This window comes from Zootoca vivipara, chromosome 4 (assembly GCF_965207765.1).
Source record: "Zootoca vivipara chromosome 4, rZooViv2.hap1.1, whole genome shotgun sequence".
Taxonomy (NCBI): Eukaryota; Metazoa; Chordata; class Lepidosauria; order Squamata; family Lacertidae; genus Zootoca; species Zootoca vivipara.
In genome coordinates this window covers 75,230,477-75,291,424 of record NC_142587.1, presented here as the reverse complement: position 1 = coordinate 75,291,424, position 60,948 = coordinate 75,230,477, and the positions used below count along the sequence as shown (strand labels likewise).

Below are 60,948 nucleotides of genomic sequence, written 5' to 3'. Positions count from 1 at the left end.
CACCGAGAAGGTCTTCTGCCTGGTTCCCTGTAACCTCTCTTCTCACAGTGAGGGAACTGGCAGAAGGCCCTTGGCGCTGGATCTCAGTATCCGGGCTGAATGATGCAGGTGGAGACGCTCCTTCAGGTATACACTTTCCCCTCACTCTGAGCTTTCACATGATGTAAAAGCCACTTATGGAACTATAGAGGACTATAGCACAAGTTTAGAGCTCATCTCCATGTTATTTGATTCCATTAAAAAATTGGCTTGTAAATAATATGGAAATGAGCGCTATACTCCACTGTAGTTCCATTATATCCCACTATAGTTCCAGAAGTGGTTTTTGCAGCTTTAATCTGCAAACAATATGTAATTAATGACTTTTAAAATATTGTTTTAGCATTTTCTTTACATTGAAATGAATGATGTGGAGCTGGTTATGCCACTAATTTATTTAAATTATGTAAAATAGCATGGACAACGAGGTGAATGACATAGTATTTGGTGGTATGTGAACCGCAATGGTTCACCCTAATTGTGATGAATACAGGCTGGAATGGAAATTGCTGCCTTCTTGTATCCCAATTCTCCTCCTCCACCACTCTCCCAAAGTCAAATAATCCCCCCCTCAAATACACTACTAGTAATTAGTGGGAGGAGGTGGTGACTTTAACATATTAAAAATGCATTATGGATGGACTGAACAATACAGAGCTATAACACTTCTGATATTATAAGGCCAACACTACAAACGGAATCTTTATTCTACTGCATTTTAAATAGCTTAGCTTTAAATAAGCAAGCTGTAGGGAAAATAGAATATAGTAGATATTGGTTGACGTAATCTACACAATATTAAAAGATAAAGTGGATCATATATCCCAATTTTTTATGAGACCCCAATTAACAGGCAGTTACATGTTCTAGCTGGTCCTGTTTTATTTTTCTCCAGATTTTTTTATTTAATCAAGAAAAGGGATTATATTGTTAATTTCCCAATAGCTGTTTAATAGACAAAATCCCACAGTATATCCTGTCATTCCATATAATTGGTTTATGAGTCTTGCTTAGCCTGGGTGTCATTTAGAAGGCTCTAGATACAAAACAATGTGTATTTTGTTGCCACATTTCTTTATCTACACGTGTGTGTGGTTCACAAATATTTAACCAAGAGTTATGGTGCACCACCTTTAAAAACTGGGTTTTCTGTAATGAAGACATGAACAACAGAATCCTGACAAAATGGAGCTTATATGGATGGGCAGTTCGCTGGTCCAGTAATTGGGCTGCACAGCTGCTCAGGATGGGCTTGGACTCCCTCTGAAGGAAATAGGTTCATTTTCTGGGGAGACTCCTAGATTCATCATTGTTACCAGGGCATAGGAGCCAACTCCTAGGGGCCGAGGTCCCTTTAAAGGTAAAGGTAAAGGTAAAGGTAAAGGTAAAGGGACCCCTGACCATTAGGTCCAGTCGTGACCGACTCTGGGGTTGCGCGCTCATCTCGCATTATTGGCCGAGGGAGCCGGCGTATAGCTTCCAGGTCATGTGGCCAGCATGACAAAGCCACTTCTGGCAAACCAGAGCAGCACATGGAAACGCCGTTTACCTTCCCGCTGTAGCGGTTCCTATTTATCTACTTGTATTTTGACGTGCTTTCGAACTGCTAGGTTGGCAGGAGCTGGGACCAAGCAACGGGAGCTCACCCCATCACAGGGATTCGAACCGCCGACCTTCTGATCAGCAAGCCCTAGGCTCAGTGGTTTGACCACAGCGCCACCTGGGTCCCCTGAGGTCCCTTTAGCTCCCCCAATAATATATTTAAGAGGGCTGCCCCCCTCAAGCTGGGCATGTCATGGAATTCTACTCAATATTGATCCAGAGCAGAACTCTCATGTGTAGTTAGCAGAGTAACAACATAAGCACATTGCAAGATTCCCCCAAAAATAGACCAGAGGCAATTGTATTTCATCCAGAGGAGCTTTACTGCTATTGAAGGCAAATGAGCATAATGGTCACAAATAAATATACAGTGATACCTCGACTTACGAAGACGATCCGTTCTGCAGCAGTCTTCATAAGTCGAAGTCTTTGGTTCTCGAAGTGCCCGTTCCGCGCATGCGTCGACCGCGCACGCCGCTTCTGCGCATGCACAGAAGGGGGGGCGGCGAAGGCGAAATGACTTCCGGGGTTGTCGACTTCGGAAGTCGAATCCTTCAGAAGTCGAGTTGTTCGGTTGCCGAGGTACCACTGTATTCAGGATTGGCACTGTCCATAAGAAATCCAGTTGTAGCAAACTTAATTTAATATCCAACAACTTATAGTAAGTCTAAACCTTAACACTATGTACAGAACACCACACCAGAAGAAAAAGAGATAGAAAAATAAAGTGAAAATGCCCTGCTTAATAGGACATTGCCATTCAAATGGTGTGTGAGTGCCACACCCTGTGATTGATTATGCAGGGTGGGGCTTACCTGCCCCTCCCATATTATATTCAAGTTGGCACCCCTGTACTGTGGGCTAATGTGACTTCAGTGTCTCTGAATGCCCATTAGGAACTTTCCTTCGTGCGCCAACTATGACCATTCCTGGATGGGGAAAGTCCTGCCCTGGTGGTCCATGCATTGGTAAACTCATGGTGTGCAATAGGAGGTGGTACCATTGCAGCTGATTCAGAAGTTGCAGGTGGTGCAAAATGCAGCTGCTGGAGTGCGTTAGTGTGGCAATGAACTTTACTTAGCTACAAAGCCAAGTTCAAGGTTTTGTTGTTGACATATCTAGTGGCTGACCCTGTGTGCCCTTTCTGCTTCAGAGTCCTTGCCCTCATCCCCTGAAGACATGGAATCCAATTCCAGGTTCATGACACAAATCACGTAGGTATGACTTCATTGCATTATGAACCAATTAGATCGTGGGATAGGTGGGTATTCTGGAGCTTTCAGAATAGGGGGCGGGAACCCTCAAATGGTCTATGTTAATGGAGGCCAGCCAGTGTACACTTGCCTTCTTGCCCTGTGTGATCAAGCATTTGCTTAGTATACCCAAAGGTGGATTTAGGGGAGCACTGGCTCAGTTACACTGGGCATGGAGCCTCGGGGGTGCTACAGGGAGCTCCTCAATGATTATGTAGAATTGAAGGTGTGCAGCAGCAGGGCACCAAATTTTGGCATTGCACACAGCACCGCTGAAAATTAAGACCCCCAAGAACCACCACCAGTATATCTCTTTCAGGCAAAATGAACATTTTGGAGCCAAAATATTGGATGAAATACTAAAAATGGCGGTGGGTTTTAGGCTTGTTGGATACATCCGATTTCTATATCTGTGTCATGCTAAGAAGTGCTGGGGGATTCTGTCTTGGGAAAATAATATGACCTGCATTTTATAAGTCACAGTAGAAGGAGAGAAACATTCCTCTCGTCATTTATTATAGTGTGTGTGTGTGTGTGTGTGTGTGTGTGTGTGTGTGTGTGTTTAAAACAAACAAACAAACAAACAAACAAAGCAGGGATGTTTTTTTATTAAACAGCTATTAAGCAGGCATAATTACAATATATTATAGCTTAAAATTTAGCAAATAAACCTTGTGTCTCTCAATGGTCAGAACATTTCCCCATAAAAGTGCTAGATTCTTCCCACTCCACATCAACCCCCCCAAAGACAACCTTTATATATTTATTTTCCACAAGTATCTTGGAATTTTCCTAGTTGAGCTTCCAATAATATAAGCAACACTCATTTTTTTATGATGTTCATCTTATCCCATAAAGGCAAGGCTAAGAGAGCTATCTATTCAGATCTGCCTTCACAGCTGAGTAATTGAAAGATCCACATTCTTTTATCTGTGTTTTTTTAACTTGTTTAGGAAATAAATACTTAGATAATGAAAGGCAGTCATATGCTGCTTGAAATAGCTATCAGACACATTCATTTTTTGAACAGCTGAGAAGGAAAGGATGTTTTATATTTAGCCTAATTTATCTTCTATCCCGAAATAGTTACTAAAGGTGTTTACTAAAACGAACACATTGGTATAAAATGAAATGCTCATGAAACAAATATAAGAATGCCATTCACAAGCTAATGGATCAAGGGTAAGGTTTAGTAATGATGGGGAAAATAGAAAACACACTTTTGCTCTTTTATGTAAATTAAATTATGGTAAAAATCATAATTCAAAACTAACTGGTTCACTTCCAATTTTCTGCAGTTTCAGAAATGGCTTGAGGCAGAGGCTGTATATTAAATGTAGGGGGTTTGTGTGCTAGGAAATGTTCTCCTGGGTTGGTTCATTGGACTCACATTGTTTTCATGCACAGAACTTTCGCACATGGAGTGCCTGGTTCTCTGGCAGGGTGATGATATGAGTGCACAGGATTCTCTCTGCAAGCACAGTATTGTACAAGACAATTCCAGATGATCTCTGGACAAAAGCCAGCTCACAAAGCAGTTCAGATGTAGGTTTCATACTGAAGGAAGTAGGATCACACACACACACACACACACACACACACACACACACACACCTACCTTTCCACATGATGCACAAGGTGAAAACCATAGGTGCACATCCATACATTAGTTACATCTCAACTGGACTCCTGCACTGCACCCTATGTGGGTCTGCCCTTGGGGGGGAAAATATCTGAAAAAATGATTGAAATTCTGCCCCTAAAAGATTGATCAAGACAAAGTGTTGGAATGATGTGCTCCTTCCCCTCTTCATTGGATCAGCTGCAGTGCAATTCAAGGGGCTGGGTATTACCTACAAAGTGCTAAACAACTTGGGATACTGAACTTGAAGAACTATCTCTTATGCTTATTCTGCTTGCCCTTTAAGATCAGAAGCTGCTCCTGCCTTGCATCCTGTGTGCCAAAGCCTTATGGTGCAAGATAGGTGGCGACTTTCTCTATGGGGGTACCCCGTATTTGGTTAGGCTTCCCCCCTCTTTATTTGTGATCCACCAGCAATTGAAAGCGTTCCATTTTAAGCAAGATTTGATCATGCTGCTACTTAATACATTAATTGCGAGTGTTGCTCTTTGTGTCCTCATTTTGTTTTGTTTTTGCTCACTGCTGCAATCTTTAGTTCCATCATTTATGTTTCAGTGATGGGAACACTGCTCTTTTTATATTTCTAAGATGCTTTGAGCAACTTCTTTGTGGAGGGAAAATATTTAAAAATACACAAATCACATGTTTTAGTGTGAGTGAGGCTTCCGTGCATATGCATTTTGCATTGCCGATCTTATATAAATAGTGTTTTATTTCCTTGTATAAGATGTTCAGTGCTGAGCTGAAATGCCTGCTTTATTAAAATTCTTGCACTGAAACTTTCAAATGATGCTGGACGGTTTTACTGAATCAGGAGGCTAGTTATGTGAAAAATCAATTTTTAAGGCTGTTTCATGCAAACAGTTTCCCAGCTTCAAAGTCCTTCAAAGCATGCACCTGGGGAAGCTACTGCATTTGTGGACAAGGAGACCCTGAGCCAGTTGTTAAGGGAGACAACTAACTCTGGTCCCTTTGCTCAGAATCCACAAGATTCCTCTTGCAAAAGCTGCCAAACTCCCCCTAGTTTAGGAATTGCATTAGTTTCCTCCTCTTCATGGGCTGCCTGTTTCCATTAAGTCCTTCATGTTAGGGATAACTTGGAGGGATCAAAAATATGACTGCTAATAAAGGTATATAAAAAAGGTAAAGGACCCCTGGACAGTTAAGTCCAGTCAAAAGTAATTCTGGGTTTGTGGCGCTCATCTCACTTTCAGGCCAACGGAGCAAGCATTTGTCCACAGACAACTTTCTGGGTCTTAGCATGACTAAGCCGCTTCTGACGCAACAGGACACCATGATGGAAGTCAGAGCACATGGAAACACTGTTTACCTTCCCACCACTGTGGTACCTATTTATCTGCTTTCAAACTGCTAGGTTGGCAGGAGCTGGGACAGAGCAATGGGAGCTCACCCCGTTGCGGGGATTTGAACCGCCGACCCCTTCCGACCGGCAAGCCCAAGAGGCTCAGTGGTTTAGACCACAGCGCCACCCACTGATACAGTATGACAATGCTTATATATACTGTACATATGTCTGTAGTGCCACCCCATTTGGAATACTGCATAATGTGCAGTTCTGGTTGCCACATTTCAAAAAGGATATTGTAGACCTGGAAAAGGTGCAGAGAAGAGCCAAAGTAACCAGTAAGATAATATCATACTGAAACCATGCGCTTCTGTACTCCAAGTGATCACAAACCCATGTATTATTTCTGTTTTAATACATTGCTATATCATACACACAGAGACACGGGTGGCGCTGTGGTCTAAAACACTGAGCCTCTTGGGCTTGCCAATCAGAAGGTCAGTGGTTTGAATCCCCGCGATGGTCTGAGCTCCCGTTGCTCGGTCCCAGCTCCTGCCAACCTAGCAGTTCAAAAGCACGTCAAAGTGCAAGTATCATAGAATCATAGAATCATAGAGTTGGAAGAGACCACAAGGGCCATCCAGTCCAATCCCCTGCCAAGCAGGAAACACCATCAAAGCATTCTTGACATATGCCTGTCAAGCCTCTGCTTAAAGACCTCCAAAGAAGGAGACTCCACCACACTCCTTGGCAGCAAATTCCACTGCCGAACAGCTCTTACTGTCAGGAAGTTCTTCCTAATGTTTAGGTGGAATCTTCTTTCTTGTAGTTTGAATCCATTGCTCCGTGTCCACTTCTCTGGAGCAGCAGAAAACAATCTTTCTCCCTCCTCTATATGACATCCTTTCATATATTTGAACATGGCTATCATATCACCCCTTAACCTTCTCTTCTCCAGGTTAAACATACCCAGCTCCCTAAGCCGTTCCTCATAAGGCATCGTTTCCAGGCCTTTGACCATTTTGGTTGCCCTCCTCTGGACACGTTCCAGTTTGTCAGTATCCTTCTTGAACTGTGGTGCCCAGAACTGGACACAGTACTCCAGGTGAGGTCTGACCAGAGCAGAATACAGTGGTACTATTACTTCCCTAGATCTAGATGCTATACTCCTATTGATGCAGCCCAGAATTGCATTGGCTTTTTTAGCTGCTGCATCACACTGCTGACTCATGTCAAGTCTGTGGTCTACCAAGACTCCTAGGTCCTTTTCACATGTACTGCTCTCAAGCCAGGTGTCACCCATCCTGTATTTGTGCCTTTCATTTTTTTTTGCCCAAGTGTAGTACTTTACATTTCTCCTTGTTAAAATTCATCTTGTTTGCTTTGGCCCAATTGTCTAATCTGTTAAGGTCATTTTGAAGTGTGATCCTGTCCTTTGGGGTATTAGCCACCCCTCCCAATTTGGTGTCGTCTGCAAACTTGCTCAGGATGCCCTCAAGCCCATCATCCAAGTCATTGATAAAGATGTTGAATAAGACTGGGCCCAAGACAGAACCCTGTGGCACCCCACTAGTCACTACTCTCCAGGATGAGGAGGAGCCATTGATGAGCACCCTTTGGGTTCGGTCAGTAAGCCAGTTACCAGTAAATAGGTACCACTCTGGCGGGAAGGTAAATGGCGTTCCTGTGTGCTGCTCTAGTTTCGCCAGAAGCAGCTTAGTCATCCTGGCCACATGACCCAGAAGCTGTCTGCGAATGTTGGCTCCCTCGGCCAGTAAAGCGAGATGAGCGCCGCAACTCCAGAGTTGTTTGCGACTGGACTTAACTGTCAGGGGTCCTTTACTTATATCATACACAGAGGCCTCTTGATGGGCTACATAAGTGTTGGGAGATATTCAGGGGCATAGTATCTGTGGTGGAAGCAGGAATAAAGGGACTTTAGAGATACATCAGAAAACCAGCTCAGAGCAGGACACATTACAAGGAGTGAGAAAGGGGCACAGGAGAGCCGGGGTGGATTGTGGGTAGTGCCAGGAACCACATAGATAACAAACAGGGTGATAGCACAGCAGGCATACTTATGTTTGCAAAATATTTATTAAGTTATATGATAAAAAATTTGAATATGCATTTCTTTCATTTGTATATTACCCATTATCCAAAGTGATCACATATATACTTTCCACCTAGCATGGTCTGGAAACAGAGACCTGCCCATTCCAGAAACTGTTACTTGTGACAAACAAACTGCAATTTCTTCTCGTGTAAATAGAAGGCAAATATTGGGCAAGATGGACAGTTAGGTTTCAGAACAAGGTTCCGTCCCCAGAAAGACAACCTTTATGAGTATTTACTAGTTCTTGTTTGTACAGTAGATATTTCTACAGTTATCAGCACAAAACCAAGCAAATGAAAAATAATGTACAGTTCCTATGTTCCTTGCAATGAATCATTTAGAGAAAATATCCTTCGCCCCATGCTTCCCCTACCTCAGAGAATTCCAGCAGGTGATCAATAGTTAACAAATGCTATATCTCTAATGAAATAGCATTAGTTTTTCCCGTTTGGGTCCAAAAAGTTGTTTTGTTCGTTTGTAGCAATAAAAAGAAACCCACCATCACGTTGTTTCTTCATTCTTTTCTCGCATCGTCTTCATGTGAAATATTGCTTTCAAAGGAACTCTTTTAAGTAGCTACAGTGCAGAACTCCAACGTCCAAATGCCAAGAAGATTGATATCTAATGCAATAAAGCGAACCCCTCCCCTCCCCCCCCCACCGTCACCAAGGCCTTATTTCCCACAGCAAACTCTAATATCATCTGAGGGGACCCTTCTCAATAAGCCACTTGTGCAAACCTTTCTGAAAGATGACGGATGGCTACTAGGTTTGCATTGTGGCTTTCCCAGTCATGGAATTACCTTCCTGAAAAGAGCTGCAAAAACTTGAACAGGTGAGTTTAGCTAAATATTTTTCAATAGTCCTTTTAATGGTCATTTGTTTAACAAGTGAGAGCCATTCCATTCTGTTCTCCCTTGGGGAATATTAAAATTTTTCATAATATTTGTGATTCTCTGTTGTTCTTGCTCTCTTTTTTCTTCTATAATAGTAGTAGTAGTAGTAGTAATATTTAGGCTGGGGTTTAAAATATTCATTTGAAACAAAAATGTTTTTATTAAATTGTCTTAATCGTACACTACTTCAATATCACAAAGTTGAAAAGCAGTGTATACATTCCACAAATAAAGAATGAGTAATCAACCAGTGTTTTCCCATCCATCTGGTGACTCTGAGCACTTCGCCGCTGGAGCTGTGTTTTTCTGAAAGTGTTTATTTGAGCTCTGCTCAACATAGCGGCTGCTACACAGCTACTGAAACCATGAAGGCCACAGAGCCAGTCACACATTTGATCCCTGTAGATGACAAACTTCCACAGGAATTTCACCATACAATAATAAAAACTGTGAATTGGCTTTTACAATATCCTGAGAGGAAAGCAAAGCAGCGTTTTCCTTTAAATAGGGCTGAACGGCCTGGATGGCACAATTTATCAGCCAGTTGCATCAACTTCAGGTGCCAATCAGGACCATCTCCACATTTTGTGGTCCCTTTCAAACTCCCACACAATGCCAGAGCAATGCTTTGTCAAGAACAATGTGAGAAATCAACTGGGAATTAGAACCAACTGGGAATTAGAACCAGGTGGCACTGTGGGTTAAACCACTGAGCCTAGGGCTTGCTGATCAGAAGGTTGGTGGTTCGAATCCCTGTGACGGGGTGAGCTCCCGTTGCTCGGTCCCAGCTCCTGCCAACCTAGCAGTTCGAAAGCATGTCAAAATCCAAGTAGATAAATAGGAACCGCTACAGCGGGAAGGTAAACGGCGTTTCCATGTGCTGCTCTGGTTTTCCAGAAGCAGCTTTGTCATGCTGGCCACATGACCTGGAAGCTGTACGCCAGCTCCCTCGGCCAATAACGCGAGATGAGTGCCGCAACCCCAGAGTCATCATGACTGGACCTAACGGTCAGGGGTCAATTTACCTTTAAGCCTACAACGGGCCTGGGGCCTTGGTTCTGACACCAACCTTGATGCTAGTTGCTCAATAGAGTTCATCATCAGCCAACTTCATGTTGCTTGACAGTAAGAGCTGTTCATTGGTGGAATGGACTCCTTCAAAAGGTGGTGGACTCCCCTTTACTGGAAGTCCTTAAGCAGAGGTTGGATGGCCATCTGTCATGGAAGCTTTAGTTGAGATCCCTGCATTACTGGGGGTTGGCCTCCCAACTCCTCAGTTCTATGTTCACTATTAGTATATAGGGCTAATGAAACAAATACATTATGCCAAGAAACCATAGGTCAAAGTCTATTAGTATATTAGAAACACACTAATGGGGATGGGATTCTGCAAAACCTCTTGAACGAAGCAGTCTTGTCAGCCTCAATGTTTTACCTGTACCTTTGAAGATGAAATGCTGCTGTCTGTGTTCCAGCTTTGGCCCAAATCAATAGGTTTTTAAAAGCCCACTAGGGGCTCTGCAAGAGTTAAAATGGATTGGGGTGTGTGTCTTTGAGCTGCCAGGAGAATGAATGTTCTCCTTTTTGTAATATTTTGGATCAAGATGAGATACTACTGTTGCCATGTTCTGTCAGGTGTATTCCTTCTTGTTGCCTTGAAAGTGAACTCCTATATCAGATATTTGCATGGAGAGAATGAAAGTTCTATGAAAGTGCATTAAATACTAGCTGGGATATTTTAATTACTTTTACTCTAACCTGGAAAAACAACAACCCAACTCTCACTCTACTCATTAAAAGCTCCTTTTTGATTTTGTAGAGTGTTCTGGTGTCATATATTTCTGTTAGCCCACTTGAAGTCATCCTCTACAAAGTTATTACAAGACACTGTGCTGTGGGTTAAACCACAGAGCCTAGGGTTTGCTGATCAGAAGGTTGGTGGTTCGAATCCCCACAATGGGGTGAGCTCCCGTTGCTCGGTCCCAGCTCCTGCCAATCTAGCCGTTCGAAAGCACGTCAAAGTGCAAGTAGATAAATAGGTACCGCTACAGCGGGAAGGTAAATGGCGTTTCCGTGTGCTGCTCTGGTTCGCCAGAAACGGCTTAGTCATGCTGGCCACATGACCCGGAAGCTGTACGCCGGCTCCCTCGGCCAATAACGTGAGATGAGCGCCACGACCCCAGAGTCAGCCACGACTGGACCTAACGGTCAGGGGTCAATTTACCTTTAAGCCTACAACGGATGCTCATTTAACTTGGGCACATTCAACTTTATACGCTTGGCAAAATAAATAAATGAAAGGGGATGGGCATCCAGGATAACATATTGGCACCCCCCCTCTCCCTTGATCCCAGTGTGTTTTGACTATATGTGATTTTGGCTTTAGGTGTGTTCCCTGGAATGTAACCCCCACGTGAGTTGCACGCTTACTGTAATCCCTGTACCTTGGACCATTAAGCATGGGGCACCTTTGCCAGGCAGTGCTGTAGCCCATAGATTGCAGCAAAATACTGGGCAAGGCCTTGCCCAGCATCTTCTCTGTGTGATAGGCTCATGGGAAAAAGCTGTCCCATCAGCCCTTGAAGAGGGGAGGGGAAATCCTATATAAGGCTGCTTCCCCTGGAACTCACTGCCATTTTGCTTTGAGAGCTTCCTACCCACCCACCCTCAGGTTAGAGCCTTCACTGAGTCACTGGTTGACAGAGCCAGGAAGGACAAAGGTGACAAAGTAAAATAATTTCAAGTAAAATAAAATGATAAATAAATAATAGGTTGCATCCAATGAGGTCCCTGAGCAAGAACGCTCCTGCAAATGGAAGTTCCGGCCTGCCTTCCCTCTCCAGTTCCCTGAAATCCATGGTCCTAGGAAATGCTTGGAACTTGGAGCTGCTGCAAGGCTGATCAAGCAGGTCTCCTATCTTAGTTAACATCCTAAATGTAGGTTCCTCAAAACCCTCTGATTTTAAAAACCAGCTTGCAACTAAGGGGTACAGGGCTTCACTCTCATCTCACTGTTGCACCCCATTGCCCATCTCGTACCAGAGAGATTGGCTCAGCATCTCTCTCATTATTTTTTTTTTCCAAAGAGTGGATCAAATAAGAATATCCCATTTCACATCACCCTCATGCCCAGTACTGATGGAATCCTGTTGGGAGCACAAGGACTGAATCTATTCCTGTCAAAACAGTTTAAGTCGTTTTTAACATAATATATCTATCTGCAAAGTTGCAAGCCTCAGATATTAGCTTGCCTTTTAATCTTCTTTGCTAGATGCATGAAAATGGCTTGTTTGTTGTGTTCAGTAGCAATTTAAAGTTGTGGTTATAGGGGAATAATTACAGATGGTTTTATGTAGCAGAAGGATAATTTGATCTAAAAATCTGATCTAATGCTCTTGTGTAGGGACATCCTCCACAGAGGGAAGAGGGAATATATTAAAACAAAAAGAGACAAATGGCATGAACGCGAGCCGACAAAGAGCTATTATTATTCTCTCTTTATCGAGAGACAGATTGAGCTGTGCTCCTGCACAGTTGTAAAATAGGGGAAGGCAACTCTTCTGAATGCAAGGGAAGACACCATCAACCATGGAGCGACTCTCCAAACCAGGGGTGGGCGGCACTGCTTTGTGGTGGTTCCAGGCCTACTTGGAGGGTCGTTCCCAGAGAATGTTACTTGGGGAGTGCTTTTCAGCCCCATGGACTCTTCAGTGTGGGGTTCCGCAGGGCTCAATCCTATCCCCCACGTTGTTAAACACCTACGTGAAACCGCTGGGTGGGGTTATCCGGAGGTTTGGAGTAAGTTGTCAGAAATATGCTGATGAAACTCAGCTCTGTTTCTTTTTTACATCTGCAGCTGAGGCAGTGGAAGTGCTGGACCAGTGTCTTACCTCAGTAATGGACTGGATGAGAGCCAACAAACCGAAACTCAATCCAGATAAGACTAAGGCACTGTTAGTGGATGGTTCCCTAGACCGGATGGGTGGGAAGTCGCCTGCTCTTGATGGGGTTACACTTCCTCTGAAGGAGCAGCTTTGTAGTTTGGGGGCACTCCTGGTTCCTTTGATGTCACTCAAGACTCAGGTGGCCTCAGTGGCCTGGAGTGCCTTCCATCAGCTTCAGCTGGTGGCCCAGCTATGCCCCTATCTGGACAGGGATAGCCTAACTGCTGTTGTCTATGCTCTGGTAACCTCAAGGTTAGATTACTGCAATGCATTATGTGTATGGCTGCCTCTGAAGACAGTTCGGAAACTTCAGCTAGTGCAAAATTCAGGGACCAGGTTGCTCACTGGAGCAAGACGTTTTGAGTATATTACACCGATCCTGGTCCGACTGCACTGGATACCAATTAGTTTCCGGCCCAATTCAAAGTGCTGGTTTTGACCTTAAAAGCCTTATTTGGCTCAGTACCACAATACCTCAAGGACTGCCTCTTTCGATATGAACCACGAGATCATCTTCTGAGGCCCTTCTTCATGGGCCTCCTCCTTGAGAGGTCAGGAGGGTGGCAACATGAGAATGGGCATTCTCTGCAGTGGCTCCCCATCTGGGGAATGCTCTCCCCAGGGAAGTTTGCCTTTTGGCAGCAAGCAAAAAAAACATTCCTTTTTAATCAGGCCTTTATTTGATCTGATTGACACCCTATGCCCTTTTAAAATGTGGCTCTTTTTGAGTGCTATTGAGTTGTTGTTTTTATTTTGATTATATATATATTGTGGTTTTTATGTTGAACCAACTTGAGACCTCTGTATAAATTCAACAACAACAACAACAACAACAATAATAATAATAATGACACCTAAAAAGAGAATCTTACTTTTTCATGGGGGACTTGATCAATAAAATGGAGGTGGTGGGAGTGCAACCATTCGGGGGTCTGGGAAGATATTCTAAGCTTTCCCAAGGCAAGAGTAGCTTGTGGTAGACAAGCTTTCATATGGACACTATTTTCAGGTGGAATTAAATTGCATACTGACAAATTGAAATTGTGCAATTCAAGTGGACTTGGAACTGTGCAACAATCCTGCTCCCCTCACCCAAGTTGGACTTATTGTGATAATTAAAGTGATGTGAAAATGCAATAGAAATGTGGGAGTTCTTTTTCTTTTTCTTTTTCTTAGTGCTATGTCATCTAACCTCCCCACGAACCATTCAGAACAAGTGTTCGATGCATAGCCAATGTAGTCTAACCTCCCCACAAATATTGTGCAAACAAAGGGTGAACGCTAAATAAACAGGTAATCCAGAAGAACAAGAGCCACAACAATAATAGGGCTGGCTTGTTGATGCTAAGTTCTACAAGGCCACATTGATATCACACATAACACTATGATACCACTTTAAACAGTCATGGCTTTCCCCCAATGAATTCTGGGAGCTGTTGTCTGTTAAGTGTGCTGAAAGCTGTTAGAAGACCAATATTCCCTCCCAGCAGAGCTGCACTAGCAAAGTTCCACATGAAGAGGAATTGATTGTTAAACTACTCTAGAAATTGCAGCTCTGTGAAGGGAATAGGGGTCTCCCAACAACCCCCACCACACTTAACAAACTACAGTTCCCATGATTCTTTGGGGGAGACATGACTGTTTATAGCATTATGATACTGCTTTAAACATATAGTGCAGATGAGCTTCCACTCTCAGAGTGCTTTCACCTATCATTATGCAGTGGCTCTACATTACTATTAATCTGAACTACTTCAGTTCCTCCTTAGTCCTTGTCCATTAGTCCAGCCTACCTTACATAGTTGCTGTGAGGACAAAATGGGAATGCCCATGTATTCCACATGAGGCTATTGGGGGGGGGGAGAGATGGGCTACAAAATGTGATTAAAAAGAAACAATAGCCATGTTTTTCTCAACATTGTCTGAGCACCTTTCTCTCTCTGGAAATTTTTGAAGTCATTCTTGGGCTGGAGAACCTTGATCGCTCATGGTATCATGGCAGAGTGCATAAAAGCAGGGCTTTTAGCAATTTTTTTTTAGCAGGCTGCAATTTCCCCATCAAAACTGAGATGACACATAAATATAAGGCTTGCAAAACACTATGGGGATGCCGTGTTTTGAGGATTATGTAATTCCAAGCATCTGCCTACCAAACTCATTTGTGACATGCACAGATCTTGGCTCTTTGCACCTGTCTCAAGCACATCCAAACCATTTAAGCAGCCAGAGAAAGACAGGCTCTCAGCAGGCACCCGGCAGGTTAATGGTAAGGCACTGCTCAACCTCCCAGCTAATAAGATTTAAATACAGGCTAATGACTGCATGTTTTCACTTTAATCAACACGCAAATCGCCCTTTTATTATTATGGGTTTTTTCCCTCCAATTTAATTTCTAATTGAATTATGCTTCAGCCCGTTAATTGTTGATATAAGCCATATCTCAAATTTCTAGCTTGGTTTGTACTTCCCCAAGCCCTCCCAGATCTTGCTTTATTAATCTTTTGTGTGCGGAGAAATTGGTGGTGTAGTGAGCTGAAATGTGGGTCTAATCACAAGAGAAACGAGATTGATTAACTGTCTAGGAGAGGAGAGTTTTATGCCAGACCTTCAACGCCAAAAAAAGCCACCATGTTATGGTAAACACACTTTAATGTGCATCATATTAATGAGCAGAACTCCAGGTAATGCTGATAGTAGCCAGCTTAATTCAGGAACACTTTGTTGCAGGTCTCACTTGCTGTCTAACACTAACTTAATAAGTACCAGGGTACCTAAGAACTTGATCCAAATAGATCCATGGAGTCACGAAGAGTCGGACACGACTAAACGACTAAACAACAACAACACTTCAGACTATCCTACACAGAAAGTGTACGGTACCTCCAGACTGTCAGTATTTTGCAGGAAGGAGTCAAGCATGTACTAGAATGTTGAGTTTGCACAAAGAGCTCTGTCAATTTAGCACAACAAATTCCCTTAAAAACACACACAACTGGACTTTGAGGTTTGGAAAGCGACAGGGAGATGAAAAGTATGGGACGAACAAATGATTAATGGAAAGACATGTAAACACCCCACAAGCAAATGAAGATGCAATGCTCATTGCCATATAACCACCATATAAACAAATCTGAATGAATAGGCAGTAAAGACCAGCCAGAATTTAACCACCTTGTAAGCTTTGTGTAAGCAAATCAATGTGAGTGCTAAATATGGAGGTTTTCTGGAGAAGTGATGTTTGTGTGAGATCCTGGCCATCGTATCTTTTTTTCCCCTGGAACCACTAAGCCTTTCCATATTTTTGTTCCAAGTGCTTCTGTTGAAAAGGAGACCATTTATTTACTTATTATTTAGTTATAGCAAAAGAAACTGCAAAGCAGTTTACAAAAAGATAAAACAATGTTAAGAAAACAAGGAATCACAGGAGCATAACATTGTGTGTGTATGTGTATGGATATGATGGGCGAAAATAAATAAATCAGCTACCAACCAAGTAGCCACCATCTCCCCCTGTTAAAATCACGGCCGACGATGACTAGTCACAGCATTACCTGTACATTGATTAAAGTGTACCATACAAAGGAACAAGCAGATGAGTGTCACGAAAGTACCCAAGGAGCTGGTAGCTATAGCAGACCCTCCAAGGGTCCCTATTTTCCAGGGACGTCCCTAATTTAGAGAAGCCATCCTGGTTTCTGATTTCATCCTGGAATGTCCCACTTTTCCTTAGGATGTCCTTATTTTCATTGCAGAAATGTTGGAGGGTATGGAGTTGTCCAACCCCCAAGCCATCTGAAGGAAATCCTGTATAGGGAAGTATTTTAAATTTTTAATGTTTATTAAGGTTTTTTTTTAATATATGTTGGAAGCTGCCCAGAGTGCTGGGCCAACCCAATAGGATGTGTTTGGTATAAATACTAAAATTATCATTATGGAATGGGACGTCCCTATTTCCATCGAAGAAATGTTGGAGGGTATGCTATAGAGCCAAGCCACACAGTTTCTACAGGAGAGCTAACCCCTTGAAGTCTTTCTAGCTAATCTGACCAAACTCTTGCTGCACCCATGTTCACTCACAGCAGCACCTCACTCTGCCCCGACTTATTTGAGTCCGCTGAATGGGAACAGCTGCCTCTCTGGTTGTTTTGCAGGAGCTAGGCCTGAGAGCAACAAGGTTGCCTGTTGTGTTAATCCCCTATCCCAAGATCTCATGGATGAAAACAGAGACAAACTCATTAGCACCTCATGCCAAAGATTGCTGCCTGAGCCCTCTATTATGTGTATGCTCCCTGCTCTGAAATTTCGCTGAACCCCAAAGTATGACCTCTGGGAAACTCACAGCCGAACAACTTGTACAAGACATAATAAAAAGTAAAAAAGATGTGGATTGTGATTAACCAAGGAAGCAATAAGAAAACAGGCACTGTCTGTAATATATAGGGACTCTAGGCATGTAGGCAGTGCTGGGCCATCATCAGCTGGCATTGAAACTCTCTGGAAGAAAGATTCGGCATGAAAACAATGCCTCATTATTCCATTTATGCCATTCAAGGTCTGCAAAGCAGGTTTGCTTCCTGTGCAGGTCACAGTGGAGGCATGGTTCAGCGAGCTCACTCCAAGAGGGCAGGCCCTGCCAGCCCTCATGCCTCTTCAGCAGGCTTCGCTCCAGCTATTATTATGAATATTATCTTTAAAAATCTATTAGCTTTACTAGTCCCATTAAATGGCCATTAGGTGGCCCATTAGTAGCTGCTCTTGACGGTTTTGTCGAGAGGCCACAGCATGGGGGTAATTTTCTGTGCATATGGAGCAAGGTGGGGAGCTTGGGCTACTCACTGAGGCATGGAGCCAAGAAGCAGCGGGGACCTCAAGGAAGAACAACCCTCCATGCTTTCCTTCCTCCTCCCACATTAAAGAGCTCTTTGGTGGTTACGCCTAGCCTTGAATGAGAGGTGTGGAAAGCAATGGTTAAAATGAGTGCTGGGCCAAAACCTGACCTCCAATTTCTCAAAAGCTTTCTTCTCCTGCAAGAAAGAAGCTTCTACTTTTCTCCTTCGTTCTCAGGTTGTGTTAGATGTCTTCCACATTCTGGTGGCTGCACAGGGTTGATCTTTATTGTTTCCCATGGGTAGCACATGTGTTTTTCTGCCCATTAAACATTTCTCCAGTGGTCTGGGTGCCTGTGCTCCCTGATCTGCGCCCTGCCAGAGCAGATTTCTCCAAGTTTTAATTGAAGTGTAAGAAGCAAGGGAGGCTTGCTCCCAAAGTGCCTGAGATCAGTACACTTACTGATTTTGTAACTGCATCCTAACTTTTGAATAAATGTTGTTTGAATTAAAAAAAAAGGCAAACTGATTATGTTTTCTAAGGGAACCCCTTCCTTTTACTTAAAAAGGAAAAAAAATCCACACTGTTTTCTTTAAAAATAAAATACCTCACTTAAAAAATAACAATGAACAGCTGTCAGTTGCTTGCAGGAAAGCATGTTTTGGGGCATGATGCTCTCACAAGTTTTTGAGTGTCATGCTATCGCGTGAGAATATGGCCTCCAAAAAATGGGATGCCCTGATTTATTGGGGCAGTTGGAGGGTCTGTATTTAGCCATATATGTTTGCTAAACTTTTGATGACCAGGACTTCATTGCTGGGTGAAGAGGGAAGACACAACAAAGTTGGGTTTTTTAAAAAATAAAAAAAATCTTTTTTAAACAAAATTGTTCCTATACTTGAGAAGCTAAAATCTTGCTTTCTTGCCTTGAGGAGGCTCACTATGACAACCTTTTGAGTACCTTTCCTGTTATTTTCATTAAACATCCCTTGTACCAATCAACAAGAAGAGGAAATCTGCCAGGAAATACTATATTGAGGTTAATTGGCTGTCAAGGTCTACTGCAATCCATTCACTGTCTCGGGGAAGGGGCATGGTGAACTCCAGTTTTCTACATACGAGAAAACTTTCATATTATCATTATGTAACAGGTATTAGTTAAAAAAAGCAGGCCTAAACATTCCAAATGAAGTGATGTGGCAAGAAACACAAATCCTTCTTTCCGTCACCAGGACCAGTGCTATTATGTGCCAAGCTAGGTTGCAGGGTTCAGGTGATGCATTGAGAGGATGGCAGTTGTGCATCACTTGCAGAGCTGCCCATCACCATCTGTGCAGATGTTCTGTGGGGACCACTTTTCCCACAATGCTTCACTCTAAGATCAGCGTCTTCCCATTTCTAACCCTTGAACAGGCCCTGCCTTAGTGACAAACACGCATATATTATACATGGATAACGTCTTTGGCCTAGTTTTCGCAAACTGCAGATGTTCTGGTAAGCATGTGTTGAAGGGATGCACAGAATTCTGGATGCCTTGGAAGGATTGACACAAAAGCTATATGCTCAGAAGGCCAACAGAAACAGACAACATTAACCTTGCTACTCACAGGTGCAGTTAACTGCTAAGGGCTAGAGCATCCCTTATCCCCAAATACAATATACAATGTAAGGTAGGCTATTCTAGAAATGTTAGGGTTATGGAATAAATCCTTCATAAACTGTGCACCACCTGTGCCCAAAGGTAGGGCAAGGAGCAAATGTAAACTACGAAAATAATTCTATAGCAACACCAAAGCAGTACCTCATATGTGGTTGGGGCGTTTTTTATTGTTGTTGTTGCTTTTCTGTTCCTGAATAATATATGTGTAGGGATTAAGCAGCTGGAAAATGACTGAAGAGGCCAACATTTGTAATGTGGCTTATTGTTATGGCATATCGTTGAAATGAATAAACAAGAAATAACAAACAAACAAACAAACAGGGTCGGGGGAGGAGGAGAGAGGCGAAAAAGAGTAATGTCTGCCAAACTACTAGTCGGAGGCCTTCCTGGCAAATTGAATGGAAGCTGCTCTGACAAACATATGTCTCAGATTTGTTGTTTGGCTGCTGAAACTATCCAAAGAATTGGGATGCTAGCAGATCTCTCCCCTGCTGAGTTTATCCGTGGGTTTTGGGGTTCCAAGTTATCAGACCTTGTTTGTGGAGTAGTGATACATTAGCAATTCACCCTTCTTTTTCCTCCTTTCTTAATTCTAAAGTTTAATAAACTGATACATATGCAGAGCTTGTTGCAGTTTCTTTCCTCCTCCTCCTCCTCCGGATTCCCAATGCACACAAAGGCAAACATAATGATGAAACTGTTGCAAAAGGAGGGCCACATCCTGATTCCTTGTTGCACTGTCATTTATTTCTTTAATCTTTGCTGTGTATCTTATTTATTCCAGACATTTCTAAGCTCCCTTTGAAGGCTAGCGCCTTCCCAAGATGTTTACTGAAATAACAAATGTACAGTTTCATTTAAAACAAAAATGCAGTTCGATAGCATTCTATAAGACACCAAAGTATGGCAGCAGCCTACGCAATAAAATTAAACACCCAAGAAAGCAGATGCAAACTGCCAAATCTGCAAATGGCTTTTTAGCAATGCTTCCAAAACAGTTCAAGTAGGGCCTGCCTTGCCACCAGTAAAAGTGTAACCATCACTTCAAGCAATAGATGCTGGAGAGCCATAGCAATAGCATCCCCTCCCCAGCCATTCCTTCTGACCCCCCTGGCCATTCCTCTATGTTTGGAGAACAGAGCTACAAACCCTCCAAGATTTCTCCAATGAAAATAGGGACGTCCCATTCCATAATGATAATTTTTACTATGTATACCCTATGTATACTTCCAACATATATAAAACATAATAAAACATTAAACTTTTTTTAAAAAAACTTCCATATACAAGATTGTCTCCAGACAGCTCGGGGGTCGGATAACTCCATACCCTGCAATATTTCTCCAATGAAAATAGGACCACCCTAAGGAGAAGCGGGACATTCCTGGATGAAATCAGAAACTGGGGTGGCTTCTCTAAATCCTGGAAAATAGGGACACTTGGAAGGTCTGGAGGTACATGGAGCTCTTAACTACACACCCTAGTACTAGGTGGCTGGTGTCCATTGAGACAAGTAGGGCAGAATGCAGGGACACCAAGAGAAGATGGAAGCAATGACAAGTGGAGACAGCTATTTCTAGTTCTATCCTCATCCCTGCTGAGTTATACAAGGGCAACACTGAGGCCACAGTCATGCCACATGTTTGACGCACTATGATACCAGCTTTCCCTGAATAATTCTGAGTTTATTAAGGGTGCTGAGAGTTGTTAGGAGACCAGTATTCCTGCATTTCCCTAGTTAAAGGAATTGATTGTTAAATCCAGTGGCCCTCCGTATATGGAATTAGGAGAAGGGGGCACAATGTCTTGGAGCAGCCTTGGTGAAAAGAAACTCTTGATATCAGAATTTTAAACGCGCATACAAAAGCATACAACCGAAGCTCCGAGCAGCAGAAGACCATAAAGTTGGGTGCAACTTCCAAAAGCAGAATGACACAAAATAATGTTTATCTGCTCCTAGAACATGATGTGAGATGGAGCCAAATGAACAGCTTGCAGGAGAGCGTTCCAAAGCCCCAGAGCAGCAACCGAGAATGCTCAGCTTTTTTGTGGGGAACAACGTAAGATGGAATTCAAAGCATGATTTCATTGCATGGAGGGGAGGCTCATAGAGTGAGGTGGTTTTTTTTATTTTTTCCCCTTTTTAATTGGCAGCGCCTCTGTTGCATAATTCCCTCCCCAGGGAAGTTTGCCTGGCACCCACGTTGTTCTTTTTCAAGTGGCGGGTTAAGATATTTTTATTCTCTCCCCTAAGGAACCAAATTGTTTAGTGCCAAGGGGGGAGCTAAGGTATATTTCAAACGCTGTAATTTAGTAATTTCGTTATATGGGTTTTGAAGTTATGGTGAATTCAGATGGGGGTTTCTTTTTACTTTAATTGTTTTTTTTTGTGGGGGGTTAGTATTTTGATTATATAATTATATTTTATTTTAAATTCTTATTGTGAACCACCCTGAGTGTCTGTATATGATATATATGTATTTAATAGTGGTTCTCCAGATATTGATGCTTATGAATACAGGTTTCTGGGAATTGCAAGTGGGGAGAGTACTGTTTCACTCTTTCCAGGCTTCCTATAGGCATCTTGTTGGCTGCTGTGACAATAGAGTGTTGGGCTAGAAGTGCCTCTGGACTAATCCAGGAGGGCTATATTTTTGTTCTCCTATCTGCCCCAGTCAGCATAGGTAGTGATCAGGGATGATGGGAGATGTACTCAAGCAACATATGAAGGACAACAGCCCCCTCCCCATCGCTATCCTAAGTTCAATAGTCTTCCACTACACATCTGGGACCAGGATGTCTCAGGCTGTTCATAATGTGCTGATGCAGTTATGGTAAAAGCTGGAGGCTAGGTTGATGTCCATAAGAAGTGGAGCTCCTTAGATGCCCCTCTAGCTTTGGAACGATCTCTTGGAGTAAAGGTAAAGGGAACCCTAACCATTAGGTCCAGTCACAGACGACCCTGGGGTTGCGGTGTTCATCTCGCTTTACTGGCCGAGGGAGCCGGCGTACAGCTTGCGGGTCATGTGGCCAGCATGACAAAGCCGCTTCTGGCGAACCAGAGCAGCACACAGAAACACTGTTTACCTTCCCACCGGAGTCGTACCTATTTATCTACTTGCGCTTTGGCATGCTTTGAAACTGCTAAGTTGGCAGGAGCAGGGACCGAGCTAACTCCGTCGCGGGGATTCGAACCGCCGACCTTCTGATCGGCAGGCCCTAGGCTCTGTGGTTTAACCCACAGCGCCACCCACGTCCCACTAGCTTTGGAACGATCTCTTGGAGTAGGCACTGTTGATTTGGCTCCCCCTCTCATGGTGTGCTGGAAGCTCTTTTGTTTCATTCTGCTTTTGGAAGGTAGGACTTATTTGGCAGCTTCCTGCCATTTTGCTGTAGTTGTTTCGCTATAGGTGTCACATGAAAATTGCGGTGGGGTTAAAGAGAACCGAAAACCTCAGCCAACTGCACATATTAAGCCAACTCCAAAATTAATTTTTAAAATTCCTAAAGTTAAACCAGAAAGCAGGTGGGGTGGAATAAAAGGAAAAGCCAAGCGGGGGAAAAAATATGAAATGGCTAGGAAGGACATCTGCTCTTCGCTACCAAAGGCATATCTTCAATGATTTCTCAGCCACATCCATGCACATGTTTTAGGATTATGGGCAGAGAAAAGCACTCTGGGTAGCAGTCTTTTGAAAGCTGCAGTAGTGTTCGATGCAAATTTAGGGCAATGTAAGCAGTTCCACCTCACTGGGTGTCATAACAGAAGCTGAGAGCTGGGAAGGGGTGCTGAATTTAGGCCTCACATAGGGCACTGCTGAAATTTGAAAGGCCAAAGCGCCCCCCCAGCCCAATAGTATAGAAATGAAGAATATAACTAGGGATATCAGAGTAAAACAGTTGTCCACCTTCAGGCCATTCTCCAGGATTAATGCCAATTACACTCTTCTTCTTCTTCTTCTTCTTCTTCTTCTTCTTCTTCTTCTTCTTCTTCTTCTTCTTCTTCTTCTTCTTCTTCTTCTTCTTCTTCCCCATCCATAACTCTTTTGACTTCTTGTTTTGAAAAGAAAAGTTATTGGGTTTACTGAATTCTCTGTCCTGAGAGTCTCAGGCTTCATCCTCCTCCACCCTCACACACCAAAAGCAAAGTCAATGTACTTAGAGACAGGTGGATTGTGCTACAGTTCTAGTCTTTTAGGCAGGGCTGGAAAACTTTTGGATCTCCAGATAGTGTTGGACTCCAACCCCCATCAGGCCAAGCCAGCACCACCAGTGGTTTGGGGCAGATGGAAGTGTCCAACAGCATCTGAAAGGCCACAGGTTCCACATCTCTGCTGTGATGCTACCAACATAGGGGCTTTGGCAAAGCCCAAAAGGTTAAAGGGCTGTTTAGTGAAGGCAGCACAGGAAAACAAATGAAAGATAGCCACATGGCGGCACTGATGCAGTTGAGAAGGGAGAATTAGTTCGGCTTGCTTGTTTGCTGTAGCCTGCACTGTCCCAGAGCACACTGGGAAATTATATATCTATCAAACTATCCTTAACTCTCTTTTAAATATTATTTCCTGTCTCAAGCTGAACACAAAATTCCTGGATCTGTCCAATTATTTAGTATCTGCTGAACCAAACTACTTTAGATGCCAGCTCCTTTGGCTGGCAAAGACAAAGGAAAGATCTGGCCACATCTCACATCTCCTCTCTCTCCCTCTCTCTCTCTCTCTCTCTCTCTCTCTCTCTCTCTCTCTCTCTCTCTCTCTCTCTCTCTCTCTCTCTCTCTCTCTCTCTCTGTTGTTCACTGAAATTAGCATGCCTGAATTGTGACAGCCCAGTTTCGAATTTGATCAGTGATCACATCAGCAGCGGAGGGAGGTGCCCCTATTCCGAGAACAGTTTGTCTATTGGGAAGCTCAGAAAACCCTGCTGCCCAGGGCTGTCAATCCAACATTCCTTCTTGGCGTTAAAATCACTTAGACGGATTAAAATTTCAAAGGGTAACTTAAACACCAGGGAAACACTCCAGGGGAAGAGCAGCATCCGAAGCATCTCAAATCTGTTGCTCAGGATTGCAGGCACCATCACAGGATGCTAGGTGAGTGAATGAGCAGATGCCACGATGTGCAGGGCTCTCCAGTGTGCTGGGGCCATTCCAAGCTCCTGTGGCTTAGACCAGTGTCAGATTGGCTTTCATCACGTGCATAAATCATGCAATTACTCAGGCCTCAGTCTGCTCTATGAAATTGCCTTTTTCCATTTCAGATCACCTGTCCCTCTCCTCTTCTCTAATTCCAGAAAGGTAGCAGCAGTGTGTTTGAGGAACCAGCAGCTACCTCTCCACCATGGCCCCAGTGGAATCATAAAGCTGGCTCTGAAAAATTGCAAGTGTGGCTCCGAGACAGCAGCGATGAGGGCAAATGAAATAGGATTTTTTTTAAAAAAAATTATTTTCAGAGTAATGATTTTGCTAGAAAAACCTTTGGCATTTCTGAATGGTCAGTGGAAACAGATTGATGTGGCACCCACTAATTCTAAGGCTGTGGCCCATTAGCACCACATCTCATATTTATTTCTGGGCAGATTTTGTTGGTTGGCAATGAAAAATGTAAGTATAAAAAGGAGAATTCCCTGGATGTCAAGATCCAGGTTTGGGGTAAGGACTCTTTGGTGAGAGAACCCCACAAAACATGGTGAGAGAATCACAAAACATGCACCAAAGTGAAGTGTGGAAATATAGTCTGTTTGACCTTTAAAATATCCCCTTGCTAGTTCCTTTCAAAGTTTCCCACTTCCCCTGGCTTAGAAAAGGACCACACATTTGGTAAGTTAAAAATGGTTTACTTATAAGCTCTACAAAAAATCAGAATCATACAGCAGTCAGAAAACACAGGCATTAAGACTTAGGTTATTTCATAGCGGCGAAAGTTCCTAAATTATTTGTATAAGAACTCAATAGATGTTTGTAGAAAAGCCATGTGTAAGCTCGGAGTAACCAGCTTAGACTTTTTTATACTGAGGGAGACAATAGACTCGGTTGCCTTCCTCCCAAGGTGAAGGGGAGTGACCTAGCTAAGCCTGGCAGGATAGCTTACTCTGTTGCATTAACCCCTTCATGCATTAATTAGACAAAAAACATGTTGGTTATATGAGGCTGCTTATCCCACATATTTGCATTCCACATTTGTAAAATCCTGCACTAAGAATGCTTGAAGAATTCAGTCTTTGCAAATGGCAAAACAAACTGACAAAGACCCACATGACCGGGATGTAGATGCTGACTAGAACCTTCCTGTCTCCCTATCGAATTCCACATTTCTTTGAATGTTACAATGTAATTTTCAGCCCCAACCCCCCCTTTTTGGTTAAAACTGCATTTTAAAAGAAAATAAAAACCCATTCGAAAATACCTCTTGCAAAGGGAATTTGAGGGCAGTTAAATATATAAGTTTTATGCAGAGGGGACCCATTGAAAATAATGAACATGATTTCTAAGGGCTTGTGACACAATGTCTAATGGTTTGTACATGTCATTGTCCAGTGCAAATGAGGTATCTTCCTACTTGGGAATGAGAACATTGTTCAAGGGAGAATCATTTTCAGAAATCAGATTTAAATTGGCAGATTTTTTTAGGCCTCAGTTACATTATTTTCAAGAAATGGATCTCAGTGTTGAAAGTGGGTTGAGCATTTGGGGTTATTAAGTATCTTAGCACCAGTTCAAACCTTACCACAATTCTGGACAACATGAAAAATGATTTAACTTGGTGATACCCCACATATTAATTACAATGCCACCAACTTAACTGGATGGAGAACTATATTCATATATTTAAATATTCCTGCAATGGCTGGCACAGACATGGCAACTCTCCACACAGTATGTCTGGTACACATAGTAAATAGCTTCCAAACATTACACAATGTGGAACACCACCAGGCATCTTTTCCATGGTTTCTGTTTTGTTGTTGTTGTTGTTTAGTCGTTTAGTCATGTCCGACTCTTCGTGACCCCATGGACCAGACCAAGCCAGGCACTCCTGTCTTCCACTGCCTCCCGCAGTTTGGTCAAACTCATGTTGGTAGCTTCTGTTTCTGTTTTATGGCTGTGAATACGTGTAAATTGGCCATTCATGGTAGAATGGTGAAAGTTGAAGGCTGGGTTAATTGTCCAAAGGTCATTGGTTTGATAACATGCACACCAGGCCGATGTTCTCTCTCTCTCTTAAAAAACAAGAACTTTTATTCAGAATTTCTCTCTTTGCTCCATCAGAAGCACTCCTATAGCACATATCTATGAATGCTGACATGCCAGCCTGCTTTCTCCTGGTATTCACCGTGGCTGTTCCCTTCCTTTGTCTGCAGCACAAGCAGTCAATCAAATGGAGAACCTAATTAGGTAGTAACGAACCCAGGTGTCCTACTTGCCTCCACGTAATATGACATCTGCTGCTCCTCCAAGAGCACTTTACATTGACTGACTAACAATGGCAGTAATGTACATCTATCAAGAGGGAACAGCTTCTCCCTTCCCCGGCACTCAAAACTCAGCTATAAAGTTAGAACTCTCTGCTGCGCAGCACGACGGTGAGACAATATAAGCTTGAGTGTCTCATCAAAACGCTCTACCTCTTGCTCTGGCCTGCTGCTTCACAGAGGCGTTCTATGTATCACTTGCATGAAACAGGAGAGATTTCGCAGAACTCTGGGGTATCGTTCCAGAAACTGCAGTACCAACCTGAAGCCTTTTGCTTGCTCTGTCGTCACGCTTCTGGGTCTTGGCTAAATGTCAGCAGGGCTGCCAAAGTTTTTGTTAAGAACGGCTTTAAAGGGACACCCTGGCAGCGTTGGTGGCAGTGTCCAACGGTAAACATAGTTTGAGAAGTTGAGATTGTGGAAATGAGTGTTATTTATAAGCTAGAGAGGGACCCTTTCATGATGTCTTTTCTCTGTCTTCTAGGGGAATAACTCAGGCATGCTTCCTAAAGAGATGACACAATACCTACCTGTGGCAGCAAGGCTAATGATAGCTCAGTATTGGAGGGAAGCGGATTTCTTCACAGTTAAAAACCGGTATGAGAAAGTTTGGTTTCTAGAGATAATGGAAAACCTAATGCACCACCTCCAGGTTGTTAATATTGCTTTTCAGGGCATTGTTGTTGCGGATGTTGACTCTTTTTATGAAAGATGTTGTGATTTTGTCTCCTTTGTGCAGTGAAGAGTGCAGTGAAAAAAAGATACCAACTGAATGTGGTGTGTGTGTGTGTGTGTGTGTGATGTGTGTGAATACACAAAGTAGAGCCTCTGTATGGACTTCTCAATGTAATATGGACTTCTCAATGTAGCCTTTTAAGGGAATACTGTTCTGCCAAAGGTCTCATTTGCTGAAAACAGTAGGGTTTTTTGTTTGTTTTTTGTTTTAGGATTGAAAGTAAATTCTTAAACTTGTGGTGGCCATTCTATTAAAGGTAAAAGGTAAAGGACTCCTGGATGGTTAAGTCCAGTCAAAGGAGACTATGGGGTGTGGTGCTCATCTCACTTTCAGGCCGATGGAGCCGTCATTTGTCCACAGACAGTTTTCCGGGTCATGTGGCCAGCATGACTAAACCGCTTCTGACGCAATGGAAGACCAGAGCACACGGAAACGCCATTTAACTTCCCGCCATTTACCTATTTATCTGCTTTCGAACTGCTAGGTTGGCAGGAGCTGGGACAGAGCAACGGGAGCTCACTCCGTCACTGGGATTTGAACCGCCAACCTTCTGATCAGCAAGCCCAAGAGACTCAGTGGTTTGGACCACAGTGCCACCTGCTGCCTGGCCATTCTATCAAGCATTATAGACATACGGTAGGTAGTGTCTTAAGGTCCAGCTCTCATTGAGGTGGGAAAGCGATGATTGAGCTGAACAACTACAGACACCATATTTGTGGTTCAGCAATACACCAATTATAGGGGAAACAGGGCAGGGCAGGCCACCTTGTCTTACTTGCTGTTTTTATGAGGTGGCATGGCGGGGGCATGAATTGACTAAAATTGAAGGGAAATGGGGATGGCTTACCGATTTCATTGAAAACCTTCCATAGTTCAAATACTGTTCTGCAGGAAGGAAGACGGGCTCATTTGTAACAATGGAAATCTATTAAATCGCAGCCAGATCCCCAGTTTGCCTGGTGTCCCCGTCTGCTGTGTATTGATTCAAAGAGTTAACCCACCCCTGCGCCTCTGTGCCTGCATCACTTTCACATTTCAGTTTCCCGGTTTGAAATCCGAACATAAGGATGCTCTGCTTGCTCACCATGTAAGACTCGGATAAGATCAAACTTTTCACCTGCAGCCAATTGGTTAGGGCTTAAGGTATTTGACGCCTCTGCAAAGAGATTCACACAGTGCCTCAAGCTAGACGGCGACAATTAGCAGACATTCTGAAATGTCATCTTTAATTCATTCATGTTTGTTAAGCACTTTAATGGAAAGTAATAAAGAAGTGCAGAGTATTATTGCAAGTACCAAGCGTTGGTATCACAGCCTCGTTTTATGAACATGCATTACCCCCTCCTGGGAAATGGTGCTACTTCTCGAAGGGAGGGGCTTCTCCAGTAGTCACACATGGCTGGTGTTAAGAAATAATAAATACTAATCCTGACATTAAGAAACAATGCAGGCCGTAATTCCAGTAGTGCTTTGCATACAGAACACCAATCGCTTTTAAAATTAGTGTTTAAAACTGGGGACATCTGCAGAAGGTGCCCATGACATTTAGGATTATGAAAACAGGAAGAATGTTGCCATTTGTTCATTATGCATTCCTAAAAATCAGAATGCCCAATGATAAACATTTATTTCTGTATTTAGCATGAACACTTGAAGGTGTGAATTCATGGGAAGTTTGAGACAAAAGTGCTCTGGTGAAAGATCTTGCCTTCCCAATTTCCATGGGGCAATCATGGCGCCAACCTAGAGCCATCAAACAGCACCAACAGTTTTTCAATTTATTAAAGAAACCAAATAATACCCAGTGACTATATGAACACAGCAGCCCTCAACCTTCACTGAACTTTTCACTAGGTTGTAATTACTATTTGTTAAGATGCGCAGAATATCGGCATAGGTCTAGGCAGGGAAGCATCCTCTCGAAATTAATCTAACAAGAGTTATAAAGTTTGTCTGAAGCCTACTGTGAAGCGTCTTTAACATCCTGGTAAATTCAGCCTGCTTTACCTATTTAATTCTCCAAGAGCCACAACATATCCCACAGTTCTTATTATAGCTTCTAATATCAGCTATTTTCTTTGCATTCATGGAGTGAGAATGCCTTGAGGAGAACATGAAAGTAAATATCAGGTATGCAAAGAAGGACCTGACCTTTGCATTCTTTTATCAGCTCTAAATTGATGTGAGATATATTTTCCTCTCCCACTACAGTATCAAGAAGGATGTATTTTACTAGAAAGATGAGAAAACTCTTGACTCCATTTCTTCTTCTTTCTGGTCAGCAACAAAGCAAATGGCAAATTCAAAGAAACAGAAAATGTTCCCGTCAGAGAACATGGTGAGATCTCTTTTAAGCTCATCCAGTGCTTGGAAGCTTGTTTTACAGGCCTATATAGTAATTTCCATTCACTTTTTCTCCCTCAGTATTGTGTAGTAGGGAATTACACTTGGCAGAGCTAGTTATATCTTGGCATTTTAAGGAAAAAAACCAAGAAACCAAAACCAAAACAAAACAATGGAATTTCATACAGAAACTGAAACTTGTTAAAAAGCCTTCCGAGACTGTCAGCTTTCATATCATAGAAAATGTTTCTGTCCCTGATGTTTTAAGGATTATTTGGAAACATGAATGCAGAAGGCGTATTCCAAATTCTTTGGTAAATAGAAATACTCTGGCCACCTTCCAGAGAAAGTAGTAGTTCCTACGTTCCACTGAAATCAATGGGAAAGGTTAGCTGCAATTAATTTAAGCTCCATTAATTTCAGTGGAACTTGAGTGCGGGTCAGGCAGTCTCAAGTAGCTGCCACTACGGATTGTGTTATTTATTTTACTTCCAAATTGTTAGAAGCTTGGATAATCAAATCAGGTAACTACTCCACAGCAGAAATATATGGCTTCATTATTGAGTTCTAACTCACAGAGTTCCAGGCTGCATCTGCACTACTGAGCAACAATCACTGTCTTAAAAAATTATATAAATTCAGTAGCTTTAAAAACAAAACAAAAAACACAACCTATTGTGAGATCAAGTTGTAAGAATCAACCTATAGCAGAGCTATAGGTTGCCAGTACAATACAGGGCCAGTACAATACATTTTGGCCCCTGAGGGAAAACAGAAAACAGTTTCCTGCCCCACCAGGGAAGAGTGAAAATCTAGATCAGGAATAATGGGGGAATAAATAAAGACACCAGGAACAAGAGTGGGAGGAGAATAGTGGCTCCACCTATTCGCCAGGGGTCTGCTATAGGTGTGGCATTGGTGGCGGGGGGGGGGGCTTCCAAGGAGGGGGCAGGTCTGGCCTCCAAGGAGAGGACCACAGCCATTGCTCTATTGTGGCAGTTGCAGCAGACAATGCATTTCTTGAAGGTCGGATCTGCTGCCCCTGTGGATCCTGCTACCTAGGTGGTCTCCTCACCTTGCCCAATAGATGTGCTGGCCCATTCAGTTATGATTAGGAGTGTGTCTGACAACAGTGCATAGAATAATATAGAGATGCAGGTTAGCAATAAAACATTGCTTTATTATATAGGATGAATATGGTAACAATACCAGGAGTCCTTCTCTCTGAAACAGAATCCCCTGTTTGGTTCCATCATTCCATTGTTCTTCCTTCCACTGGCTTTCTTTAATCCTGTATCCTACGCCCTTGGGCTTACTTCCCACTTGTTTGTCTCTCTCCAACCAATCCACCTTGGCCATTTGTTTCCGGGTGGCCGCGGGTGGTATCAGAGACCTCAACGGAGCGTTAAAACCCAGACACGCCCACTCACAAAACAGTAATATGAAGGCTCAGTATCAATCATGGGGGAAAACAAACAAAACATCTGACATGTTATGTCTTCTCAATATTCATAAAAGCAATGTATAAAATTATAATGGGATTTACCTTATCCATCCCAAGTTTTTAATGACTGAAAAGCTGAAGTGATTTATATCAATAGATGCAAATAGAACTGGACTAGCCCTTTCGGGGAAAAACAAAAGTGATTGTTGCTTTTAGGAAAATTTGAATCCTACTTACTATTCTGAAAAAAATATATTCAGCTGGTAGTTTCCCCTTAGACTCTTTGTTACATATGCTAAATACTTGTGGAATCTGCCTGCCGGTCAGCACTCTTATCTCCATATGCTATTGATTACATGGCAAAGAAGATTTCCTCCCAACAGGACTTTTCTGAATATGATTTAGCCATTGCACCTGTCACAATGGCTACTTGTACAGCATTCGGCTTCTTGGCTATATTTCTTCTGGAGTGCTGTTGAAATCATTTTTAATATGCCATAAAATGCCTAAAATGATATTAAGAAATATCAAGAATGCTTATACAACAAGAATCATTTGATAGATGCTATAGTAAAGAGAACATGAAAATGAATCCAGAGTCAAGACAACTTGGAAAGTGAAGGGGTTAATTGCTGCCTGTAAAATACATTTACACCTTCATCTGATACAAGGTTTATACATTGCAGCACAAGCAAGGAACTTAAAACTCAAGCTGCATTTTGTCCCAGACAATGGTGGCTGAACTTCCTTTGGATACCTGCTTTTTTTAAGAGCAAGGACGTCCTGGACACACTTTGGCTCACTGATATTAATTATGGGTGAAATTCAGTGTTGGACTCTTGTGGTCTCTGCAGAAGCATTCCAGCTTGCCAGGTGGAATGCTTGCTACTATTTCCCCTCTATGTTGTGTTCTGGGTGTTCTAACTCCTCAGAGACCATTTGGGGGACCACAGAGGGAGGGGGAGGAGAAAGGGGAAGTCTAATCATATAAGCAGAAGTCCTTCCATAGGGTTTCCACTGATGGGTCTGAGTAGGTGATCTGTGCACTTCAGCCATGGATCTCCTGTGATGTGAGTTTTACAGAAAATTTTGACTTGGAAAAACTTATGCAAATACAGGAATATTTTTTTTTAAAAAATGATTTTTTAATTGTTTTTGTATATTTACAACAGCAGAAAAGGAAAAAAATACATACATCAGATTGAAACATACAACTCTCAAATAAAATAAAGATTTTATACAATTTGTCAACCTATTTTTGTGTCTTATTTACTTCTTTTCTCTTTCCTGTTCGATATTCCACTCTTAGCTTTGTTCTCTTGAACTCGACTTCCTCCTCCCTCTCTGTTGGTTTTATTCTTCCAACTGTTCAATTTTAGTGCTTTGTTAATTCTAACCAGTCCCGTTTTACCATTCAAATCAAAGATAATTTTATGACCATGGTTACATGAATTCTTGTTGCATTTTATAATGATAACCTACTGGTGTTTTTGGTCTTACAATATTCTTTCAGGTGATCTACAAATTTTTCCCATTCTTTTTGAAACTTTTGTTCTTTTTGGTCTCTTATTCTTCCCGTTAGCCTTGCCAACTCTGAGTATTCTAACATTTTCTTCCTCCAGTCATCTATAGTTGGGATTTCAGATGTTCTCCACCTTTGGGCCAAAATAACTCTTGCGGCAGTGGTGGCATACATGAAGAGTTTGTGGTCCTCTTTTTTATATCTCTGCTCAATATTCCCAGTAACATTTCTTCAGGTTTTTTTGGGAAGGTGTATCGTAGTAACCTTTTCAGCTCGTTATATATTAGTTCCCAATAAACCTTAACCTTATCTCATAGCCACCACATATGGTAGAAATCTCCATCTTTGATTACAGGTAGGTAGCCGTGTTGGTCTGGGTCGAAGTAAAATAAAAAAATTCCTTCAGTAGCACCTTAAAGACCAACTAAGTTTTTCTTTTTGGTACTAGTGGAATTCAGCCCATTTAAAAATGGGCGCTAGAAGAAGCGGCCTGCCGGGTCGGCACCTAGCAGCGCTGCACGAAGCACCGGGGGACTGGTGGCGGGGAAGGCAGGCAAGCAGGCAGGCGCTTGCTCTCTTGCCTGCCTGCATTCCCCACCGCCTGTCACACGAAGATCAGCGGCCGCTGCTTGTCAACCCCGGCAAACAGCGCCCGCCGATCTTCGGCTCTGTCCCCCGATGCGCTACGGCTCAGGGAAGCAGGCAGCTTCCTGGGCTGTTGCCGTCTCCCCTGCCTGTTTCCCCAAACCAAAGCGCGTGGGGGAATGAGCCAAATTGCGGTGCGGGGGGGGGGGGCTTTTCGCCGTTTGTCTTCCCCCCAGGGGGAGGCAAACGGTGAAAAACCCCGCCGCGCCGCACTTCGGCTCGGGGACTGGCTTGGCGGTGGGGGGAAGAAGGAGAGGAATTTCTCCCCTTCTTCCCGCCACCGCCAAGCCAGTCCGCAGCGGGGGCTTTTCGCCGTTTGCCTTCCCCCCAGGGGGAGGCAAACGGCGAAAAGCACCCGCCGCGCCGCACTTCGACTCGGGGACTGGCTTGGCGCCGGCGGGAAAAAGGGGAGGAATTCCTCCCCTTCTTACCGCCGCCGCCAAGCCAAAGCCGGCTTCCCTCGGCGCCCGCTACCGCTTCGGCTTCCTTGGGGAAGGCAAGCAGGCGGGCTGTCTGCCTGCTTGCGTTCGCCGAGGAAGCGCCGTCCCATGCCGGCGGTGTGCGGCAAGGCTGCTGGGGGGGGGAGCGCTTCTCTCCCCCGCCGCCTCACCGCGCACCTCCAGCATGAGACTGGGCTTCGGAGCGGGGGTTGGCGGAGCGGCGGTTGTCTGTTGTCTGACAGAGGGGTTGGGGGGGGAGAGCGCGCGTCCAATCCCTGTGTCCGCTTGTCTCTCCGTCCAATCCCTGTGTGCCTGGCGCACATGCGTAGTACCCCAGGGACACACGGGACACACTTGGACGCAGGGACAACTTGGACTTTATATATATAGATGAGCTTTCGTGTGCATGCACACTTCTTCAGATGCACACGAAAGCTCATACCAAAATAAAAACTTAGTTGGTCTTTAAGGTGCTACTGAAGGAATTTTTTTATTTTACTTCGACCCAGACCAACACGGCTACCTACCTGTAACCAGAACTATGGAAGGCACCACATTGAGCCGCATGAAATGGAAGTCCATCCATCTTTGATGTTACATTTCCAGCATTTTTTGTTATTTGTCTTGTTAATCTTGGCTAATTTAACAGGCGTTAAGTGCCATCTAAACATCATTTTCATGGTGTTTTCTTTTAAAAGAGTGCATGCCGTAAATTTAATATGATAATTCCAGATTTATTTATTTTTTTAGTTTGCAATGGGAAATATTCTGATGCCTTAGAAAGCTAAAAACCTAAAATCCTTGACAGTCCCTTTCGAGATGTATTTGCAACTGACATCCATTCATTGTTACTAATAAATTTATGAAATGGTGGGGGTGGGGGAAAAATAAAGCACTGGGGAATTTTCTACTCCATATCACTGTGCACTTCACATTAGCTCATAAAAATGACCTTGGCCCTCACATTCTTTTAGTCCCAATTGCATACTGGGGCTTTGATCAAAGAGACACATCCTGTTTCCAATTGCAAAGCTTGCTCTGCTATGAACAAGTTCTTATTACTGATCTGCTATCTACTCTTTCTGTTCAAAAACATATCAAAATATATATTTAAATGCACAAGTTGTGGCTCAGTGAGCTCGGACCCTCTTTTGTACAAAAAGGACCCAGGCTCAGCATTCAGGCTATTTGAATGGAGGATATAGAGACTTAGGGCCTCTCAAGAGTTGGCTCTCAATCAGCAAGTGCCATCAGAAGAAAATTCACATGTCAAAATCAATACATCAGTGTCAAAGAAATCAATGTCAAAGAAATAAAAAGTCATGTCAAAAATTAAACACATAAACTATAAATAACTGAGACGGCACACTAAATGTAAACCAAGTGCAGATTAGATGCAACAAAATCCTTCACCTGCAGTCTGCTAGAAATCTCCCATTGCACAGATGCAAGGACCAATATAGGCACCCACGTATAATCCCTCTTTCATGTACTTAGCAATGTGGGGATGCAATACTGGAAAGGCAAGCAGTGATGGAGTAACCACAGGTGACTAGTACCAAGTGGGGCTGTATCTGTGTGTGCATGTAAACACCTTCCTTAAGTTCTGGGCACCACAGTTCAAGAAGGATACTGACAAGCTGGAATGTGTCCAGAAGAGGGCAACCAAAATGGTCAAAGGCCTGGAAACGATGCCTTATGAGGAACGGCTTAGAGAGCTGGGCATGTTTAGCCTGGAGAAGAGAAGGTTAAGGGGTGATATGATAGCCATGTTCAAATATATAAAAGGATGCCATATAGAGGAGGGAGAAAGGTTGTTTTCTGCTGCTCCAGAGAAGCGGACACGGAGCAATGGATTCAAACTACAAGAAAGAAGATTCCACCTAAACATTAAAAAGAACTTCCTGACAGTAAGAGCTGTTCGACAGTGGAATTCGCTGCCAAGGAGTGTGGTGGAGTCTCCTTCTTTGGAGGTCTTTAAGCAGAGGCTTGACAGCCATCTGTCAGGAAAGCTTTGATGGCGTTTCCTGCTTGGCAGAGGGTTGGACTGGATGGCCCTTGTGGTCTCTTCCAACTCTATGATTCTAAGATGCCCCACCCTGCAGATTCTTTGATGTTTGCCTGGCTTCCTGTCTGGTCAGAGATCTGCAAAATCACCTGTTGTTTGCCACCCCAGGATTCTTTGTGAGGGATATAAATTTAACAAACAAAAAACAAAAAACAAAAAAGGAAGAGGATGACAACATTCTCCACAGCACTTTGTAGAATGATACATAAGTACGGTAGCTGGAGGAGCATTATGGTTAGTTACCATTTGGTCTACCAAGCATCTTGTTGGGAGTGGGGATGAGGGAGTAGCCGAAAAAGGAATCTTAGGAGAAAGGAAACTGATCCTAAGGTGTGACCAGATGCTTTTAGGGATGCTGGTGAAATGGGCTTAGGCATGAAACTTGGGGGGCTTGTAAACACATCTCAAATGAGAAGCTCTGAAATTCTTCTTTAGTTCAGATCAAATCCAAGCCAGGTAAGAACTCCCAGCTCTATCCTTCCATCTTGGCCACCCTCCCGTATTCCAGAATACAAGCTCCTCTCAATTCCCCCTCATGCCCTTTCTTTATCTTGAACCTGTGACGTGAGCAGAGGCATGTGAGGAAAGAATATTTTTCTCTCCTCCATTTTGCTGGGCATCAGTGTGCTGGGATGTGAAAAATCTAGTTCCCGCAAGGGCAAAACCCTACTTCCTTTCTTCTAACCATGTGCCTTTGTTGCTCCTCCTGTTGCTTCAACTACAAGACAAATAAAGAGAAGGAAGAAGTGCATTTGGGTACCTAGGATTTGGCCAGACATGGCTTTTGCACAGGATAAGGGAGAAGGAGATGACCAGAATAATGTCTGATTTAATCCAATGTGAGCTTTGGATCACTAAGTCACCTGTGGTTGCTTTGCCTATGATCCTTGCAGCTCTTTCTCCCAGGAAGTGACATGTGTGTGTGTGATTTGGAAGCTAGGTTAAAAGAAAAGAAGTTTCACAGGTGACAGAGAAGGGAATGTTGGGTAAACAATATTGGCTTACCTCAGTGACAACAATAATTTGTTCTCAGATATGCTTAAAACAATGAGGTTACTGAACTGGGCTTGCTGTGGAGCACTTAAAGCCAGACACCTGACCTTTTAAATTGTTAAGCTAAACATGGCTTAGAAGTGGCAAAGGGTCACTTTGACCTCTGAACCCATTATGCTCTACCCTTTGCTAGGAAACACAAGCAGGGTTAGGAGCAAGGGGGCTTGCCTTAAATTGCATTGTTTGGGCTAAAAGTGTCACACAATGTTTTCTGGGTTCTTGGGTAGGTCATGAATTGCTATGGCTAATGATGAAGCAGCAGCAGCTGAGATACAGAATGAGGCCTTCATTCATATTCAGAGGCATCTCTGACCACACCATTTTTTGTTTCAGGAGAAGCTTGCATTTAGAAGAAAGCTATTTTCATGCCTGCCCATGCTACATAACAACCTGAAACTAAACAAGTCCAGCAATCCCAGAGTAGTTATAGGGTTTGCAGTGGCATAATTTCCCCAAAGGTTGGATTCAGTAGATAAACTTCATTACCTCCTCTGCAAACTCTGCTTCCCAGTGCTTTTCTTCTAGGAAAAAAAAAGGTGCCGGTACTGTGTACCCTTGAATACCCCCAGAAAAACAACAACCTTGCTGTTTACTATCACTCTGATTGTACAACAAAAGTCTGTGGCTTGAATATTCAAAAGCTCATACACCACTATTTGTGAGTTAGTTTTGCCTGCAGGAAAATGTCTTTTGAATATTTTGAATATTTTTCTCCAGTTTGAACAATCATGGCTGTATGAGTCTGATCAAATGTTGCACCATCCGTACACTATGACTACAGGAGATTATGGGCTCATCTTGCCGAGTATCAAGGAAAGGGATTATTACATAAGTAGCTGTGGCACCGAGACAAAACAGAAACCAACAGAAGTTATGGAGGTAGACCTGTCTCCCTTTCTGCTCTAGATATAATCTCGGGACTATTTGCACACCGTGAAACATAGTCCTCTGCAGATTTGAGAGCATAAACTAGACTAAGGATGGGCTCCCAAATTGCACCTGTAGGTTATGTCCCTCAATGATAATGTCATTGCTTCATGCCAGGGCCTGGAGACCAGACATTGTAATGGCCTGTTTGCCACTCTGCTTTTCATGTTACTTGTGGAAGCAACAAGTGTGGACCCATTCACCACACCAGATGATGTCACAAAGTTACAGGCTCTGGCTGCACCAAGAAGATGCAGATTCATACAGGGTCCAAGAAGTTATAACAGGCTTTATGCTGCAAATAAAGTGGTCTCTTCCCATAACATCTATGATCAGCATATGTGGGAGATGGTAGAGAGTGTTCCATTTGCAACCTGAATATCAGATTGGAGCCTGGGCACTGGTGGTGGTGGTGTCCTGTATAAGATCCAGAATGGATCTGTGAGAACAGACTTGGATATTTGGTTTCTCCACCTACGTTTTGGAGTCTGCTGCTATTATCCGGACTGAAAGAACATGTGAATAATTGCTGAATGTGAGATAGGTTCTCACACTACTCAAACTTCCATTTCCTCATATTCTGACCTTTTGGTTACTTTTAGCCCCAAGATACATCTGGACCTACATTTCTGGTGGAGAGGAGAATGTCAAGAAGAAAATAACTCAGTGTGATGGACTAAAATAAATACAGACACCTCTACGCTAATATGCTATTGTCCCCTGTTCTGTCTGAAGGAACCCATAGCAAAAACACAAGAACCAAAGCCAGTGTGGTGTAGTGGTTAAGAGCGGTAGACTCGTAATCTGGGGAGCCGGGTTCGCGTCTCCGCTCCTCCACATGCAGCTGCTGGGTGACCTTGGGCTAGTCCCACTTCTTTGAAGTCTCTCAGCCCCACCCACCTCACAGGGTGTCTGTTGTGGGGGAGGAGGGAAAAGGAGATTGTTAGCCGCTTTGAGACTCCTTCGGGTAGTGATAAAGTGGGATATCAAATCCAAACTCCTCCTCCTCCTCTTCTTCTTCTTCTTCTTCTTCTTCTTCTTCTTCTTCTTCTTCTTCTTCTTCTTCTTCTTCTTCTTCTCTTCTATATATTTTTTTACTAAGAAAAAATTGTATAGTTCCCCACCTTCTTGTTTCTTCAAAAAATGCATTGTCTTGTGCATGATTTAGTTTGTCATTCTGTGCAGTTCACTACACCTAAGATTTCAACAGAGACCATCTAACCACTCTGGTAATGTGCATTTTCTTGTATGTTCTTGCTAAGTCTGCTGTAGTAAATATGGTAAGTCTGAGGTCTGCAAAGACCTCATAAAACCACTGTGTGCAGCTCAGGTTTCATGAACACCTGCCTATTGTAGCTAACAGCTCCATTGGTGGCAGTAATGGCTCCAGGTTGCATATCCATGAGGATTTGGAACATTTGTAGCAGTCACAGGGCACACGGCAGGAATCTCCCTTTACAGTTGCCCTGTACAAGGAAAAAACTTCAGGACACCATTTATATCTATATAGTTCTTCTCAGCAGAAGCATTCACAGTCTCCCTCCAACTGAAACAGAATATTGGATCCTTCAAGATACCTTCCTGCTTAGAATACAATGATCTTTTCTTATCATATGCACATATTGAACAAAAAGGTTTTTTTTTTTTAAGTATCTGAAGAATTCTGATGTCTGCGCCCAAAAGCTTTTGTATTTTCACTGACTCTTGCTGGATTTCAAATGCCAGCTGCAGTATCTTAGACTTTACAACATTTCCTGATTTTCCGTGTTAGATTTCTGAGATGGAATACAAGGAACTGTAATGGAAGGGGGTGATGGGGGCACCCCATATTCTTCACGCCCCACATAAAAAACAACAGCACTTTGAGTTTTAAAAATGTTATGGAGTCCTACAAGAAATCCCACCATAGCGATTTAATTCTCATCTTTTAAGAGTGCGGCTTGGCATAAAACACACTGGGAAACTTGGCTTGTTTTGATTTTAATCTTTAAATCCAGCTATCTGTAAATCTATCTTTAAATGTTTAAAGAGACCCTGTAATGTGTTCCCATAAACTCTGTTCCTGCATTCGTTCACCTCCTAAGCTTTACTAGCTCAAAGACAGAATATGCTATGGGGTCCAGTGAGAGGCAGCAATAGATGGAAGGAATACTGGAAATTTGAGTTAATAATGAGTGTCTGGAGGAGTGAGAGATGAGCGTCAATCCCATTTCCTTTATTTGAATGAATGTGGTGATGAGACACAGTGCTCTTTCACTGACCTTGACTCTTATCGTCCTGGGGTTGATGTGACCTACCTTCTCTCTAGGCATAATAGCTTTGCATTCTATCAGGCACCATTTTCTCTCTCTTTTATATTACTTTAATGACCAGAGTGAGTATGCAAATGGCAAGAGAAAATAACTGACCTGAATGGGAAATGAAATGTACCGTATAAGGTACGTAATACTTTCTGCTTGAAGCCCTGGACTGACTGGGCTCCCTTCTGCCCAGGATGCAGGGAGTGGTGTTGGCGTAGGGTATGGGTTGTCCCCCTCACTGAATCCAGATCAACATGTAACATACAAATATCTGCAAACAAATCATGTGCAAAAATGTGTATCTTTGTCTAATGAAAATATTCTGTGAGAATTTTTTCCTTAGGCATGTCATCTTGCTTTTTCACCTGTTCTCATGCCACAATTATTTCCTGATGTAAATACATATCCTCTGAAATTTAAACATTTTGTCGTAGTGAATTCTACTTCCTTGGTCTGCCTCGAGTTTGTTTTAGTTTCAGTAAATTGTACTTCAACCTGCATCCTACCTGAAGGTTGTTGCTGTGGACTCAACTAGATTTCCTTTTGCACTGCACTTTCCAGACCCAGGTCTGCATTTTCTACGTCCATGTCCGAGCATCCTCCTCCTCCTCCTCTTCCTCCTCCTCCTCTTCCTCCTCTTCCTCCTCCTGAAGGAAACCTGCTGTTTACTACCGTACTGAATTGGAACAAATGGCAATCTGCGTAAACCTCATTGCTGTTTGTTCAGATTCAGCAGTAACCAGCAGATTTTCCAAGGGAAACACCACCTGAACACAGACCTAGAAAAGGCAGACCTGTGCCTAAGAAGTGCAGTAAAGAAGGAAGTCTGAATGAGCCCTGAGGGTTTTACTCCGAAACAGCTCAGTCTGTAGAGCTTGAGACTCTTAATCTCAGGATTGTAGGTTCAAGCCCCACGTTGGGCAAAAGATTCTTGCATTGCAGCAGGTTGGACTATAGATGCCCTTGTGTTCCCTTCCAACTCGGCAATTCTATGTTCTTGTTTTTAATACATTTTAAAACAAACTTTTACTTCACTACACTAAGGTTTTCTTTGCATTTGTTAGAATTCATTGTTTTTCTTTTAATTGTAAAACATGAGATGGGCTTTAGGGCTAGAGTTATTCCTTTTTATGTATTTTTTTTCTTTTTTCTTTTTTCTGTATAATTTCTCTTTTTCTGAAATAAAAAAACGCTTTTGTTTAGACAAGCCCCCCCCCAAAGGGCTAGAGTTATTAACACTCAGTTTCTGCCTCTCTGTAGTGCACAAATACTAAGGTGTTGCAGTCAAATGCAGCCACCTACCTATTTGTACTTCCTTATTTGCATGGTGTCAACAGTAAGAAGGTTTTAAGGCTTTTCCAGATGACCCGTTTATTGAGCATTCATCCTGATTTGGTTGTCCAAAGCTTATGTAGTGGTCAGACCTTGTCCAGTCTTTAAGGAGCATTCATTCTGCTTTTATTCCCCTGCAGTTTTTTCTGCAGTGTGTTGATACATTTGTTCATGTTGTTTGTGACAAGGAGTATTCATTCTGATTTGCTTTCCAGTCCATTTCCCTGTCACTTTCCTAACCACGAAAAAGTCATTTTGTTTAGTTGCAACGGAGCATTTTAATCCACTTTAATAGCACAAACCTAAATTTCCTACATGCACTTGAATGCCTCCTGCAAACTAGTGACAGTCTGGAGGCACAGTTAATCAATCACCGAGAGCTGCATATCAGTCATCGACTACAGCAAATGGGATAACATGTGTCTCAAAGTCAAGCCCCCAACGAAATAATAGAAATGAACGAGGCCCTGAGGTTCTGTTGTGTTAGCAGTCATTATTCATTAACCTGCTGTATGCTCTTCAGTCTTTTATCCAACATGTATTTTGAGGAAAAGGGGAAAAGTAAATTCAAAGGTAAAGGTAAAGGACCCCTGTCAGTCAAGTCCAGTCACAAACGATGCTGGGGTTGCGGCGCTCATCTTGCTTTACTGGCCGAGGGAGCCTACGTTTGTCCACAGACAGTTTTCCCGGGTCATGTAGCCAGCATGACTAAGCCACTTCTGGTGAAACCAGAGCAGCGCATGGAAACGCCGTTTACCTTCCCGCCAGAGCGGTACCTATTTATCTACTTGCACTTTGACGACAGAGCGACGGGAGCTCACCCCATTGCGGGGATTCGAACCGCCAAACTTCCAATCGGCAAATCCTAGGCCAGGTCCCCAAACTAAGGCCCGGGGGCCGGATGCGGCCCAATCACCTTCTAAATCCGGCCTATGGACAGTCTGGGAATCAGCATGTTTTTACATGAGTAGAATGTGTCCTTTTATTTAAAATGCATCTCTGGGTTTATATGTGGGGCATAGGAATTTGTTCATATTTTCCCCCCAAAATATAGTCCGGCCCCCCACAAGGTGTGAGGGACAGTGGACCAGCCCCCTGCTGAAAAAGTTTGCTGACCCCTGTCCTAGGCTCATTGGTTTAGACCACAGTGCCACCCGTGTCCCTTAAGAAAGGTTGTTGTTGTTTAGTCATTTAGTGACCTCTTCGTGACCCCATGGACCAGAGCACGCCAGGCACTCCTGTCTTCCACTGCCTCCTGCAGTTTGGTCAGACTCATGTTGGTAGCTTCGAGAATACTGTCCAACCATCTTGTCATCTGTTGTCCCCTTCTCCTTGTGCCCTCAATCTTTCCCAACATCAGGGTCTTTTCCAGGGAGTCTTCTCTTCTTGTGAGGTGGCCAAAGTATTGGAGCCTCAGCTTCAGGATCTGTTCTTCCAGTGAGCACTCAGGGCTGATTTCCTTAAGAATGGATAGGTTTGATCTTCTTGCAGTCCATGGGACTCTCAAGAGTCTCCTCCAGCACCATAATTCAAAAGCATCAATTCTTTGGCGATCAGCCTTCTTTACGGTCCAGCTCTCACTTCCATACATCACTACTGGGAAAACCATAGCTTTAACTATACGGACCTTTGTCGGCAAGGTGATGTCTCTGCTTTTTAAGATGCTGTCTAGGTTTGTCATTGCTTTTCTCCCAAGAAGCAGGCGTCTTTTAATTTTGTGACTGCTGTCACCATCTGCAGTGATCATGGAACCCAAGAAAGTAAATTCTCCATTTCTTCCCCTTCTATTTGCCAGGAGGTGATGGGACCAGTGGCCATGATCTTAGTTTTTTTGATGTTGAACTTCAGACCACATTTTGTGCTCTCCTCTTTCACCCTCATTAAAAGGTTCTTTAATTCCTCCTCACTTTCTGCCATCAAGGTTGTGTCATCTGCATATCTGAGGTTGTTGATATTTCTTCTGGCAATCTTAATCCGGCTTGGGATTCATCGAGTCCAGCCTTTCACATGATGAATTCTGCATGTAAGTTAAATAAGCAGAGAGACAATATACAGCCATGTCATACTCCTTTCCCAATTTTGAACCAATCAGTTGTTCCATGTGCAGTTCTAACTGTAGCTTCTTGTCCCACATAGAGATTTCTCAGGAGACAGATGAGGTGACCAGGCACTCCTATTTCTTTAAGAGCTTGACATAGTTTGCTGTGGTCGACACAGTCAAAGGCTTTTGCATAGTCAATGAAACAGAAGTAGATGTTTTTCTGGAACTCTCTAGCTTTCTCCATAATCCAGCACATGTTTGCAATTTGGTCTCTGGTTCCTCTGCCCCTTTGAAATTCAGCTTGCACTTCTGGGAGTTCTCGGTCCACATACTGCTTAAACCTGCGTTGTAGAATTTTAAGCATAACCTTGCTAGCGTGTGAAATGAACGCAATTGTGTGGTAGTTGGAGCATTCTTTGGCACTGCCCTTCTTTGGGATTGGGATGTAGACTGATCTTCTCCAATCCTCTGGCCACTGCTGAGTTTTCCAGCTTCTCTGAGTTATTCAGGCCCCTTTGCCATGACAAGGCACTGATCCATGAAGGAGCTTAAGAAAGGCAACAGATTTTAAATGTGCAGTGGTATGGAAGTGTGTTCACCTGAATATACTAAGAAGGCCCTTTCATATATTATTAGTCACATGGGAATGTTGAGGCGAGAGAGTGTGAGGGCTACTGCTTATGGAGACATAGTGGGCAAAGCATGTATTTATTCTTTACATTTCATGTACAAGCATAACGACTGACTAGAATTTTAGACTCAATGCCAACTTGGGACCCACTGCACAAAGAACACAGATAAGAACACTGAGTGCCTTATTAGAGAATATAACTGTCTCCTCTCTGCCTTTACTTTCCACAAACAACAGACACACCTTCACTTGACCTCCCTTTGTGGTCATTCCACTAAGCTTTGCTCCATTTATGTCCCATGACCTCTTGAAACTGTCCTTGCATTTACAGTTGTGTCACATCAACAGGCCTGTAATGAAATCTTTTGGGGGAAGTGCATCCATTTCTCTTGTAACGTACACCCTCAGATACTTAGCCTTTGGGTGGAAATAAATAAATAAAGCTATAAATAGAAGGGAAATGTTGTTAAAGAAAGAGCAGAAGATTGATTTTGGAAAGCAAAACTCAACTATGCAGCCTACGGGGAGATACTAACTACCATACAGAGGGCAATTCACCAGCGATAAGGAGAAATAAAGGGAAGGTCTTTGGGGTTGTAAAAGCATATGAAAAAAGAAAAGGTGTTTCTGTGTAGAAGTTTGTGGCCCTGCCATTAGGCAGAGTGATTCAGCTGCCTCAGGCAGATGGTTTGGGCCATCATGGAAAGGCAGCAAATAGTTGTTAAAGTTATTATTGTTGCATTTTTAATGCCAGAGAGAGGTGGTTTGTGAGATCATCTGCCTCCAGAACCTGACTGGCTTTGGATACTGTGCCCATCCTTGAACAGGGCTGTGAATCATTTGCTGCCCTGGTTCGCAGAACAACCAAAACAGCAAGCAGAAGGAGATGGGGCAACTCTCCTATGAGGTAAAGTTGCAGCATTTGAGGCTTTTTAGTTTTGAGAGGAGTTGAGTAACAGGTGCCATGAGAGACATTTATAAGATTATGCATAGCATTGAGAAAGTGGATAGAGAGAGGTCCCTCCCCACTCCCATAACAGCAGAACAGTGAAACTGTATGTTGTAAGATCCAGGACAGAGATACGAAAGTACTTATTCACACAGCCAGTGCTTTTCTTCTAGAAAAAAATGGTGCCGGTTCTCACCATGAAGTTGTTACAGTAAATGCCACATTTTTAACCACTGATTTTCTTCTACAAAGAATGGTGCTGGTATTGCACCCCCTTCAGTACCCCCAGAAAAAGAAGCACTGCACACAGCAAACAGTTAAACGATGGAAATCGCTCCCACTGGAGATGGTGATGGCCACCAACTTGGGACTCAGCTACATTAGTAAAAAAAACAACAACAGCAATTTGAATGCATTACAAACACGCAACACCAGATGGCCCAAGAGAGCAGGAAATTTTAAAACACAATTTTCCATAGGGATTTTTTTCTTCTGTTAAAATGGTATAATTTCTGACTTATTTATAGTGTTTTTCTCTCCCTCCCTCCTGTGTTTAGATCCACCTTTGGATGGCTTAAAAATAGGATTAGACAACTTCAAGGAGTACAAGATTATCAATGGTTCCCAGTCATGGTGCCCCTGCTCTGCCTCCATGGTTTGTGGGCTTCCTACAAGCATCTGATTAGCCACTGTGAGAACAGGAAAATTTGTGTTAAATTCTTGCTTTAGGGGATGTTTTTCATCGTCTGGAATGGATTAATCCACTTTCCATTACTTTCAATGGGAATGTTCACTTCAGGTTAAGTACGCTTCAGTAAAGTATGGACTTTCGTAACCAATTAAGTACTTAAACTGAGGTACCACTGTATTGTTGATAACAGCAGTGCTCTTAGCTTCAGATATTGCTTCACATTTGGTTGCCCAAATGAGGCTCTTTTGAATCTCAAGCTTGCTTGGCTGAAAAATAGCTGAAATGAATCTCTTTAATGCTGTGCATGTGAGTACATTTGGAATTTTGAGAAAGTACTCTGGGCACTAGTCACAAAATGGCTAACTTGAAAGCATTTGTTGTTGTTTAGTCGTTTAGTCGTGTCCGACTCTTCATTCCCCAGGAACTTGAAAGCATGGCGTAACACAAAATGGCTGCCATTGGGCTGCACTTTGCACTTCTTCTCAGTGTCCTAGTGGTATCGGTGGCAATGTGAGTCAGTGGGCAAAGACAGGTAGCTAATATTTGGTTATGTTGTTGCAATGGCAAACAGGAACATGAATCAAAGAAAGGGGACAAATGGCATGCGTGCAACTTCTTTTAGTGCTTCAAGAATTCTTGGGTTGTAGGTTAAAAATTTCTAGCGGTAGCTAGGAATATATGCAGGGTTCCAGAGTCCAAGCTGTGTTTACTATTATAATATCAGATTCCAAAATTGATTGTGGGGTAATTGGTTCTTTGGTCTTATTTAAACGTAAGTAAATGGGGGAACACTGCACACTGCTATATTATTCGAAACTGGCTTGCTTATTTCAGCCTCCATCTATCATGTTTGACATTCACAAACACGCTGATTTTTTCCTCCTCCTCTGCTTTCATGTCTCCCATACAGATTACATTTAAATAGAATATTTCCTTCATTCTTACTGGCATGTGCAGCCTTAGGAGCTCACAGTACAGCCTTATGTGTGTTTACTTGCAAGTAAATGCTGCTGTGTTTAATTAGACCTATTCATACTTACTGTGAATTTAGCCCTGTTTGCTCTTGGGTTGAAGAAACTCTCTCTCTCTCTCTCTCTCTCTCTCTCTCTCTCTCTCTCTCTCTCTATATATATATATATATATATTAAAGAGAGGTCTACATAAGGAAGGGAAAGTGATGTTCCCTTATGTCTTTGGCTTAAGCAACGAGTCTTCAACTATTTAGAGCCTGGGGATTGTTTACATTTGTAAATCTAATAAACTGTCATGGTTACCAAATAATGCTTATTTCACAGAATAAAAATGAACCCTCATGTGTGCTGGGTTCAGTCCACTATCCAGAGGCTAACTGTGGATGGGCAACTTCAATGTTCCTGTACACATTTCTTATTATCTTTATCTTTAACCTGGATTTAGATCAGACTAACAAGAGAAGATAATTTTGGTTCAGTTAATACTTAAAACCAGTTTTATCAAATTCACACTTTCCGAAACAATTTGAGAACTGAAACACAGCCATCTTTTAAAATTTGCACCAATCCAAAATTCGCCATGCAGTTCTCCAAGCAAATAATGTTTACAAAAATACCATACATAGATTAGAGGGAAGTGTGCTTAAAAATGAACATATTGATAAAGATAACACAGAAATGTGTTAGGTGCCATTTGCGTGAAGAAGCGGAATGATTTTCATGAAGAGTTTTCACAAAGGAAATTTGCAGGTTGCTGCAGAAATATGGAGATTGGAAAAATGACAACCCGAGAGGGCTGAAATGGACAGACCCTTCTATTGCTAGATCAGACAGCCCTTCATAAAATAGGACACACAAGCATGCTGTCTCAGTGGCGGAGGAAGCTGCTGGGGTACCCGGAGCGGCAAATATGATGCGCACCTGGGGGCCAGCTGATCCGCCCATGAAGGCGGAGCAATCCGCCCAGGGGGTGGGGCGATCTGCCCAAGGCGGTGCACCGATCCTCCTGGGGGTGCCAGCGCTGCACACTGATCGCGCAAATACGCGTTTGAGGACGTTTGGCGTTCGGATGCTTGATGGAGAACCAGTGCCGCCCGTTTCCTTGCTGCCCCCACCCCCTGCTTCCCTCCCTGCTCGGAGCAGCCTCAATAATTGTCCTTGCCTTAGCCCCAGTTTCCGTTACCCCTTGAAACCTACGCTGCCTCTGGGCCACGCCACCTCACCCCCTCTTCTCCTCAGGAGCCCAGTTGACAGCGCCTCGTGGCAACGACCCTCCGAGCTGGCAAAGGCAGGTGGCAGCTGCTCCATCCGACACCTATTTGCCGTCTGGGAAAGGGAGTTCCCCTTCTCCGCCTCCTCTTCTCTCTCTTTTGTCACCTCACACACCAATCCCAGCTTCCTTTCTCAGACCCTCCTATGGCTTGTTGCCATGGGGAGAGGGGAAGGCAGCAAACGGCTCTCCTTTCCCTCTCTGCGGCTCTCCCTCCATCTGAAAGGCGCTGTGTAAATGAACAGTGCCCGTCTGCCTCTCCTGCCTCCCCTCCACCCCACTCGCTCCCTCAGTCTCTCTCTCTCCCTCCCTCCCCTGCCTCCCTCTCTGCCAGCCACTCTCTCTGCTCAGCAGCTCTATTAGAAGGTCTTGTGTGTCAGGAGTATGGGCAGGAGTCAAGCTCTGGGGCCTGTAGTGCTTTGCAGGACTGGGGCCTGCCTCAGCTTGTGCTGGAGAAGCAGGGAGTGGCCACTCAGGTGAGGCCTCAGCTTGTGCTGGAGAGGCAAGGAGTGACCACTCAGGTGAGACCACTTGATATCTCACTGCACCTGCTGGCAGGAGCTGGGAGGGATAAAAGCTCAGCATTTCCCTTCAGCTCTTTGCCACAGCAACGCTATCCCTGCCTGGTTGCAGCTGGCCTCTTGCTCCTTGCTCCTTGGACCCTCGCCTTTGCCGACACCTTGATCCTCGACCCTTGGACCTCTGCCTTGCTGACGCCTTGCTCCTTGACTCCCAGACCTTCGCCTCTGCCTTGTTCCTTGACACTGCGACTGCCTGCTGCTGGACCCTCAGCCCTGCACCTGTTCCTGCTTCTACACCACCATCTTGCCTCTGGTCCTGATGTCCTCAGCCAGGGCTTCAACCGCCCGTCGACCGGACCGTGACAGTGTGGCACAGGAAACGGGACTGACAGCAGGCAGCGCGAGCCGAGCATGGGCAAAAGCTCCTCGGGAAAGCCGTCTCTCCCGCGTCGGCTCCCCGCCTCCCCTCCCCACTCCTTGGATGCCCTCCACTGATTGGCCAGTGGGACAAAAGTTTCTTGGGAGACAGTGGAGCGGCAATGTGAGGGGCAGAACTGTCCCATTTAGGGATGCCGGACTGTGTGCATGCTGCAGGTGGCAGCAGGTTGGAGAGCACCGCACAGGCAGGCGGGGCTGGCTTGAGCAACGGGCAGCAAGGTTGCCCGTACGGCCGCTCCGCACACCCTCGGCCGCTCAACATCTGGGGGGAAGGCAGCGGGCCATCTTGTCACCCTCCCCCAGCTGGCACCCGGGGCGAACCGCCCCCCCACCCCCCTTCGTACGCCACTGTCCTGTCTTACCTTTTCCCTCTATCTGGCCATGTGGATCTGAACCAAAGAAAGAGGGCAGGCAGGGACAAAGAGGGTTAATTGCAAATAGGAGGAGGGCACTGAAGACGTCATCCCCCAAAGTCCTCCAAAGCTGGCACCAGTAGTCTTCACAATAGAGAGGACTTTTGTAAAGGTGGCACCAGACAGCGACAGTGTGAGGAAAGTGTTATGATCTAGTGGAGGTGCGGTGGGTGGGTGAGGAGAGAGAGAGAGAGAGAGAGAGAGAGAGAGAGAGAGAGAGAGAGAAGGGTTTTAAAATAAAAGACAAGGTTTTAAAATAAAAAAGACTCTTATCCTCTGTTTGCTTTCCCTTTTTTCTTGCCTTTGCAAAGAGAGTGTAAAATGCCATCCTACTAATATTGCAGCATTCTGTGGTATCCTTGACTCAGAGTGTAAACTGACACATGGGCAGGAAGCTGGCAGAAAATGGGTTCTTGAGCATAAATTATACCACATCCTTGATCCGTATGACCTTGGAATCACTGCTAAAATTAAGCCCAAAGACTTTCTTGCCACTTGTGCCTGCCTGCTTGCATCCAGTCAAATTTAGCTTGAAGGATCTGAATTTGAGCTTACATTGGTATGTTAATGCATCACCTAAAGGCATACAGCCCTGGGCTATAATTTGACTCTTTTATGTATATTTCTTCATTCTAGGGCTATCTGAAGTTTCTCACACAAGCATCCACAGATTACACGCACACACAGTCACACACACACATTGGAGATACACAGAGAAAAGAAATGCTTAGCAAAACATGAAATCTGGGAACAATTAAAATCAAGCCAATGGCAGTGTCTGCAAGATAGCTCAGCTACAAGAAGATAACCCTCTTTGTCACTGCAGCAGCCCTGTTTATTCTCCCCACCAATTAAAAAAAATAAAAAATAAAAGTAAGCATTGTTATGCTGCATACATCTTAATACTTCTAATCTTCTGACTAGCAGAGCAAAAAATTAATATCATCCTGCCCCAGCGAAGGGAAAACAGAGAAGAGCCTCCAGGAGAAGGAAGCAAGATGAAGTAAAGACTATGCAGAATAGCATGGACCCAGGGGCATATCCCATAGCTGCACACATAAAGAGACAAATGTTTTGGGAGAATGCTTGCATAAACCTTGTCAGGGGGTCCTAAATTAGATGATCTTTGAAAGACCACCACTGATCTTCCTCCACAATGTGGAAGGTATGACAATCAGCCAGGTGTGTTTTAAGGCATAGTCTCCGTTTTCAGTGCTCTTTGTGAACTGAGAACGCACCCCAAAGTATTCTCTGGGATATTCCGCAACATTTAAAATTCCCATGTGACTTCCTGTTTTTCAGGGGCTGCTTGGCAGATTTATCAATGTTTAAGGTGTTCCCTGAAGGCAGGATCTATAATAATAATAATAATAATAATAATAATAATAATAATAATAATAATAATATATTTTTATACCCCGTCCATCTGGCTGGGTTTCCCCAGCCACTCTGGGCAGCTTCCAACAGAAAAAATGAAATAGAATAATCTATTAAACATTAAAAGCCTCCCTAAACAGGGCTGCCTTCAGATGTCTTCTAAAAATCTGGTAGCTGTTTTTCTCTTTGACATCTGATGGGAGGGCGTTCCACAGGGAGGGCGCCACCACTGAGAAGACCCTCTGCCCAGTTCCCTGCAACTTGGCTTCTCGCAATGAGGGAACCGCCAGAAGGCCTTCGGTACTGGACCTCAGTGTCCAGGCAGAACGATGGGGGAGGAGACGCTCCTTCAGGTATACTGGACCGAGGCCATTTGGGGCTTTAAAGGTCAGCACCAACACTTTGAACTGTGCTCGGAAACGTACTGGGAGCTAATGTAGATCTTTCAAGACTGGTGTTATGTGGTCTTGGTGGCTGCTGTCAGTCACCAGTCTAGCTGCCGCATTTTGGATTAGTTGTAGTTTCCAGGTCACCTTCAAAGGTAGCCCCACATAGAGCGCATTGCAGCAGTCCAAGCGGGAGATAACTAGAGCATGCACCACTCTGGAGATAACTAGAGCATGCACCAGGTGAGGGTAGCTGATGGGTCTCAAGCCCTCAGTGAGTTAGGGACTTCCCCTGCATTCAAAGACAGGCTCCCCCGGATTGAGCAGACAAGCTCAAGAGGGAGTCCAATGGTCAAGAAGGCATTTTCTGCACATGCTGTAGAGGAAAGTGAGGGGCAGATGGCACTCGTCAACCTGGGAAGGTAGCCCATCTAGGAAAAGGAAAAGTCTTTTCCTTGTAGGATATATTCAGGAGAAGAAAAGGCTAAGGAGTAAACCCAACACAAATCTGGAGTGGAGTCCCTAAGATGGTTGGATGGTGCCTTGTAGGCTTCCTTCTGGCAAATTCTGCAACCAAGCTGGTGCCAAACGCTTTGCTCTACTTTCCATTGGACCACATTAGCAAGGCTGAGAGAGTCTTATCATCTGGGCAGACTAGGACCTCCATACATACTGCCCAGGCTTGCACTCCAGGGAAGTGCTCACAATACATTGATTTGACTTCACCCCTGGAGCAGCTCTCCATTGTCTCTCAAGACAGATTGATACTACTGGGGATCAGATGAAGCATTAAAAAGTCCCCACCACAGGTTCCCCTCCCCCTATAATTGAACATAAGCAAACAATCTTACAAAAACAAAACAAACAGGGAAGAAGATTGTTTCTGCAGAGGATGTTTGAGAGAAAATTACTTTGGGCCATAAAATTAATAGAAGACTTCAGGTAGGATTTTTGGGGTGGAGCTACTTTGGCAGAAGGTCACTGGTGATGTCCACAGCTTTCCGCAGTTACCCTGTTTTTATCTTCTTTTTGTAGCTAGTATGCTAATGACTACACTGTTCAGCAGCCTCAGTGCCAGAGAAATGTGCAGTTTTATTGCTTTCCCTTGGAGCCCACACACTAAAAAGGAAGAGGAAAATGATGAATTTTACATGATCAGAGAGAGCCAGGATATGTGCTGCTCTCCTTTCACAGTGCAGAGGGAGACGAGTAAACATGGACTTTTTTGGGGATGTGTGTGTGTTAATGCAAACCCAAACTGTCTTTGAATCCCTGTCTTCCATTCCCCAGCAAGGACTATTATCCCCCCCCCTTTTTTTTTTTTAAAAAAAACCCAATTCCAGGAGGAATTCACTTTGCTCAATTGACTGGTCAACTGCACATGTCTACCTTGGACCTATTCACCTCTCCTCTCCACCAGCTCTGCTCAGCACTGCATTCTTTCTTTCCTGGATGTTTTCAATGCACCTTTGCCTGCATACATAGGAGCCAACTCCTAGGGGCTGAGGTCCCTTCGCCCCCCCCAAAAAAAATTAGAGGGAGTCTCCCCCCCCAAAGTTAATGGGCATTGCCATTCATATAGTGTGTGCATGTGAGTGTGTATGTGCGTGCACACACACTGCATCATGTGCTTGATTATGCAGGGTGGGTCTTACCTCCCCCCCCCAATATTTTATTGAGGCTGCCACCCTTGCCTGCATATGTTTCCTTGCCTGATTCACAACTTGAAACACTGGGGCTGGGGAGGGCATCAAAATGTGTTTTAGCATGGGTGCCTGGATCCTACTCCCTTTTGGGGGGCAGGTCACAAAGACATATTGCTGCAGTACAATGCATGAAATGGTTTCTTGGTCATTGGTGGGGTATTCCCCTTGCTGCATGCCTTGTTTCCTTTGCACAATACCGGTAGGAAAGTCAGTCATTTACACAAGTATTATAGGACACACATGTGAGCTGCATTGCAGGTCCACCTCCTTTCCTAAATGCAAAGGCTGTGATCTTGTGTTTACCCACTCAGAATTCCACTGAAATAAATTGTGTTTAATTTTTAGGTGGTTTTTTTTTAAAAAAAAAAAATCTATCTGTCTATGTATCTATCTATTTTAGAAAAGGAGGGGGGAAGAATAAGAAAAAAACAGAGCCTGAATTTCTAGTGTTGACACCTGCTCACAAACAGAGCTTTATGCACATGATCAGCAGAAGGTTTAGCAAAGGACTCAGCTACACAGCTGCAAATGAAACATTTTAAATGTGTTGTAAAGTGCAATATACAAATGTGACACTAGATGGCAACAGTCAGCTATGCAAAATTCAATGTATTTTTCAAAACGTTTTTTATTTAAAAAAAAGCATTTTCACAGCGTTTTTTTACATGTGTGTAGATTCCACCAAACATGGCATATCTGTGGCAGGAAGAGCATCAGTCTGATGAATGCTGCTTTTACTCCAGCTGATGCAGAATGCTTCTGCCCATAAAAAGTGGAAACCTTCTGAATTTCCCACATTTGTAAACTAGATTTGCTTTGAACAGACTTTTCAGCAGGCTTTCTCACTGCATTTATCTTGATGTGCTTACATTAGTAGGTAATAATGTAAAAGCTGTGAAAAGCTGTGTCTGCCCATTTCTTCACATCAAGCCACTGGTAAAGACACAAGAACAGCCAGGTTGCTTTCTTTGGTCCAGAGTTCCCAAAACTTGGGTCCCCAGCTGTTTTTGGACTACAGTTCCCATCATCCCTGACCACTGGTCCTGTTAGCTAGGGTTGATGGGAGTTGTAGTCCCAAAACAGCTGGAGACTCAAGTTTGGAAACCCTGCTTTGGACCATTGGCAACCCTGCAGTTTGAATAATCTCTGAAAGTATACATGTATTGAAAAGTTTGTGGGTTATATTGGAAGGTAGTGAGTGCTTAGGTAAGGTGAAAAAAAGGTAAAGGATCCCTGGACGGTTAAGCCCAGTCAAAGGCGACTACAGTGTTGCAGCGTTCATCTTGCTTTCAGGCTGAGGGAGCTGCCGTTTGTCCACAGACAGCTTTCCAGGTCTTGTGGCCAGCATGACTAAACCACTTCTGGCTCAATGGAACACCATGACAGAAGCCATAGTGCACGGAAACACTGTTTGCCTTCCCACAGCAGTGGTACCTATTTATCTACTTGCACAGGCGTGCTTTCAAACTGCTACGTTGGCAGGAGCTGGGACAGAGCAACAGGCACTCATTCCGTCGTGGGGATTCGAACTGCTGAGCTTCTGATCGGCAAGCCCATGTGGTTTAGACCACAGCGCCACCCACATCCTTGGCAGTGAGTGCTTAGCACAAGACTGCACAGTGTGATCTGCTTAACTGAGCAGAGAGATGAACTTAGTCCAGGCGTGGGGAACATTTGGCTCCCAAATGTTGCTGAACTACAGTTCCCATCGCTCCTGGCCTTTAGCTATGCTTTGGTAGGGTTGATGGGAGTTGTAGTTCAGCAAAATCTTGGGAGCCTTTGGTTCCTCACTTAGACCTTCTACATGCAAATCCAATACTTTGGGCACTTTCAGCTGTTAGAGCCATGGATCCTCTGTGGCAGCTGCTTCTGGTTCTCTGGGAAAGAGATCATTCCCTTGCTATCACCTTATTTGTCTTTAACATGTTAAAAATGCAACTTCTCTTGCTACAAAGCAGCAATGACAGGAAAAACAAAACCGGCTCAATGTCTAACTTTCTACAAATTACTTGTTAAGGGCCATCTATCCTCCCTTGGTGGTTTGGACGCCCAGCGCAAGGTGAACTTATGCATGTTTACTCAGAAGTAAATCCTATTGATTTCAATGCCCCTTACTCCCAAATAAGTTCGTTTGGATTGGAGCCTGACAGCCCAATCCTATGCAAGTGGTAGTTGCCTCAAAGCCAGCATGCCTAACTGGAGAGGTCTCAGTTGCAAGTTGCAGGCATTTTTTGTCTCCGATTTCTTTCCCTATTGCTTCTATAAATGCACTACGAAATGAGTCTTCCAAGAAAAGATCTGAAAACTGCAGAGTACATTGAAAAACATAACATGTTGAAGAATGTGCCTCACAGTTATAGAAATCATTTGCATCATTTACCAAGCAGGCTGCTACATTGTTCAGCCCTTTGAGCTGGCAACAGAGACTGCTGGTTGTTGTTCAAATCAAGTCTTTTGCCTCCTCCTTCCATTCATCTACATCTTTTGTTTTTCACATGCACATATTATTTATTATTGTTCTGATCCAGTAAAAGAGCAGAAGAGATTTTCAGATGCTGTTTCTTTTATTGCCATTTTGAAATTTGTTTATTTTGCATTGGCAAATATAGATTTAGAAAACTAATTTCAGAAGAAATAAAGCTGGAAAGATATGGAGCAGGTGCTTCTGGAACGTAGACAGGAGGGCAGTGGAACGATGTGTATTGATTTTATTCCGTTCTTCCCAATAGGATGTTCTTCTTCCTCTTCCTTCAGGCATTCTAATAGAAGAGGCCCTATTACTGCCATCTGCTGGCTATAATGCAGGAATGTCTCCATTATAATCATTCAAGAGGATGTTGTGGTTCTACCTGGCCTGAAGAAACCACACCCCTTCCTTTCTTCTGTCCAATCCAGTTTAGTTAAGCCTATATATAAAGACTTTTGGGAGGTGTGGTCACTATTGTTAAGACAGGATGACAGCAGTAAAATGGCTTTGGGTTCCTTCAGGCATAATGCTTTTCTGGATTATTTGTTTGTTCGTGTCTCTTGTTCTGGGTGCTCCTAGTAGCTTTAAAGATTTGCCAAGATTGTGGAGCAGTAGAACCCTGTATTGTGGAAGGGAAAGCTTGCAGTTCACCTTACCTGCGAACCATTCAGAGATAATTCACTTTCTTACTGTTCTAGGTAAGCAGACTCTTATCGAAGGTGCTTTTTAAAGGATAATTTGGGGGATTTGGCCCCAGGTGTTTCAGACAGAAGCTTTATATTTTCGGGTGTATTGTGAATTACACCATTTCCCTCTGACTAGACTGAGTGTGTCTAGTAGACTGATGTGGGATTGGGAAGGTTGGCTGTAGGCCTCTGTTCTCCCTTTTCCTCTTTAAACCATACTTCTTTTGTACAACCAAACAGAGGACACCCAAACAACTGGCTGCTACACCAATCAAGGCCTGTTTACAGGTGCAGCTCACACTGTTCTGATATTAGAGCTATAGGGTGCTGCTAGTGGTTCCTCAAATGGCTGCTGTCCTTGCATTAATTTGGGCTTTGTGTTGCAAGAGGAAATTCCAGCTCCCAGCAAAAAAAGCAGCTGCAGAGCAACTCTTTATACTGTATCTGCTTTTATGAATTTGCCCTTAGTTATGGGGTTGCTGTTCAGGCAGACCCTTTCTTATGCTGTTCAGGCAGACCCTTTCTTAATCAGAGCTTTGTGTTCAAACCATCATGGTGATCCAGTGGGTCGGGAAACTGTGCTTGTAAAAACTAGAGTGTCTTAGCAGATGCTGTCAAAGAGCCTTGATACAAGTACAGTTAGATAGGCTTTAGAGAATTGCACTACCTGGTCAGTTTTCTTCCTGATTGGAGCTCTGAAACGTTAACCCAGGCAGTGATTCAACATGAGAGAGGTTCCCTATCATTCCACTCCTACATTTTTTTTTGCGGGTGGGGGAAGGCAATGGTGGGAAACGATCCACTGAAGTTTCTGCATTTGGCTGTTAAAGAAGAGAGCACCCTGGGTTTGGGAAGTAGCTGCCCTTCTATCTATAACACTGGGCAAGGAAATCAGGAGCCTGTGAAGGAAAGCCATCATAATAAGAATTAGGAAGCTCTACAAACTTAAAAGTAGTGTGTGCTTAATCCTTGTATCTTGGAAGTGAAGGACTGCTTGATGCCTAATTTTTTGTTATAAGGATCTGTGTTGGCTTTGCTAACAGGCATTTGATGGCGGTTGGTCTATATCGTACAATCTGGGGACACCAGAGTTGGAATAATGGGGTGATAATCTTACCTAGGCTTCAGACCAGCCTTACGATACTTTAAGGAATAAAGAAGTAGAATCAATCTGCAACTTCACTGAAGAAGCTGGTTTTGACTGGGTTGAGATTCATATTTCAACAACAGATCAGTATGCTAGGTAATAAGGGGGGAAATATTTGTACACATCAGAGAAAGATTGAAGGCTGTATGGCATGACTGATTAAAAAGTTTTGAACTGACTAGAGCCAAACCGTTTGAGAATAAGCAATGTAATGGTGAGAGCTTTGACCCCTGGCATGAAGACATTGCATGGATAGATCTCAAAGAGGGTACCAATTTCTTTCCTAGATTCAGAAGGCCAGCCCCATCCTCTTGACAGATCTGCTTGTGTCTCCATCTCTCGGAAACCAGAGGGCTCTACAGTGGTCATTGTTCCTTATACTGGATGTTTCTTTATCAAAAAGGTAGTAACTTGACCCTTTGCTGGGACATAGAGGGTTGCTATAAAGGACCATATAGACAAATATTTCCAGTCACACTAGGATCAGTTACATGAATTGGTTGGGTGTATGAAGGATACTCATACCAGGTTACTCATGAATGAATTCCTGAATTCTCTTGCATCATGAATCATGCGGAATGGGCTTTTATAATTGCACAGTAGAAAACAGTTGCCTTCTGATAAGCGTGCAAGTTATGGGAGCAATCTCTGTCTTAGTTCAATTAGTGGAAATCTCCAAACATGCTTTGCCTTGTCTGTTAATACAGAACAGCTACTTCTTAATGACTCTCAGGATTGAAGGACTGGAAGCTGTTAGTAAAGTGCTTCTTTATGAAGAGGACCTGAAATGCCCAACCCATTTGCCAGGTATAGCAATTGTGGAATCTAAACCTCTAGAATCTAAATGTCACCCCAAATTACTTGGCAGAAAGAAGCTAAGGTAAAGTCCATTATTGGTTGAGAACAGGACATCAGGTGGGAAAGGGGAAGAGGGTACCCTGTGTCAATACAGAATTGCAGCTTATAATGAATTCTGTTGTGTCTTGTATGGTGGCTTTTCATCCACCATAAATCTCTCCCATGATTGTTCTAAATGTGGATTTGTAGCATTCCAAAATGCTGACTACCATATTTGCAATAGTGTTGTTGTTGTTTAGTCGTTTAGTTGTGTCCGACTCTTCATGACCCCATGGACCATAGCACGCCAGGCACTCCTGTCTTCTACTGCCTCCCGCAGTTTGGTCAAACTCATGTTCCTAGCTCCGAGAACACTGTCCAACCATCTCGTCCTCTGTCATCCCCTTCTCCTTGCAATAGTGTAGGATGGGCTAAAGGCAGTATTTCAAGAACAGCAGAAATGTGTTCCTAGGATGAGTGGGATGATGTAACAACAAACCCTAACACTCTGGCCTTCAGCTTTAGATGTTCCAAGCAGCAGCGTATGCCAGGGAGTGCAGAGACAAGACTGCCTTCCCTGTGCCACTCAACCTGTGTCCCAGGGAGAATGTGAAGAGAGAGGCTGCTGTTATACCACTGAAGATCATCGTGTTCCTTGTTACTATGGCAATACAGGTAGGCTGGGCATTCTTAAAAAAAAGACACTGGCACTAGAAGTGTACTTTGGGCATATTTTGATGTTCTGGTTTGAGAACAAAACACTTCGGTCCAGAGAAGTCAAGGGAAACTGAATTTCCAGTCTAGAAAACAACTTTCATCCTAGCTGCACAAATCCATATTTTGCAAGGCAATGTCTAATTAAGCAGCTCTTCTCCCTTGCTTATATGGAGAGAAGGGGAAGAACCATAGAAGTGAAGCAGGCTCAAGGAAATTTAGTTATGTGGTAAGCATATATATATCCACATTTTAAAAGGTGCACCTTGGAATTTGCTGGAATTGGATGTTTTCAGCTTCCATTTCAGAATCATAGAATCATAGAGTTGGAAGAGACCACAAGGGCCATCCAGTCCAACCCCCTGCCAAGCAGGAAACACCATCAAAGCATTCCATAGCGAGGAAGCCTATTCAGCATAAGGGAAAATCCCTTAAAAAAAGGGATAACTTGGCAGCTATGAAGCATTCTTGACATATGGCTGTCAAGCCTCTGCTTAAAGACCTCCAAAGAAGGAGACTCCACCACACTCCTCGGTAGCAAATTCCACTGCTGAACAGCTCTTACTGTCAGGAAGTTCTTCCTAATGATTAGGTGGAATCTTCTTTCTTGTAGTTTGAATCCATTGCTCCGTGCCTGCTTCTCTGGAGCAGCAGAAAAATGTGAGGCATCTGAATGGATTATTTTACTGTGGCCGTGGTAGGTACCTCCTATGGCTGAAATGGTTGCCTTCCATTTGGAGCCAGGTGGCTAGACAACAAAAGGAAGGATGGTTAATTCTAGAAACCATGAGAATTCTGTGGTGGAATTCCATGCTAATGCTTTTGGCTTTCATTTTTCAGTGACTACACACTGCACTCCAGATGGCTACTTCTCAATTGCAGTGTCTAGGGATGTGACTCTGCCGTCATTAATTCTGGACTCTGTGCATCTTGTCAGTGGATATGGCAGTGGTTGTGTTCCTGTGACAAAGAACGGTGCCTTTGTCCTCTACAAATTCCCGCTCTCTTCCTGCGGAACTACATTTCTGGTAGGAATCCACCTGCCTTGAAAGCTCCTGATTTAAGCAGCCAGCTTGCAAACGTACTTACACTGAGTCAGACCATTGGGCCATCCAGCTCAGCATAGGTGCCAACTTGCTTGGGCCCTGGGTGCCCGAGCACCTAAAAAACTCCCTATGAAGGGGCTGGGCACCCACAAATTTTGGTGCACGATGCATGGCACCCAGAGCCCCGGGCACCCATAGTTACGGGGCTAAGTTGGCTAAGTTGTAGCTCAGTATCATTTACATGGAGAGGCAGCAACTCTCCAAGGTTTCAGGTTGGGGACATTCCCAGCCCTACCTGGAGATGAAGGGGATTGAACCTGGGACCTTCTGCGTGCAAAGTCACTACTGAGCTATGACCCTTCTCTCTGACTGTACGGCACTATTATACCTGGATGAACTATTCTGGTTTTAGGTAAGTCTGGGGACAACAAAAGGAGCCTCTTGCATGACCATTCCATAGCTGAAGTCCTCAGGCATAGTGGGAAGAGATGCACAGAAAAGCATAGGCTAGTATGGACTGTGTTTATAAAGCCCTTGTAAATCCATGCATACTTCCTCTGATCTGAAAATGTACAGGGGTGAGGGGAGGCAGGAATTGGACAAGGTACTGAGGAAAGTAATCTGCTAGATGACCAAATTGGTTCATATGGGCAGAGGTGATCTTTGAGGTACCATGGTCCTGAACCATTTTAAAGCTTTCTAGGTCAAAATCAGCACTTTGAATTGGGCTCAGAAATGCACTGGCTGCCAGTACAATTGGGCCAGGATTGGTGCAATATGCTCAAACCGTTTTCCCTGGTGAGCAACCTGGCCACTGAATTCTGCACTAGCTGAAGTTTCCAAACCGTCTTGAGAGGCAGCCTAAGGTATAACACATCGCAGTAATTTAACCAAAAGGTTACCGGGGCATAGACAACAGAAGTTAGACTATCCCTATCCAGATAGGGGCACAGCTGGGCCACCAGCCCAAAGCTGATGGAAGCACTCTGTGCCACCAAGGCCACCTGAGCCCAATCTGTATAACAGATTGTAACATCATCAAGAGCAGGCAACCTCCCATCCACGAGGAAGCTCTGAATTTCTTAAGGCCGGAGAA

At 43.6% G+C, this 60,948-nt stretch overlaps 1 protein-coding gene and 1 pseudogene across 1 annotated transcript in view; both read left to right on the top strand.

Annotated features, from left to right (window-relative positions):
• Positions 1-455: 455 nt before the first annotated feature.
• On the top strand, positions 456-41,059 carry LOC148686000 (uncharacterized; annotated as a pseudogene).
• A 14,850-nt stretch (positions 41,060-55,909) lies between these two features.
• Positions 55,910-60,948, top strand: part of LOC118085133 (zona pellucida sperm-binding protein 4-like) — a 10,361-nt gene continuing 5,322 nt past the window's right edge. Inside the window, exons 1-5 of the mRNA XM_088668998.1 lie at positions 55,910-56,120; positions 57,543-57,658; positions 57,963-58,062; positions 58,618-58,767; positions 59,647-59,834. Coding sequence (XP_088525124.1) covers positions 55,910-56,120; positions 57,543-57,658; positions 57,963-58,062; positions 58,618-58,767; positions 59,647-59,834 — 765 coding nt within the window. The remainder of the gene's footprint in view (positions 56,121-57,542; positions 57,659-57,962; positions 58,063-58,617; positions 58,768-59,646; positions 59,835-60,948) is intronic.